A 72,089-nucleotide genomic window follows, 5' to 3' on the forward strand; every position below is an offset into this window, starting at 1 on the left:
AAAACTGAGAAATGATTTTTTTTCATTTCTTTCTTAATCTTCCTGTTAAAATAGATTTAGAAAAAAATAATTCTTAGCAAAATGTAGCACCCAAAGAAAGCCTAATTAGTGGCGAAAAAAACAAGATATAGATCAATTCATTGTGATGAGTAGCAATAAAGTTATAGGCGAATGAATGGGAGGTGAATGTTGCTCGGATGCATGAGATTTTCGGACTGCGGTGCTGAACCGGTTAAAAATAAAGTCAGATACTCACCTAAGGAGAGGGAAGGCTCTGTCCTAATGAGCCTTCCCTCTCCTCTTCTGGTGCCCTCGGTGCTGCGCTGGCTCCCCCGTTCGCGTCCGCCGCCGCAGGGACTTCGGAGGTCTTCGGGAGTACTTGGGCTTCCGAAGACGGGCCGCTTCATACTACGCACGCGCGAGTGTGTCAGAGGGCGCATGCGTAGTATGGAGCGGCCCGTCTTCGGGAGCCTGAGTGCTCCCGAAGGCTTCCGAAAGCTCCCTTCGGCTACGGAAGTGGCAGTATTTGATCGAACTGGTCGAATACTGCTACAGGGGATCCTGCGCGGGAGAGGAGAGGGAAGGCGCATTAGGACCGAGCCTTCCCTCTCCTTAGGTATCTGACTTTATTTTTAAGTTGGTAAACATTCACTTTAAAGACACTGAAGCGAAAAAAATGATAATGAATTGGTTGTGTACTATGAATAAATTACTAGAAGATTAGCAGCAAAGAAAATATTCTCATTTTTATTTTCAGGTATATAGTGTTTTTTCTAACATTGCATCATTCTATAATATGTGCAGATTACACAACACTCAGCATTCAAAATGATTCTTTCAGAGCAGTCTGAACTAATAACCTCTCCTCTGCCAGAGGAAAAGTAAATAGTTAACTAACAGTTGGGATAATAAAAGTCAGCAAACAGCCCTCTCCACGACTTTGAAAGTCAGAGATAATGGCTTTTTTTGTATAGAGATAACAACTGGAGTTTCTTAAAGGGAAGGTTCAGGGATGCTGTGAAAAAAATAAAAATCCAAATCCACTTACCTGGGGCTTCCTCCAGCCCGTGGCAGGCAGGAGGTGCCCTCGTCGCGGCTCCGCAGGCTCCCGGTCTCCTCCGGTGGCGCGCCCGACCTGGCCAGGCCGGCTGCCAGGTCGGGCTCTTCTGCGCTCCAATGTGCGGCTCACTGGTGCGCGCTGACGTCATCGGACGTCCTCCAGGCTGTTCTGCGCAGGCTCAGTAGTTCTGAGCCTGCGCAGTACAGCCCGGAGGACGTCCGATGACGTCAGCGCGCACCAGTGAGCCGCACATTGGAGCGCAGAAGAGCCCGACCTGGCAGCCGGCCTGGGCAGGTCGGGCGCGCCACCGGAGGAGACCGGGAGCCTGCGGAGCCGCGACGAGGGCACCTCCTGCCTGCCACGGGCTGGAGGAAGCCCCAGGTAAGTGGATTTGGATTTTTATTTTTTTCACAGCATCCCTGAACCTTCCCTTTAACTCTTCCTTTACTGGAAACAATTAGACTGATGTATCTGATCTTAATGTTTTATTTCTTAGCTTTACTACACATACAAATCATATCAGTTGTTTTTTTTTTTTTCCGCTTCAGTGTCTCTTTAAGGCTGCTTTCACAGTGAGACGTTACAGGCGCATGTTAGTGCAGCCTGTAACGCACCCCACCGCACAGCAATGAAAAATCAATGGGCTGTTCACAGTGCCCACGTTGCGTTACACAGTAACGCTGCACATTCTTTTGAAGTGCAGCATACTGTGCGTTCTAGTGGCTTAAGCCGCGTTAGACTGTTTGCACATGCTCAGTATGGGTGAATTTTCTTTTTTTGGGGGCGGGGAGGGGCCGCTACAAAGCCAGGCACATGGCTACTTATTCACTGCACTTGCAGTGTTTACTTCCAGGAGCACCCGCTGATTGGCTGGCGGGACCACATGATGCGGAGAGCTCCGCTCACATGGTCTCCGCAGCTTATCCGACAGAGCAGGCACACCAAGAGCTGATTTTAGCGCAGCTCTTGGTAGCGCCTGCTTCAACACCACCAGGCGTTGCGTTAGGGGCATGTTATGTGACCTTAACGTGTCATCTAACGCAACGTCTTAGTGGGAAAGAAGCCTAAAGGAAAGCCAGGGCTTGTGTTCCTCCACTACTTAAGGCCCCATTCACACTAGAAGCGCTTTTGAGTGTTTTGCGACTGATTAGTGTTTTTTTTTTAAATCGCTACCATTCACTTTCCTAAAAATCACTGCAATTTTGCAATCACGTACATGAAAATTGTGGCGATTTTTAGCATAATTTTAATTAAAGTGAATGGTAGCGATTTTAATCGCTAATCAATTGCAAAATACTCAGAAAAGTGCTTCTAGTGTGAATGGGCTCTAAAGGGACCGAGTGGTCCATAAAAATGAAATTGGGGTTTCCTCAAGCCCACCGTAGGCCGGGAGGTTTACCAGTCCTGCGGGTGGCTCTATTACTAGCAACTTTAGGGCTGAAGGTTGGCAGTACACTTCCTGGATGGGCACATTACATGTCATCATGCTGGCCGGCGTGATAGCATGTAGTGTTCCCATCCAGGAAGTGTACTGCTGACCTTCAGCCCGAAAGTCGCCAGTAATGGAGGAGCCAGGAGGACACTGGGGGATCTTGTGGCCTACGGTGGGTTAGAGGAAGCCTTAGGTAAATCCCAATTTCATTTTTGAACACTTGGTACCTTCTAAAGTGAACCAGAGGTGGTTAAAATAAAGGCTACTTACCTTGGTAGAGAACTCTCTGGATAATCCTAACCTCCATTGTTGCCACACATGGACTCTCTGAATGTATCTGACGAGGCTTGGCACACAGCAGGGGTAATATTTGGTACAGTTCTACCTTAGGGGTAACATAGCATGTGTAATCTTACCTGTCTTCATATGCAGCTTCACACAGACGTGCTAAAAAATCCAACCCAACTGAAACCACACATTTCCAAAAGGCAATCTTTATTTCCTGGACCAAACATGGCGGCATACACATGGGTATTGGCTCCGCCCCCTAACCCCAATAGGACAGTTCACCTATAAGTTTTAGGCACCCGCCCCCTCCAGCCATTCTTTTTTCTGTCCTCGAATGGACAGTTTCATCTATATAGTGGTGCTAATTTTTGTTTTATTTATTCTTTATTTTAGGTTTTATTTCCCTCTTTCCCCTTGTATAGATGTATCTGAGCAGGTTCAGCCTCTCCCGCCGGGTTGGGAGCATCTCTAGCCCTTAAACAGGGCGAATGGCGGCTCCTGGGTGCATTGCAGCCTTCTGCTGCGTGATGGCTGCCCTTGTGAAAGATGGTGCCGCCGGACCCCTCCGCATCATGTCCTGCGCAATGCAGCGCTGGAAGTCTCGCGAGAGGCGAGACTTCGCGCTGGCAAACGCTGATTGGCCAGGGGAAGTGTTTATGGGTCTCCAGGAAGTGCAGAGCGGTGGATGCACGCTGATTCGGCGTGATAGCGGTGGGTAGCGTATTTTCTGCGCTGGTACCACACTGTCTGCCTGAAAGTTGATCCGGAAAGCTGTTCCCTGTCCTGATCTGCTGGAAGCAGGTATGTAATGTTCCTTGCTATGCAAGGTTTGCCTTGGCTGATTGATTGATGCTCTTGATATTAATGGCTCTATCTATCTTTCTCTTAAATAGAGAATGGAGGGTATTGAGCATGCGGAGGAGGTGGTCCCTGTCAGGTAACAGGCTGCTAAAGGCAGCCTTTTCTGATGTTCTGCACCGGGTGTCTTATGTAAAGATCCCTTGCACAGGTCCCTAGGGGGTTAAGAGTGCCTATTATCCCCATTTATAAATTTTATGGCGGATGGGATAGTGGAACATAAAGAATTTATGTCTCCACAGTCCGGGGGAAGGAGGAAGTGGTCGTGCAGTACCAAAGGAACGTCGTTCCTCGGCTGCGAGGCAGAAGTCCCGTCCTCGATCAAGGGAATGAAGCAGAAGTCGTCGCTCTTGTGACAAGAGGAGGTCTTCAAGGGAATATAGATCCAGGTCCCGAAGTCGGAGACGATACAGGGACTCTTCCAGGAGAGGGCACCGTTCTAGGTCCAGATCATCATGCAGACGTTCCCGTGATAGGAGAAGGAGGCGATCATCTGAGCGCTACTCTCCGCAGAGGCGTTATCGCAAAAGGAACAGGTCCCCTAAGAGGGCGAGAAAAGACTGGGACATTTCTCCTGAGTCTGATCTTTTGGAACCCTTTCAAAGACCGGTTCAGAACTTATGTTGGTCATGCACTCAGCAGGCGATGCCGGGCAAGAGAGTGTGTGAATCCTGTTTTGCGGAGCTGGGTAGAGAAAGACACTGATAACCAGCAGGTGTTAGCCTTTATCCAGCAGGCAGTTAAGGAAACTTTTCAGAGTATGGCTCCTCCTCAGACGGCGGCTGCTCCGCAGGTCTTGGTAGAGGAAGACTCCGCTCAGGGAGAAGTATCTGCTGCAGGTTTTAGTTTTTCATTAGTACCTGCTTTTCTCCAAGCAATTAGGTCAGCGATTGACTGGCAGGATGAGGAAGGTTCGGTCCCAGAGCCGGACAAGTACTATCCGCATTTAGACCAGCAGCAGCAGGTTTTCCCGTTTATGAAGATTATAAAGGAGGTGATTCTTAAAGAATGGAATAAGGTGGAACAAAAACCTTCTATAAACAACAGGTTATCAAAGCTTTATCCGCTAAGTCAAGAGGATTGCAAACTGCTAGACTCAGCCCCAGCGGTGGATGCGTCAAGTGATGAGGCTTACAAAGCATATTACTTTGCCTATGGAGAATGCCATAGCCTTTAAAGATCCCTCAGAGAGAAAGATTGACACCGATATCAAGAGGGCCTTTCTAAATGCAGGTGCAGCATGCAAACCAGCAATTGCCTTAACTTCATTAGCGAAAGCATCTCGTGTCTGGGTAGACAACATTGAGGCGGCCTTGAACTCAGGGGCAGATAAAGAGGAAATCATAAGAGCCCTGGATGAATTAAAGCTAACGGGAGATTTCATGGGTGAAGCGGCTATTGATATAATCAGGCTGGCAGCAAGATCCATGTTATGTAGCGTAACGGCAAGAAGAGCTTTGTGGTTAAAGCCTTGGTCGGCCGATCAGTCATCAAAATCAAACTGGTGCAAGATCCCATACGATGGAGCGCATTTATTTGGGCCCCAGATGGACAGTGCGATATCGAAGGTTACAGGAGGGAAGTCGGGGTTGATTCCGCAAGACAGGAAACAGAGACCCGCCAGGCAACAAGCTCCTAGGAGAAGTTTTAATAATAGATATCAACAGGCAAGATCGTACAGACCGGGCAGACAGTTTGATAGAAGCTGGAAAGGAACCCAGTCCTCCTTCGGGAGGGGGATGAAGTCCAGGGTCCCATCTGATGCGCAACAGCCTCAGAAGCGCTTTTGATGGGACGTCCACTCAAGATTGCCAGGTGGGGGCCAGGTTGCGCCTCTTTTTGGAATCTTGGGTGGGAATAGTCGAGGATTCATGGGTGCTGAATACCCTAAAGGAGGGACATTCTTGGAGATTCAAGATGAGACCCCCACGCTTCAAGTTCATGCCAACAAGAATTCCGCGAGACAAGGAGATGAAATTGGCACTTACAGAGTATGTACAAACTCTACTGGCTCAGAAGGCGATCATTCCGCTTTCACACAGAGATTGCCAAACAGGAATCTTTTCTCCTCTGTTCTTGGTAAGGAAGTCATCAGGCGGTTGGAGACCAGTTCTCGATCTGAAATACTTAACCACTTGCCGACCAATGGATTTTTCACTGATCGGTGCTGCGGGGGCTCTACAGCCCGCAGCACCGATCAGGAGTGCAGCAGGGCGATCAGACTACCCCCCTTTTTTCCCCACTAGGGGGATGTCCTGCCGGGGGGGTCTGATCGCCGCCGGCCATCTGCGTTTTGCGGGGGGGGGGCTCCTCAAAGCCCCCCTCCGCAGCCATTTCCGCCCTCTTCCTCCTTACCTCCCTCCCTCTCTCCGTAATGCGCAGGACGGAGTTCCGTCCTGCGCATTGAAGGATAGGCTTCAGCCTATCATATGCCGGCGATCCCCGGCCAATCAGAGGCCGGGGATCGCCGATCTGCCTTACGGCGCTGCTGCGTAGCAGCGCCGTATGATGTAAACAGCGGGGATTTCTTCCCCGCCTGTTTACATTTTGCCGGAGAGCTGCGATCGGCGGCTCTCCGGCTGTTCACGGAGACACCCTCCGTGAACTGACATGGAAAAGCCGCTTGATCGAGCGGCCGTTTCCATGGTAACCCGCAGACGACCAGTTTACGCCAATCGGCGTTAGCTGGTCGTCAAGAGGTTAAACAGGCACATATTGGTGAAGCACTTCAAGATGGAATCTCTGCAATCCATCATCCCAATGATAAGTGTAGGAGACTGGATGACAACTGTGGACTTGGCAGACGCATATCTTCATATTCCCAAAAAGGGAGAGACAACCGGGAGCCCCCAATAGTGTATTATTGATAGCACAATTGGTATTAATACAAATAAGATTATACTCACAAGTGTAGGTTGCCGATTATGGGCAACCACTTTCTCTGCCTATGGGGAAATTAGACCTGTCCCCATTCAGGTTAAAAGAAGTCGCTCTCCGTAGAAAAAAGAAAAGGTGATCACACCCATCCACCAGGTGGATAATATTGTATTAAAGGAGTACAGAGGCGCCAGCAGAATAAAAGTGAACACAATTTAAAACCAATTAAAAGCGTGGTTGGCAATGGTGGATTTGTCAACCCAATAATTTACACAACCAATTTTTTATGGTATGAACATATTTAATAAGTACTCCAAAAAACAAACACCGTATGCAACGCGTTTCGCGGGTCCAAAGCCCGCTTCCTCAGGCAAAAATCAAAAAGCAGGAGCAACAGTATAGTTGTGCGTACGAATGTAGCGCCTTAATGTACTCCTTTAATACAATATTCCCATAAAGCTCAGTTTTCAAAGATTCCTCAGGTTTGCTGTAGAAGGGAAAGCTTACCAATTTCAGTGTCTGCCATTCGGACTGTCAACCGCTCCGAGAACATTCACCAAGGTTCTTCTTCCAGTCATTGCGTTTGAGACTCCAGGGTCTGAGGATATTCCATTACCTGGACGACATTCTGCTGCTCCACCAAGATCAGAAGCAGTTGATCCAACACCAGTCCACCCTGCTTCAGCTACTGCAACGCCTGGGATGGCTAGTCAACCTCAAGAGCAGCCAGTTGGTGCCGTCTCAGGACTTGATTTTCCTGGGGGCAAGGTTTCGTACGGTCCAAAATCAAGTTTGTCTCCCCGAGCAGAAGATTACAGTAATTCAGGGGAAGGTTCAGAGGGCCTTGAAAACGCAGTCCCTGTCTGCCAGAAAGTGTTTGAGCTTACTGGGGACATTCTCATCCTGTATCCCAATGGTGAAATGGGCCCACTGGGCACTAAGGAAGTTTCAGACTTTCTTTTTGCATCGATGGAACAAGAGGAACATGCTTCAGAGGTTTCATCTCCCATTTCTTGTGAGAGACTCCCTTCTGTGGTGGGCCAGAGAGCAGAACTTGAGAAACTGCCATCAGATTCAGACAGATATGCCGGTGATCATCCCCACAGATGCCAGTTTGAGAGGCTGGGGAGCCCACTGCAATGGGATCCGAATGCAGGAGAAGTGGAGAACAGTGCAAAAGGGTGTACCTTCCAATCTCCTGGAGCTGAGAGCAGCCTTCATGGCCTTGAGGGCTCGTTTCCACCATAGCGAATCCGCATGCGGCGACGAGATGCGGATTCGCTTGGTACACTGAAGTGGCCGGGGCTGTTTCCACATGTGCGGCGTGCGGGAGCGATTTGGCAGGGTAAAAACGCATGCGGAAACGCATCCGCATGCGTTTTTACAAGCGTCGGAATGCCGGCGAAATTGCGTTGCAACAGTGGAAACGAGCCCTGAAGGCTTTTCGTCATCGGATTTATGGGAAGTCGGTCTTGTTGAGGATAGACAACATCACGGCAGTGGCATATGTTAGAAGGCAAGGAGGGACGAGGAGTCAGTCATTACTACAAATAGCTGCTCTGATAATGAAGTGGGCAATGACAAATCTGGCAGACCTCACGGCATCTTACCTTCCGGGGGAGATTAATGTTTTAGCGGACCAGTTGTGCAGGAGATTTGCGAGCCCACGCGAATGGTCCTTGAACGAGAAGGTCTTCAGGAAAATAGTCTTAAGGTGGGGTCAGCCACAGGTGGATCTTTGGGCATCCCCACAGAACAACAAGGTTCAGAGGTTCTTTTCGCTTTACCAGCATCCCACCTCAGCAGGAGTGGATTGTCTGACTCAGAAATGGGACTTCCGGCTAGGTTATGCCTTTCCTCCAGTTCCACTTATTCCCATATTCCGCCAGAGGTTGTGCAGGGAATCATGCATGATCATTGCTATCCTGCCCTTCTGGCCACGGAGGCCATGGTTTCCTCTTGCAATGTTCCTGAGCGTGGAAGAGCCAGTAAGGTTGCCAGCGATCCACAACCTTCTACTTCAGGGAAACCTTCTTCATCCAGGAGTCAAAGGCCTATGTTTAGCGGCCTGGAGATTGAGAGGCAGAAGTATGCAGACTTGGGATGTTCCAACCAAGTGGTAGAGACGCTTCTGAAAGCTAGGAAACCTTCCACCAATACAACTTACTATCGTATATGGGAGAAATTTATTCTCTTCTCCTTAGAGGAAGGATTTGATAGTATGTCTCCAGAGGTACGAAACATCCTGGACTTCCTTCAATCAGGAGTGGAGAAGGGTCTGAGTGTCGCAGCAATCAAGGTCCAAATATCAGCCCTTTCAGCTTTAACGAATCAGAAGTGGGCCTTCCACCCCTTGGTTGTGCAGTTTGTACAAGCTATCTTCAAGATGAAACCTCCAAGAAAACGGTTCTTCCCCAAATGGGATTTACCCATGATACTGGGAATCCTTTCTTCTCCACCTTTCTTTCCATTACAGTCCATTTCTCTAGAAGATCTGACCTTAAGGACAATTTTCTTGACAGCTATAGCCTCTGGGAAGAGAGTTTCAGACCTCCAAGCTCTGGGCTGCTCAAGTAATCTCTTGGAATTCTTCCCGGATAGAGTAGTGATTAGGCCAGTCTTGCAGTTTGTGCCTAAAGTAGCGTCTGGATTTCACATTAATCAGGAACTGTCCCTACCTACGTTCTCTTCAGAGGGTGAATGTCACCCCTTGGATGTGGGCCTGTCCATTCATTCAGGAATTCAGACAGATTGTTTATCAACTTTAGAGGTCCTAGGAAAGGCCTCCCAGTAACTACCAGAACTGTGGCTTCCTGGCTGGTTAAAATCTTTCAGAGATGTTACTCTAAAAGGTCTTCCTGCCCCTAAGGAAGTTCATGCACACTCTACTAGGGGCATGGCTGCTTCTTGGGCATGCTTTTCAAAAGTGTCAGTAGAATCTATCTGTAGAGCGGCCAGTTGGTCTTCTGTAAATACGTTTTTGAGGCACTATCATGTGGATCCTGCCTCCCTGTCTTCTGTTGACTTTGGCAAAGCTGTTCTGTCTGTATGAATAAACACGTATATTTTGCAGTATTCCCTCCCTCAAGTGTGGTTTGTTATATCCCATGTGTATGCCGCCATGTTTGGTCCAGGAAATCGGAAAATTGTATACTTACCTTCCGTAATTTTCCTTTCCTGGATCAAACGATGGCGGCATACGAATCCCTCCCTCTTGTCCATTCGAGGACTGATTTAGACCAGAATGGCTGGAGGGGGCGGGCGCTTAAAACTTATAGGTGAACTGTCCTATCGGGGTTAGGGGGCGGAGCCAATACCCATGTGTATGCTGCCATCGTTTGATCCAGGAAAGGAAAATTAAGGAAGGTAAGTATACAATTTTCCGATTTGTACAAATCCATGTTAGGTACAGACGCAGTGCAATATAGTACAGATAAGTGCGACAGGAGGGGGTTGCTAAGCTGACGGGATGGACATAACAGCTGTTTTGTGGTGCACATAACGCTTGGTCAGCTGCTAATCTGGGCGTGTTGCATGTTAATCTGTTTTAGGGCTGGTGCACACCGAGCGGCTTTTTCAGCGTTGCTGCAGCCGCTTGTGGCTGTGGATCCGCTTGGTCAATGTATCTCAATGGGGTGGTGCACACCAGAGTGGGAGACGTTTTGCAGAAACAAATCCTCCCGGGGTGAGGCATTTTTTGGATTTCGGATGCGTTTCTACCTCAATGTTAAGTATAGGAAAAACGCAAACCGCTCTGAAAAACGCCTGTTCAGAGCGATTTTGCCGGCGTTAGTTACAGAAGCTGTTCAGTAACAGCTTTACTGTAACAATATATGAAATCTACTACACCAAAACCGCTGCGCGAAACGCTACAGAAAAAGAAAAAGCGTTTCAAAATCTGCTAGCATTTTGCGGATCTGCTAGCGGTTTTTGGTGTGCACTAAGCCTAATACTGTGTTTCTGAAATCTAATAAAACCTCATTTGCCAAAAAACCCTAAAACCATCATTGGGTTACTTGCAGGAAACCTTACCTATCACAGCACATCATTCCAGCAACATTGGTTGCAGGTATTACAGGAATGGTTAGTGGTTGAGACACTATGAATGAAATTTGTATCTTCAATAAGGCCTCTTTCAGAACGATGACTGAACTGCATGTTTTCCAAGCAGTTCAGGATCCTGCCTGCCAAACATGAGTTCAATTTAAATGCAGCCGAATGGAAGTGATTGTAAAATCGACAGCAACTGTGCCTGCGTGCCCCAGGCCACACGTATCCTTTGCGTTGCTGTCCAGTGCAGGACGGTAATGCGAAGAAAGAAGTGTGGGCCGAGGGTGCAGTTGTCAACAGTAATGAAACTAGCTAGCAGCAGGAGAATGGAGGATCATGTAGGACAGCTGCTGAGGACTTCGGGAAGCCCCAGGTAAGTGAAAATATGTTTTATGCTAATCTTCAGTTCCACTTTAAGGCCTACTTTCCACAAACTGTTGAACTGTGTGCTCAGCAAGCAGTTACCATGCAGCAACAAGCAGTTGAGTTTGAGAGGCATTCCACTGCCTATCAGCAGTCTGTGGAAAGGAGGCCTTAGAGCAGCCAGCAGCTGTAATTGACAAAACAAGCATGTGGTAAAACTGCCAGGCACAGGAAACAGCCAATAGAAGTTTTAACCCTTTCCTAGTGCTCACTATATAATGCACATAGACTGCTGGGCAGGACATCATGAATGCAATCCAGCAGAACAGCATCCTGATAAGCATGGCTTGGGAGCCCAGAGACTGCACTGCTACTTTAACAACTCCACCAGCAGCCTGGACATGTTTCCCTGCAGCCCCATGCCCAACATCCTGCAGCTTAGCCATCCTTCACATCTACTGTATCTCCCTCCAGCACACTTGGAGCGGAAGTCAGTGATGCGCTTCCCGGGGTGGGTTGCTGCTCTAAAGTCCAAACTACTAAATTGATTGTGGTGGAAAAAGCCAATGGCACAGGGAGAGTGAGGTGGAGGAGACCAGCATCCTGCAATCTGGGACTGTACCGCACTGTTACCAAACCAGTAGCTTGTTAAACAGCTTGTGGGAACCAAAAAAATTTAAATAAAAGTCCAAGCAACCCTTAATGAATTGAGGCTAATATGCTTGTGGCAAAAAATCTGTCGTGTTATGCTCAAAATAAACTGGAGCATTGTTTATGGTCCAAATGGCAGCTGCCTAGATCCCAAAATACTTTTTCTGTTGTAATTTTAAGTTTTTGCAAATATCCTCCAAGTAGCAGCAATTACAGATATTGGTACATTTTGCTAAAAAGGAGATGGTGGACAGTATCCATGTAAAAGCCATTTCGTTCAAAATGGATTTCAAAAGTGCATATTTTCTTCCCTACTGTGAACTTTACTATCTTAAAAGGGACACTTAGGCCTCTTTCATAGTGTAACATTAAAGTTACACATTAGAAAATGTTTCAATGCAGACTAATGTACAGCAATACTAAGTCTGTGCGACATGGACAGTGCACACATTACATTTGTGTGTAGCGTTATTAGAAAGTGCTGCATGCTGTGCATTTAGCAACAAATCTGCTGCGTTATGTTGCAAATGCTCAGTAATGTTTTTAAAAAGTAACACATGCAGAGTTTTCATTCCATCATTGTGTGACAAAATCAGCACACCAAGAGACTCAAAAGCAAACGTCCAAATGAAAGTCTATATGCATTGCGTTAGGGGCGCATTGTGCAACCTTAACGTTGCACTGAAACACAATGTCCTACTGTGAAAAAGGCCTATAGGCTACAAAAAAAAAAAAAAAAAAAAAAAAAAAAAAAAAAAAAGGATTTCCACCAGCTCGCTGCAACTGTCCGATTACCCACACAGTCTCGCTCAGATCCTCCTGTCCCCGCCAGCAGCTACTTCCGGTTTCGGCAACAGACCCAGGACCGTGAAGAATCACTAACGTTCCTGGGAGTGTCGTAGAAACCAGAAGTAGCTGCCGGCGGGAACAGGAGAATCTGAGCGAGACTGCGTGGGCACCGGACACCTGTGTAAAACTTTTTTGTAGTCCTAAAGGAGTCGGGGCAAATATAGTAAAATGAATGGTACTTACCGGGGCTTCCTCCAGGCCCAAGCTCCCAAGACCTCCCTCGTCGCAGCTCTGCCCGCAGCCATTCGCCGGAGCTCCCACCCAGTCCCCAGCGATGACGTCAGAGCGACCTGGACATCGCTCTGTTCTGCGTCTGCGCGATCGGCGCTGTCAATCACCACCACATGGGCCGGAGCGGACTGCGCAGGCACAGAACTACTAAGTACTAACCAAGTACCATTCATTTTACTATATTTGTCCTGACAACTTCTTTAAAGTGACCCTTAAAAAAAACAAAACCTGGGACCAGGAGAGTCTGTGTACACTGCAATTCCTCACCGCTGTAGTCTGTAAGCTGTGGGGAGGAGGAACGACACGGGGCGGGGTGTTGCAGTGGACAGTGGCGCACTACAGGTGGGGGGGGGGGGGGGAATAGGGACAGAGTACAGATGCTAGCCGCCCCTCCCTGAGCACCCGCAGGCTGCAGGATACAGCCGGTATTGTGTCATGATCGGACAACACTGGCATAGTGGAGAAGGGCAGGATCTCCTAGGGGACAGGCAGCCAATCAGCGGTATGAGAGTGGAAAACAGAAGGCATGGAGGAAACAGCCAGACTGCAATTACTAATGAAGGGGAGGAAAGTAAAGGAAGAAAAACCCTGCTTGCACATCAAGTTCCTGTGTGCGACAGATGTACGAAGTTAGAGTTTAGGGGACTGATATTCTTTTACAAAAAAAAAAAAAAAAATAAGTAAGATTGAGTATGACGTTTTGGATTGCCTCTTTAATCACCCTTTTTAATGAAACAGACAAATAGAAAATTGATTTTGGATTTTCTGCCTAACCGTTACACTTTAAAAAGGTGTTTTTCTTACAAATTTTGAAAATTGAGATATCCATGGATGGATTTGATCCAAATTTGGAAATTGCCAGGACAGCTTCAGGCCCCTTTCACATGGGCAACTGACAGGGGGTGAATTCATGCACCTGCCGGTCGCTTGTTAGCAGTCTGTAGTGGTGCTAGGCAGGCAACTCCCCATGGAGCCAGGACTGAGCACAGGCATGCTCAAACTCAACATGTCACCATGTGTCAACACTTCACACACGTGGTGTTACTATTGCTGCCAATCAGCTGCATTTAAATTGCACTGGCAGATGGAAGACTGACTGCTTGTCGAGCATACAGATCAGACTCCCATCTAAAAGGTGTCTTTTCCACAGGCAGTTGAACTGTGTGCTCAGCAAGCAGTTGCCTGGCAGCAGTGAGCAGTTAGCAGGAAGCAGCTGTGAGTTTGAGAGGCATTTCACTGCTTATCAACTGTCCGTGGAAAAGAGGCCTAACTCTGGTAAGCTGAGGCAGATTAGTTTGAGAAAACTTTACCTGTAAAAACAGGCCTGCAACGCAATGGAGAAAAGTTGCATCATGGGATGTGATACATACAGTAAATAAAACGTGTCCTATACCGCACAGCAGGCCATGCATTATTCCAATGGATTTCTTTGCACTGCACTCTTGCCGTTAGGTCTGGGACCCACTACAAAGTGGAAAGTGCTATCACAAGCGTTTTGTGGTAGCACTTTGCAAGTGATTTTGAGAGCAATTTCCCTGCTTCTATACAATACATTAGAATGGAAACTCCCAAAATGCTGCATGTCCAGCGATTGCCATTTACCTAATCACAATCACTGTAGGGCAGCGGTGGCGAACCTATGGCACGCGTGCGCAGCCTAATCTGCTGGCACGCCACCGCTGCTTATGAACTGGCCGCAGCATCTACTAGACGCCGCCGCACCAGTTCATATCCCGCAGCCCCCCGGGAGGCAGACCAGGGCTACGGCAAGATGGCTGCCGAAGCCCTGTACTGGAGACTATTTGTGTCTCCAGTACAGGGCTTCGGGCGCCATCTTCCCGTAGCCCTGCACTCTGCCTGTCAGCGGCAGCGCGGGAGACTGCAGGAGGAACGTCCGGGAGCGATGCGCGCCAGAGCCCAGCCGAGAGAGAAGACTTCTGTCAGGTGAGTAGATTACTTTTTTCTGGTAAAATGTTTTGTCACATTGTGTTTATGTCCTGTGACATGCTGCCCACTGCGTTTGTTTGCTGGTGAAATGCGGCCCACTGCGTTTGTTTGCTGGTGAAATGCGGCCCACATTGCATTATTTTCTGCTGAAATGTTGCACACATTGCGTTTATTTTCTGGTGTCTGGGGTAACTTGCTGCATTTATTATTAAGGGCTCATTTACACTACAGAACACATGCACGAATGCGATTTCATGCATGCACTGCCAACGCACAGTGATCGCACGGAATGCACGTTGTGGTGCGCTAAAGCGTGGACGTCGGCAGCTGTACCCATCAGGGAAACGTATGCGTTGTGCGTTGTGCGTTAAAATGTTCCCAGATGCGTTACAACGTAACGCATGGGAACGCACACCTGTAGTGTGAATGGTAACATGGCAGTCTATTGACTTTCATGTTACCATATGAATCTTACATTATGTGCGTTGCGCCAAAACTGACAGTGCAGCAAATAGTGTGAATGAGCCCTTAATGGTCATAGTTGGCTATATTTGCTGCTTTGGGGTTACGGCGGGTATAAATAGCATCATACAGTTTCTGCACACCCATGATGCGAATCCTCGTTTCACCACATCATGGCAGAAAACACTGCTTTCTTATGCCTCGCTGTTACATCATTATTTTAGCTCCGCCCATACAATATCATGGCCATGCCCATTTTTCGGCGCGGCGAAGTGATTAAAAATCGTTGTTTGGCTATATTCCAAGTTGCACACAATAACCTAATTTCACCTGCCTATTTGGATTTGCCAAATTCCAAGCTGCATGCAATTTTCATCTTTAAAAATGGAAAAAATAGACTAAAAACATTTTGGGTTGATGCAATTTTTTTTTCTTTTGCGCAAAGATATGCAGCTAGAAAGTGGACTGATCAAATGCAGCAGCTAACACATCCTATTAGCCGATGTTCAGGCTGCATACATTTGCATCAACTTGAAATTATGTATCTGTATACATCTGTCAGCTTTCTTCTTCTAGCCTTTTATGTTAACATGCAGTAGTACAATTCAAGTAAGATCTCCAGCATTCATATGGACCTATAGGAGGAGTCAGCAAACCTGTAACTCTGAAGAAGGCAAAGGTTAGATACTAATCTTGGAAGAGAAAAAAAAAAAAAAACCCTCTGGATCCTACAGAAACTTCACATGTCCTCCTGCAGTCCATGCTGGACACCAGGGATGCCCTGGAAGCTCACAATCCCAGGACAGCTCACACCTGTGGAGTAGCAAGAAGCTGCTGCAGGCACAAACTGTCAGTAAAAAGTAGCTGCACTACTGCATAGGCATGAGCATCAGTGCCTGCGCAGTGTGGCCAAGCTCCATCGACAAGCCCTTGTCAATGAGCTTTGGGGGGGGGGGGGGTCCCAGCTCTGGAATGGCAAGGGAGATGGGACGCTTCTGGATTATCCAGAGGCTTCCCTCTACCAAAGTATGTATGCCAAATTGTACCTTCAGTTTCCTTTAAAGGGTACCTGAACAGACATGTGACATGATGAGGTAAACATGTATGCACAGTGCTATTCTTGCATGTAACTAAATTGTGTTTATTTTTTTCTCCTAAAAGGGTTAAAAAAATTCATGAGGTTTTTCTCTAGTTGGATCTAGGGCAAGGGTGTCAAATGCAAATACACAGTGGACAAAACTGGGACCAAATCACAGGACAACCTCGATGTCTAGTGGCCCCTTGGTGTCTGCCTCCCCTATACAGGAATAGGTTGCCAATCCTCACCTCACGACATACTTCATAAGTGTGTATGAGGCTTTAGACAGGACAGGCAGAAACATCAGCTCTATAGACAAACCAGTAGCATTTCCTAAGTCAAGTGCAACACCATCCATAATCTCAGTTCCAATTTGTGCCCAGAGTTGGACTTCCATTACAGAGGCTTGTTATTTTGCTGAAACCAAAAAGGACCATGCGCCCTGAGCACCCAGAAAGCAATTCCCCAGCCCTGTAGGTGGAGCATTCATATTCAAGGGACACTATTAGGACAGATTATTAACCCCCTATGCAAATAATGGGACTGTCTTAAAATATGAATAATTTTACTCAAAGAAGAAAAAGTGCAAAATTAAATTTATTAGAAATAAAACTGTACATATAGAAATAAATACTTTGGAAGATTATATAATTTTCCAGTCATATCCTGAATTTCGCTCTAGAAAATGACTGCCATTGCATCACATACCTAAGAAGAGGGGAGGGGGGGGGGGGGGGGTTTAAGAAAAAAAAAAAAAAAAAAGTTAATGGATATTGGTTTCATTTAGTGGTTACAAAGTGAGATTACAGTACATAGCTCCTACACTGTATTTGCAAAGGACATGTAGCTAAGGATGCATACACTATGTAATTTCCCATCTCCACACCATTACAAAATCAAGGCCTGACCAACTCCATGCTGGCTTTTCTTCCACTGCTGACCACCCACAGCCAATGTTATATTGTCACTGTATGTAAAATAATGAAAGCCCTGTGTCTCTGCATCGTGTGCATGTGTGTCCCTGCTTTCAGACTTGACAGTTTGCTGTCTGAGAACCAGGGGCGTCGCTAGCCCTGTTTTGGGGGGCACGTGCCCCCAATCTGTCCTGGGGTGCCACAGATCTCCGCCCGGCCGCCCCCTCTGTCAGACTCAGCGGCTCCATCCAGCCGCCACGTCACTGACAGTCTCAGACCTCAGGATCAGGCGGCGAGCCGGAGACCAATCGTGCGGGCGCTAGGACCCAGCGCCCGCACTGATATGCGGAAGTGACATCACTTCCGCATATAGAGCGGGTGCGTCCAGCGCCCGCTCGTACAACTGGTCGGGTCGCCGCTGATCCTGAGGTCTGCTGAGAGGTGGTGGGGGGGGGGGGGGGAGCGGCGGCTAGAGGAAGCCTCCCAGTCACTCACTCACTCAAGGGCCTCCCTGGCACTCCCTCCCTAAAGGGGGGCTCCCTGGCACTCCCTCCCTGCCTAAAGGGCCTCCCTGGCACTCCCTCCCTGCCTAAAGGGCCTCCCTGGCACTCCCTCCCTGCCTAAAGGGCCTCCCTGGCACTCCCTCCCTGCCTAAAGGGCCTCCCTGGCACTCCCTCCCTGCCTAAAGGGCCTCCCTGGCACTCCCTCCCTGCCTAAAGGGCCTCCCTGGCACTCACTCCCTGCCTAAAGGGCCTCCCTGGCACTCACTCCCTGCCTAAAGGGCCTCCCTGTCACTCACTCACTGCCTAAAGGGCCTCCCTGTCACTCACTCCCTGCCTAAAGGGCCTCCCTGGCACTCACTCCCTGCCTAAAGGGCCTCCCTGTCACTCACTCACTGCCTAAAGGGCCTCCCTGTCACTCACTCACTGCCTAAAGGGCCTCCCTGTCACTCACTCACTGCCTAAAGGGGCTCCCTGTCACTCACTCACTGCCTAAAGGGCCTCCCTGTCACTCACTCACTACCTAAAGGGCCTCCCTGTCACTCACTGCCTAAAGGGGCTCCCTGTCACTCACTACCTAAAGGGGCTCCCTGTCACTCACTCACTACCTAAAGGGGCTCCCTGTCACTCACTCACTACCTAAAGGGGCTCCCTGTCACTCACCATCGGGGTCCCTGTCACTCACTACCTAACTGGAGGCGCCTGTCACTCACTAGCTAACCTGGGGGTCCCTGTCACTCACTAGCTAACTTGGGGGGCTACCATATTAAGGGGGCATTCTGCCTATTTATGTGAAATGCTGTTTATTTATGTGCCTCATGACTGCTGAATTTGTCTTGTTTGGGGCCTCATGATTGCTGAATATGTCTTGTTGAGGGTCACATGATTGCTAACTGCGAGACTATGGGAAAAGCTGAATCCTTATCATATGAGACAATAGCATTAAACCTACTTTTTTAGCGTTTTAAAACCGAAAATAAAACTGGGAGGTTCTAAAAAATTGAATACATTTTTCAGGAGTAGGATGGAGGAAATTGTTTATCTTCACAGTTTATTTTCAACTTGGATTTTCCATAATGTTCATGTATGAGTTAAAACGTTTGTACAGTATTTAGTTTAAATTGCTGTTGCCACTTTGCGATAGATAAGTGACTTTTGGGTTGCAGTTTGGGCACTGCCTCCAAAAGGTTCGCCACCACTGTCCTAATCTGATGTCCCACCATTGCTAGGTTCATGTAAATTTGTCTCCACCTGTTACCACACCTATATTCTGGTCCATGGCCCACCCATTTTTTGGTGCGGCACGATAAGCACGCCGCACAACGTGATCCTCATATTTTTGGCACGCTAGCTGCAGTGTGCTGAATTCTGCTGCCTACAGTATGTACAGTATACGCTGTTCTCTAGTGCCTGCACTGTGTGCTGATTTACCTACAGTGTGTACAGTGTAAGGTGTTACTCTGTGCCTTTGATTGTAAACCAGCTGTATTGTATGCTGATCCCTGCTACTTTCAGTATGTACAGTATTAGCTGTAAAGCCTGGTACACACATACAATTTTGATTAGCCAATTTTAGCTCTGTTCATAAAATTCATTGTCTGTTGGCCCACTTACTGCACGGGGGTGGGAAAATTGGGGGTCAGTGATTGACCAATCAAAATTGTATGTGCGTATACATCTTTGATCTATGCCTATACTGATTGTAAATTATCTAAATAAAAGGACAGGGGACTCCGTCCAATATTTCGATGGGCAGGCCCGTTATCCGTAGCTTACACCGCTGCTAAGTTCATGTACATTTGGCCCCACCCATGGCCACGCCCACTCACTGCATGGCCACGCCCATTTTTTGCCGCATGCCTCCCCGCCTGGTGCCCACGATCTCCAGGGACCCTAGAAACGCCCCTGCTGAGAACCTCATTGCATTGTGGGAAATAACAGCTTTTTCAAACTGCCAAGCAAGCAACATCTCCCTGTGTGCATATACTGCAGACAGCGGTGGGAGACGGGTGAGCGGGACATATCGTATGAGAGTTGCCGGGTTTTAGCGCCCATGGCCTAGCGCCCGTTTAACAGGCGGGCCTTTTTACTGGTGGAAAATAAGCCACAAACACATGTATTAACAGTTCCACCCGGTACTTTCTTGCAGCTATATAAGCGAATATATCATGGTGGAAAAGGCCAAAAGGTGCATAAGGACAAGGCCTTTACCAGAAACTATAGTTTTGTTTGCCTATGCAATCAGCGATATCTGTGCAGGCATCTGCCATGCCAAAACCAGCTTGCTTTGCCCTCTGACACTGCAGCAAGCTTGCTGCTTCTCCTCACAGGGCACTACATGAAGCTTTGCAGAATGTATTGGTTGCAGACAGAACAGCAGCCAAAACACTGAAAAATTGTTGTAGTAATAAATCTAGTGTCTGTAAAGGACGCAATTACTGATGGGAGTCTTAAAAATGAACACTTCTGAGTACAGATCACAGCAATTAGAGTATGCAATGCAGTGCGTTATAATACAAGTTGCAATTGCACAGCAGCTGTAATTGGCATGTACTCCACAATGTGTCATGTTCTATCACAACGTGACAACAACAAAGTGAGCTGTGCGCTACTGGACAACGAACAGATTGCACACAAATGGTTATGGGGTACTATGCACTGTAAGCTTGCAGGGCTCTCTTACCCTTGTGTCTTGGAATTGTATTTATTTAATAGCTTACACTCTGTTATACATTGTATTTGTCATGTTACATCTGTCATTGTAATCACCAGTTTTGTATTTTGTACCAGTGTCCATATTTGATGTAGATCATTGCCTGCATCATTATGTACCCATTGTTCTATTTTGTACAGTGCCACAGAATGCTGGCACTTTATAAAAAAAAAAAAAAGACAAACCAACATAAAATTACTAGAAGACAGGTTTGAAAAAAAGAAATGTGTGTACTACCTTATAGACTATAGCCTGACACCAAGCTCTAGAATGGTGGAAGTAGTTTCCATCTATGGAAACAAAGGCCCCCTATCCACTAGAATTTTTTTTTTTTTTTACTTTGTGATTCAATATATTTGGCTTCAAATCACTTTGATTGAATGCTTTAGTGATCCATTGGCCCACAAAAGTCAAATGCTAAACTTCTGATGGATTTCAAGCAGTTTATGCAACAAAACTGGGATTAGTTACACTTGTAATTTTTTTCAACGTCTCTGGTGGTGGGAGGAGTTGGGGAATAGTTGTCCACACAGCACTGATGAGCAGTTTAAAAGGACACCTGAACTGAGAGATGTGCAGAGTCTGCTATATTTATTTCCTTGTGAACAATGCACATTGCCTGGCACTCCTGCTGATCTCATTGACTGCAGTAGTGTCTTAATCACACACACCTGAAACCATCCATCTACTGGTCTTTTCTTTTGTACAGGACATCCAGCTAGATTTATACAATTTTACAAAGTAGCAGAAAGTTACTTACACTGCAGCTCATGAATAGACTGGATACTCCTTCAGAACCTATTGCAGCTGAAAACACTGGCCGCTCAGGACAGCCACTGGCATGTGCAGAGAAGTTGGTTTCAAGTAAGGATTGCAGCTTTTCAGTGGTCATGGCTTCATGCTGCAACAAAAACAAAAGCTTACTTAAAATGTACATTTCTTTTAAGCTGATCAAGTTACTGCAATGGTAGGCCCTTTGTTTTCAGGCACTAAACAGAACTACTTAAATAACAGGATTCAGTTTCACTTATTGGCACCTTATCTGGTTTGCTGTACGCTTATTAATGGTGAACTCCAGGCACAAATATTGTACCTTATTTATGCGTCAGCCATCTGTATTATGAAAAGGAACAACCGTATCCCCAGAATCACTGCACTTCTGTTTAGAGCAATTCTGTGTCAAAACTGTGAGGATTGATAGCTGGGGTGTTACGTCTGACTGTTCTCATGGCTTGTACGTCTTGTAATACAGGTTTTAAATTGGACTCAGAGAGCCTGCCCCTTGTACTTAGGGTGTACAAGAAGGAAGAACTTAAGACTGATGCCCGCTAGAGCAGTCACCAATTTCACATGACTAAATACAGTAACAGATTACTTTCAAAACATATGGTAACAGATGACCATTGGGGGTGTCAGATAACCAAAATGGCTGGGCAAAACACAGTTCCCATTCACTGATCTAAGTGCCTGTAATCAATGATCACTGGCCTCAATGAGATGCCGATGGTCATTGACGCAAATGAAAGTAAAGCACATACACATTACTTCCAATGTATACTGTTCACCGTACACAGGAGGAATAAAGTGAGGGGACATCTAGTTGCCAAATAGTAAAAATTACACCTACATACACCATTAATTATCCCCATACCTCTGCTCCCATAGTTACCAAAATGAACCACAAAAAACAAACACGTTACACAATAGTTACCTTGGGTACGCAATTTTTTTTTATATCAATATGCATGTCATGAGGGTGCATTACTGTTACTTTTGCAAGTAAGGGCTTGAAATTCGTGACAGATGAAAGATGGAAAATATACCCCTTGATTTCCAAATAAAATATTGTTTACATACATTGTGCTAGGGACATAATTTAAACATTGTAATAACCGGGACAATTACTGTATATTCCGGCGTATAAGACAACCCCCCAACTTTTCCAGTTAAAATATAGAGTTTGGGATATACTCACCATATAAGACTACCCCTCTTCCAACGCACACCAAATAAAAAAAAAAAAAAAAAAATCATCATATACTGGTACTATGTATGAACAGATACTGGTGCTGTACTGTATGCGGTACCCAGTATATAGGCGATTAACTGGTTGGATTGGTCAACTCTCTCTCCCCCTAAGTGTATTGGTCAGCTCTCCTTGTCTACCTGTTCATCAGAGCGGTATGGAACCATAGATTGCACTGTGCCCATAAAAACACACCTCTTTCATCCTTCTGGCCCACCCTTGTATCCTATTTACCTCGTTTGACTGGCAGATCTCACACATGTGCAACTACGCTGCTTCACTAAAGTCCTCAGCAGCGAGATCTGAGAGGTGGCAACAGGATAGGGCGTATCCCCAGCATCAATAACACCTGGAGTATAAAACGACCACTGACTTTTCAAAAGATTTTCAAGGGGTAAAAAAAAGTAGTCTTAAATGCCAGAATATACAGTAGTCAAAAGATGTTGAGTTTATTCACAGTAAAACATTTTATTTTAAAAGCTATAGGACTTCCAACACAGAAATTTTGGCATGGCAGAAAGGGATATTGGCACGATTCATGGACACACACACACACTGGTTAGCCTGACAGAGTTACTCACATGATCAGCAGAATTAATTTCTTGTAAGTGAGAGCCCATATCTGTAAACCACAAGCTGTGTATGCATGTTTCATGGCATGCAGTATGTACTTTTTGTATAGGAAAAACTACCAGTGTTCGCCCCCCCCCCCCCCCCCAAAAAAAAAAAAAAAAAAAAAAAAAAAAAAAAAAAAAGACATCCTCTGAAAATAAGCCCTAACCCATCGTTTAGAGCAAAAATAGACTGTCTTATTTTCGGGGAAACAAGGTAAAGAGTGATGAGTATTTTTGTACCAGCTCTACAACCCTGGAAACCAGTACATTGAATTGGATGCTTGTGTATATTCTGTACCTTTCCCGTAGCACAAGTTAAAGCAATCCTGAACTGAAAATAAACTCAAGAGATAATAGTAGGTATAGTAGCAATTGAGCTTTCCTGGTGTTTCATTATAAGGAGTTACATTTGACCCCGAATTGTGCAAGGCAGTCATATTAGTGTGATGTAAAGTCTAGTTCATTCAGCTACTAGCTGTACATGTTCTATATGTATATCGTTTTTAGTTTTTTGATTGAGCTGTACCATCACAGACCCTGTATGTGCCTTCTTCTGTAATTGGCAAAATAAAAAGATTCTGATTTGGCATTCATGCTTTTCAACACTCGTGTTAAAAAAAAAAAAAAAAAAAAAAAAAAAAAAAAGAGCTGAACTTACCCAGGGCTTCTAATGGTCCCCCGCAGACATCCTGTGTTGGCGCAGCCACTCACCGATGCTCCGGCCCCGCCTCCAGTTCACTTCTGGAATTTCTGACTTTAAAGTCAGAAAACCACTGCGCCTGCACGCCCGTGTCCTCGCTCCCGCTGATGTCACCAGGAGTGTACTGCGCAGACACAGACCATACTGGGCCTGCGCTGTGCGCTCGAGGACAACAGCGGGATCGAGGACACGGCAACGCAGACGCAGTGGTTTTCAGACTTTAAAGTCTGAAATTCCAGAAGTGAACCGGAGGTGGGGCCGGAGCATCGGTGAGTGGCTGCGCCAACACAGGATATCTGCGGGGGACCGTTAGAAGCCCTGGGTAAGTTCAACTCATTTTCCCCCGACCCCCCCTACAGTATCCCTTTAAACATTTACGAACTAAATTAACTACACCACAAAAACATGGCAGTGGATACAAATCTTTCCTTTAGCATTCACATACACCTTACCTTACAAGGTATGTAGACCCCACACTGGCATAACACAAAGCAGCTTGTTACAGTCATATAATTCCTGCAAGACATTAGGCATTTCTGCAGCTTTGAAGATTTTCAAATGTTCATGAAAAAAATAAAAAATAAAAATAAAAAAAAAATGATACATACAAGTTACAGACTGGGCACACTATGTGGTTTTCAGTGCTCATTCCCACCACAGAATCCATGCACTCCTCCTCAAACTGAAGGATGTTCTCAATTTCCAATACCATTGCTTGTTCTGCAAGAACAAAAACAAAACAAAAAATGCTCCATTAAACTACAATGTACCGTATTTACGTGTGAAAACTTACAAAGCAGTAGCTAACGTACCTTCTAAGAGAAGCTCTCGTTTGATTTCTTCCAGTGTCTCCAACTCATCGGTATCCTGTAACATTAGAAGCACACTGTAATATAGTGGTTTGCAAAAGTATTCGGCCCCCTTGCCGTTTTCCACATTTTGTCATATTACTGCCACAAACATGAATCAATTTTATTGGAATTTCACATGAAAGACCAACATAAAGTGGTGTACACATGAGAAGTGGAACTAAAATCATACAGGATTCCAAACATTTTTTTTACAAATAAATAACTGAAAAGTGGGGTGTGCATAATTATTCAGCCCCCTTTGGTCTGAGTGCAGTCAGTTGCCCATAGACATTGCCTGATGAGTGCTAATGACTAAATAGAGTGCACCTGTGTGTAATCAAATGTCAGTACAAATACAGCTGCTATGTGACAGCCTCAGAGGTTGTCTAAAGGTAGCCACACACTGGTCGATTTGCCATTAGATTCGAACAACAGATAGATCCCTCTCTGATCGAATCCGATCAGAGAGGGATCGTATGGATACCTTTACTGCAAACAGATTGTGAACCGATTTCAGCCTGAAACCGTTCAAAATCTGTTGTGGTGGTGGTGCTGCCGCCACTCCCCCCGCCCGCATACTTTACCTGCTCCGCCGGCGCGACTCCAGTCCCCAGGTCTCCGCTGTCTTCTCCGCTCTGGTCTCCAGGTCCAGCATGCTTTACTTCTTCCTGCCCGGCAGGAAGTTTAAACAGTAGAGCACCCTCTACTGTTTAAACTTCCTGCCGGGCAGGAGGAACTGAAGCATGCCGGAGACCAGCGCAGACACGGAGCAGCAGTGACCGGGGGTAGTCACGCCGGCGAAGCAGGTAATGTATGGCCGCTCTATTGCGTCGGTCGTCGGGCACTCGAATGCCGCTAGCGGCGCGCTCCCTACCCGCGGGTGATCGACGGTAATTTTCCGCATGGAGCGATCAGACGAAATGGATCGAAATTCGTCGTGTAGCGCGAACGATTGGCAGCAGATTCAATCCCAGTGATCGAATCTGCTGTCAAAACGGCGGCAAATCGGGCCAGTGTATGGCCAGCTTTAGAGAACATTGGGAGCAACAACACCATGAAGTACAAAGAACACACCACACAGGTCAGGGATAAAGTTATTGAGAAATTTAAAGCAGGCTTAGGCTACAAAAAGATTTCCAAAGCCTTGAACATTCCACGGAGCACTGTTCAAGCGATCATTCAGAAATGGAATGAAATGGAAGGAGTATGGCACAACTGTAAACCTACCAAGACAAGGCCGTCCACCTAAACTCACAGGCCGAACAAGGAGAGCGACTGAAATGCAGTCAAGAGGCCCATGGTGACTGGATGAGCTGTCAGTTCAGGTGGGGGAATCTGTCCACATGTCAACTATTAGTCGTGCACTAAACAAAGTTGGCCTTTATGGAAGAGCGACAAGAAGAAAGCCATTGTTAACAGAAAAGCATAAGAAGTCCCGTTTGCCACAAGCCATGTGGGGGACACAGCAGACATGTGGAAGAAGGTGCTCTGGTCAGATGAGACCAAAATGGAAATTTTGGGCCAAAATTCAAAACGCTATGTGTGGCGGAAAACTAACACTGCACATCACTCTGAATACACCATCCCCACTGTCAAATATGGTGGTGGCAGCATCATACTCTGGGTGTGCTTCTCTTCAGCAGGGACAGGGAAGCTGGTCAGAGTTGATGGAAAGATGGATGGAGCCAAATACAGGGCAATCTTGGAAGAAAACCTCTTGGAGTCTGCAAAAGACTTGAGATTGGGGCGGAGGTTCACCTTCCAGCAGGACAACGACCCTAAACATAAAGTCAGGGCAACAATGGAATGGTTTAAAACAAAACATATCTATGTGTGTTAGAATGGCCCAGTCAAAGTCCAGATCTAAATCCAAATCGAGAATCTGTTGCAAGATCTGAAAACTGCTGTTCACAAACGCTGTCCATCTAATCTGACTGAGCGGTTTTGCAAAAAAGAATGGGCAAGGATTTCAGTCTCTAGATGTGCAAAGCTGGAAGAGACATACGCTAAAAGACTGGCAGCTGTAATTGCAGCAAAAAGGTGAATAATTACGTACACCCCACTTTGCAGTTATTTTATTAAATGTTTGGGATCATGTATGATTTTCGTTCCACTTCTCACGTGTACACCACTTTGTATTGGCTTTTCTCACGGCATTCCAATAAAATGGATTCAGGTTTGTGGCAGTAATGACGAAATGTGGAAAACTTCAAGGGGGCCGAATACTTTTGCAAACCACTGTATCCCACCGATAGGATATCAAGCCTAAAACCACTATAAAAATTTTTTAAAAAAATTAAAAAAAAAAAAAAAAAAAAAAAATACAAGGATGCTGGGCCTGTAATTTCTGACTTAAAGGAATACTATCGATGTATGCATTTATTTTTAAATGCTGTATGTTGTAGCACACATTAGGACAAGTACTAGGAGCAATTTGATTCCTCACACAGCTGTTCCTCTCAGCTGTAAAATCCTCCATCAGTTTTGGCTGTCAGTGTTTGATACAAATGTATCTATATGCTGAGGGCTCCCAGAGGGATAAGCCCATGTCTGCACAGGGGAGTTGCTATCAACTCCTCAGTTTATAGTTTAATTATCACCTTGCTGAAAGAATCTTATTGATATGGTGGTAAGGGGTTAAAGATTCTAGCAATGTGTGTTTATTATCTTTGCTTCTCTTGACTGATAAAGATACTAATAATGCTAATTGTAAACAGTGGTCTGCCCCTCTCAGCAGCTTGTAAAGTGGATGCAGCCTGGAGTGAATCACCTCAAGCAGCAGCCAGACTGAGTGTAAACACAGACTATTGTTTATAGCTAGTTATATTCCAGCAATATTACAGCTCATTTAGTTACCTGTTACCACCTCAGATCAGCCTATTTCTCCTCATGTCTCCTGCATGCTGTGAGTGACACAGTGAAATATATTTGTGAGCTGTGTGACAGAGTAACCAAGCAGCTCAGGGTGACCCAAACTACTATGAGCTGTGTGAGAAATGAATTTTTAAGCAGGGATAGTGAGAGAGAGACCTGGGTGAATAAATAAAGTGCCCCTAGCACTAGTGGTAATGTGTACACTAATATACAGTATTAAAAAAAAAAGTCGTTTCAATCGATAGTACTCCTTTAAGTAGGCAGTGCACACATATAAATGAAGAATAGGTTTAATATAAGCTGCATAATTTAAAAAAAACTCTTGCAAAACTCTTGCAGAAGAATCTATATTTCAAATCTTTTATTATGCCAAGAACTACTTTTTTAATTCAAACATTAGAAATGGCAGAGTAGGAGCACCACTTTGTGATGTGTTGAGTAGAAAAGTGCTGCTTTCCTGTCACAGTATAACTCTCAAAAACTGTCTATACACTATATAGTTAGGTAAAGTGTTTATTGTTTTAAGGTTTTTGTTTTTTTTGATTGCCATTGGACATATTTTCTATTGCTTTCCTTATTTGAGACTTCTATGGAGTTTTGTGCCTTTATAAAAGCTGGAATTCAAGCACTTTATTATTGTGTAAAACAAAATTACTTTTCATGACAGCCGCACTGGAACATAGCGATCATAAAAAGGTAGAAGTGGAAGAGTTACACACCTATGCCTGGTACTGCATTTCAAATATTTAAACAATTTGTACACAGTGTTATTTGTTTTTCCCCAGAGAGAAAAAAAAAAAAAAAAAAAAAAGAGGAGGCAGTGAGTTATATTTGGTGAAGCTAACACTGTGGCACATTTTTTGAGAACTTCTTGTACAGACAGAAAATGATTGACATTATCAGACTGGGACACAGGTTAAAGGTTCAAACCTCTTACCACACTATACAAAACTACAATATTTTTCATGTAATTGGGGTCCAATTATACAAACTACTGCTGTTTTGAAATACCCACGCTTCTTGAATTTCTGTATACAATTGTACAGATAAGAAAATGGTTTTACCTGTGAAAAGAGGTTTGTCCTCCATAGAGATGGAAGCCTTCCACTGTCAAACTGCATTGCTTTCCATTCTTCCTCCATCACTTCCTGCACCAAGGAGGACCCATCACTTCCTGCATTTATTCTTTCCCCAACTTGCCGAAATGTATCCAGAAGTCTTGAACGGTTACTCTTCAACCTCTCCACACACCTCTGAAAACAGTTTCACATCATAATTACAGAAAGTAAACCTGCACAAACTCTGTTCAAGCATAACCTAAACCTGAAAAGAACTGTTCAGCTTTTTAGTAGAGGATACCAGAAAGAGGAAAACCACACTTCCAGGAGCAGCATCTATACGTTGCTGGTACTGAGCTCTACACAATTCGTACAACCCACAGTACATGGGTAAGGAGAGAGCATGTTACTTGCATAATGTACACTGCCATAGCAACACTGGAGTTGCCCATAAACTGCAGGCCATGCTAATTGCACATGGTACTTTGCTGGTGTTAGTACTGGTAATATTACCATAACTGCTTTTCCTGTATAAACACGGCAGCATACTTATGGGTTAGGCTCCATCCCCTGACGGGACAGATTACTCTATATGTTTTAGTAATCCAATCCACCCCCCCCCCCCTTTTTATTTTCTGTCCTAGATGGACAAGTATTATGTAGGTTTTTTGCCAGACCACCTTTCCCTTATTTATCTTTTTGGGAGGTCTCATTTTTTATTTTTGTTTCCAATTTCAGCAGGTTCAGCCACTCCCACTTTCTATTTGGCCAAAAGTGCAAAGCACCGCATCCTTCCAGTGAATCAGTTAGTGAATCAACCCACTTGTGTGAAAACACCCTTACAGCATTTTCATTTTTTCCACCTGTATTTACAATAGCATACCATGCAGGGTTGTATCCATTTTTGTACACTTTTGGCAGCTAAATGCAAAATACAATAACACAGATGGATATGGCAGAGACAGGTGAGCAGGTTTATGCCTTCCCATAGAAAAGCATGAGGTCTACTGCCATAGGCTGTGTGAAGCAGTCTGGCTGTGGACCTAGTGTGAACATGTGTGAAGCAGTCTGGCTGTAGACCTAGTGTGAACAAGCACTTATATGGGTTGTCAGAACTAAAGCATTAATAAAAAACATGCAAATTGCCTGGCAGTCACACTGTTCCGTTTGGCAGCAGTAGCAGCTGAATCACACACCTGAACCAAGCATGTAGCTAATTGTGGCTAGACTTTAACCTCAACACCTAATATAATATTCACACTCGTTATGGATCACTGGCTGAAAACAGTTGTCCATGCAGAAAACCATGCATTTTCAGCACTAGTCTACTTCAGGAGACCCAGCAGAAAACCCTCTTCAGCACAAAATGTTGTGATTGGCCGAATATTTTGGGTGTAGTTTACCACAACTGATCTGTCATCTAGCAGTTCGAGAGGGTGCCGTCTACTCAATAGCATTAGTGGAATTTTCTCTATGCGGTTTTGAGCTGGGTCCCCGAAAGTAGAATAGTGCCCACTTTTCTGGCATGTGCATTTCTGCATTTTTATATGCATAATCTAGGATTTTAATATCCCTTATCACTGCTCCTAAGTCTAAGAAAGAAACAGCTGAAGAACGAAACAGTCTCCACAACAGAGCTGAAAGCTAAGTCTGGACAACACTGATTACTGGAAGAGAAAAGGGAATGGTAACATGTTGGAATACCTTCCTATACGTTTCCTTCCATGGAGGGGTTGTTCCCTTGTACAGGGCACGGTGTCTCATAGCCGCATCCATTACTGCTCTATCTGCACAGCCCAAACAGCACACTCCCATAGGTGCTATTTAAATTCCCGCCCCACATGATGACAGCATCCGGCCGCAATGGGTGATGGTAGTTGAAGTCCTTTTCCTGAGGCACGTTACACAATATTCTTCACCGCTAGATGGCGGACTTTGGTAGAGTAACATTGGAGGCACAGATGAGAAGGCATACATGGTAGCAGGTAGCCAGGTAGTGATGGGAATTCCGGCTCTTCTCAGAGAATCGGCTCTTCTGAATCGGCTCCCAGTAAAGAGCCGGCTCTGAATCGGCTCTTCATTAAAGATACTCTGTAACAATTTTTTCAGCCTTAGTTCTTCTATAAGTTCCTATGCCTGTTCTAATCTGCTCTGGCTTACTGCAGTCTTTCCTAACTGCACTGTCTCTGTAATAAATCAATGTATCTTTCCTCTGTCCTGTTTGTCGGGCTAAAGCTTGATTGTGTGGAATGTGCAGGGCTGCTTGTGATTGGTAGAAGCGATACACACCCTCTGCAGGCCCCCTGCATACTCTGAATGACTCACACACTATGCTTAGCTGAGCCTATTAGAAGCTGGTTAGTTTGTTTGTAAACACTGCCTAAAACTGTTAATTACAAGCCAGGATTGCAGCAGAGAGTGGCAGAAACAGCACAGAGGGGCACAGGAGAAAATAATGAATAGAATGGTATGCTTTTTATTGTAAGAATATTAGAGTACAGATTCTCTTTAAATATCACTAGACACCACTCAGAATCGGATTAAAAGCCCCGCCCCCGTCTCCATGACAACTCCAGACTGCTTCTCTGACTGGTCCTGCTACTGCTCTGCTCCGCCCCAAACACTCCTACAAGCTGCAAGAGGAGGACTACATCTCCCAGAATGCCTCAGCGCCCTTTATTACGGAGCAAAGCAGAGCTAAAAGGGGCGGCTGAGGCATCGGCTCTTCTCAGAGTGAGCATCGGCTCCTCTGATTCACTCCAAAGAGCCGGCTCTAATGCGAACGACCCATCACTAGTAGCAGGGGTTTTGATGGCAGCCAGTGTTTACTTTAGTTTACTCGTTGAAATGATAGAAGTGCTTGGCAGTTGGCTGGACGGTAATGCTACTGAGTGCAGGAGTGCTTTTACCAACCTAGCAGTGGCATAGCAATAGGGGTTGCAGAGGTCTCGACCGCAGGGCCCTTGGGCCAGAGAGACCTCATAGGGCCCTCCCTCAACTGCAGTATTAGCTCTTTATTGATCCTGTGCTTGTAATCATCACTTCTATAGATGCTTTGAATGATAATAATCATTAACAAACTGTTTTCCTTCTCTGACACTGTGGTTGATCTTGGCAGGTTTTGGTGCGCTGTATCAATTATGTATAGAGTGCTTGGGGGGCACACAATGTAAAACTTGCATTGGGGCCATAGCTCCTTAGCTACGCCATTGCAACTTAGCATAGATCTGAATATACCATACAGTTCTGGTCAATGAGATGCAAATAATTATATTTTGAAGCAGTTTTAACCCCCTCCCGACCGATTAACGCCAATTAGCGTCTGGAGGGTGGCAGCCCCAGGCCCACCTAATGCCTAAAGGCATCAAGTGCTGGGGCAGTGTTTTGCAGGAGATCGCACAGACGATGCTTGAATGATCAGTCTGTTAGCCGTCTATTTACACTGTACAGTGCTGCAATCTGCAGTGCTGTACTGGGGACAGCCGTGTCACTCGGCTGTCCCCTATAGAGGCTCAAGAGCAATCGGCTCTCATAGGCTGATGCCTATGACAGCCAATCGCTGTCATTGGCTGGTAGGAGGGAGGGAAAAATAAATAGGCATATTTATTTTTAAAAATATATTATAAATAAAACAAACACTGCATGAGTGATCAATGCCCACCAACAGAAAGCTTTGTAAGCTCTGTTGGTGGGCAGAAAAGGGGGAGAATCACTTGTGTGCTCAGTTGTACGGCTCTGCAGCGAGCCCTTAAAGCTGCAGTGGCCTGAATTGTAAAAAATAGCCTTGGCACCTGGGGGGGGGCTGGGGTTGGTGTAAGCCTATGGTCCTGAAGTGGTTAAAAGAAACCTATGTAGTGCCACTGCTTAGGCATTTCATTGGACAATTTTCAAACTGAATAAAATTAGCATATATGTTTGCAACAACTTGGAATTATTTGCATTTTATTGACTATGAAAAAATGATAGATGGCAGCAAAAGTGCTGGCAGTGCAGTGTTTCATGCGCTGATGGCAGCAGGGGGGCTAAAGAGACTTCCGGTATCACGGCAATCTGCACCTTGGGCCCTATTCACAATCATTTTCCGCACGCGGAAATGCACTTGCGGTAAATTCCCGACTGAAATGAGACCATCTTGACATTCACAAAATTCCACTTATGAACATTTACCGCATACGTAAAATTTTACGCATTAATTATCCGCATGCGTAAAAAATGCAGTAAAAGTCCGCAAAAGTCGGTAGTTCCCGCAAAAAAACAAAATTCACAAAAAAAAGGGCGCCTTATTTCTGACTTAAAGAGACACTGAAGCGAAAAAAAAATATGATAAAGTGAATTGGTTGTGTACTATGAATAATTACTAGAAGATTAGCAGCAAAGAAAATATTCTCATACTTTTATTTTCAGGTATATCGTGTTTTTTCTAACATTGCATCATTCTATAATATGTGCAGATTACACAACACTCAGCATTCAAAATGAGTCTTTCAGAGCAGTCTGTGAAGTAATGACCTCTCCTCTAGCAGAGGAAAAGTAAATAGTCCAGGAACAGTTGAGATAATAAAAGTCAGATAACAGCCCTCTCCACGACTAACTTAGTCGGAGAGCTTAAAGAGATTCTGTATTGTTAAAATCGCACAAAAGTAAACATACCAGTGTGTTAGGGGACATCTCCTATTACCCTCTGTCACAATTTCACCGCTCCCCGCCGCATTAAAAGTAGTCAAAAACAGTTTTAAAAAGTTTGTTTATAAACAAACAAAATGGCCACCAAAACAGGAAGTAGGTTGATGTACAGCATGTCCACACATAGAAAATACATCCATACACAAGCAGGCTGTATACAGCCTTACTTCTGAATCTCAAGAGATCACTTGTGTGTGTTTACCTTCTGTCCCCAGCTTCTCTCATGCACTGAACATTACAGGCTTCCTGCAGACAGCTCTGCCTATGTCGTTAATTCCTCAGTATGTGACAGACCAGCTCCTTTCACAGCCTCCAGAGGAGGATTTTTATCCAGCTCTCTTCTATCACTGATAAGATAGCAGAGAAGCTGCTGGCTTATGTAAATAAAACACACACTGGAGTGTGCATAGAGGAACAGTTCAACACTGAAGAACTTGGCAGCCTTTCAGACTCAGGCCGACAAGTCTGACAGGGGAAAGATACATTGATTTATTACAGAGATGGTTATAGTAGAAAGAGCTGCAGTAAACCAGAACACATTAGAATAGGTTTAGGAACTTGTAGAATGGTAGAAAAAACATTGTAATTTTTGTTACAGAGACACTTTAATGGCTTGTTTGCATAGAGATAACAACTGGAGTTTCTCAACTCTTCCTGTACTGGAAACAATTATGCTGGATACACACTGTGCGTTCGCGCACTCGATTTCCCGCTCGATTCCCGTCCATTCCCGTCGATTCGTTTATTTCCAACATGTCCGATTTGGATTTCGATGGATCGTTAGGTCGATTTGCCATACTTTACATGGCATTCGACCTAAAAATCATCGAAATTCGTTCGAAAATGTTCGGAAATAATCGAATCGACGCGTATCGACGGCCGCGCGCGACGCGGAAACTCATGGTGTGTATCCAGCATTAGACTGATGTATCTGATCTTAATGTTTTATTTCTTAGCTGTGCTACACATACAAATCATAATATCATCATTTTTTTTTCGCTTCAGTGTCTCTTTCACTACCGATTTTTTTTTTATCACCTACTAGTACTTGGTGATATATTACGCTTCCCATTGACTTAAATGGAGCCTTGAGTGCTGTGTTTGCTGGACTTTAAATTTTTTTGGGGGGGACAAGTTTTTTTATGCCACTTTTTCTCCCGCATGGTTTACGCATGTTTACTATGTAATTATGCATGTTTCCCAAAAAACGCATTGTTCCCGCATGTACAATCCAAAGAGAGGCGAGAGAACGCCTACACTGCTTACACTGCTGTAAATTGCTTTATTGCAATTCCATGTGGTTACAGCAAATAGGTTAATACAGTGGAAATATATATTGTCACATCCCGGAAAGTATCTAGAAGCTGGGTGCTGGGTGTGAAAGCCTTACAGCCATTTTGTGCAGTGAGCACTCCTACGGATGCTGCAGCATGGCACGGCTTAGCGATTCTGGCTGCCGCTATGGAGCAGAATGGGAGCTGATTGGAAATGATTGTGGTGGAAATAAGCCCTAACACTGTGCCATCGCTAACATGGCAATGTGGGCTGTGTAATGGATGGCATAAAGAATACCTTGCATGCACAAGATATTATACCATTGTGCATGAGGAAGGAATGTGCAGTGATGAATGCAGCCGCTTCCAGTAAAAGGAATGGCCTCTGCTGGATAGAGGATTCAAGAAGAAATAAAAACTACACCAGACTCCACCTGTTTCTGTCCTACCTTGCCAGACTCCACCTATTTTTGCCCTGCCTTGCCAGACTCCACCTGTTTCTGTCCTGCCTTGCCAGACTCCACCTGTTTCTGACCTGCCTTGCCAGACTCCACCTGTTTCTGCCCTGCCTTGCCAGACTCCACCTGTTTCTGTCCTGCCTTGTCAGACTCCACCTGTTTCTGTCCTGACTTGTCAGACTCCATCTGTTTCTGTCCTGCCTTGCCAGACTCCATCTGTTTCTGCCCTGCCTTGTCAGACTCCACCTGTTTCTGACCTGCCTTGCCAGACTCCACCTGTTTCTGCCCTGCCTTGCCAGACTCCACCTGTTTCTGTCCTGCCTTGTCAGACTCCACCTGTTTCTGTCCTGACTTGTCAGACTCCATCTGTTTCTGTCCTGCCTTGCCAGACTCCATCTGTTTCTGCCCTGCCTTGTCAGACTCCACCTGTTTCTGTCCTGCCTTGTCAGACTCCATCTGTTTCTGTCCTGCCTTGTCAGACTCCATCTGTTTCTGCCCTGCCTTGTCAGACTCCACCTGTTTCTGTCCTGCCTTGTCAGACTCCATCTGTTTCTGTCCTGCCTTGTCAGACTCCATCTGTTTCTGCCCTGCCTTGTCAGACTCCACCTGTTTCTGTCCTACCTTGTCAGACTCCATCTGTTTCTGTCCTGCCTTGTCAGACTCCATCTGTTTCTGCCCTGCCTTGTCAGACTCCACCTGTTTCTGTCCTGCCTTGTCAGACTCCATCTGTTTCTGTCCTGCCTTGCCGGTGTCCAGCTGTTTCTGCCTGGCTTTGCCAGATTCCACCTGTTTCTGTCCTGCCTTGTCAGACTCCATCTGTTTCTGTCCTGCCTTGCCGGTGTCCAGCTGTTTCTGCCTGGCTTTGCCAGATTCCACCTGTTTCTGTCCTGCCTTGTCAGACTCCATCTGTTTCTGCCCTGCCTTGTCAGACTCCACCTGTTTCTGTCCTGCCTTGTCAGACTCCATCTGTTTCTGTCCTGCCTTGCCGGTGTCCAGCTGTTTCTGCCTGGCTTTGCCAGATTCCACCTGTTTCTGTCCTGCCTTGCCGGTGTCCAGCTGTTTCTGCCTGGCTTTTTTTTAAAGGTTAACTTGGTATTTTCCAGGGAACAATCCTAAAGTAATCTGGCTGGCAGAAAGCATAATGCTTATTGCTAAGTGTTATTGCTGGTCAATTACCATTTGTTTCAAGCTGTAGACCTTTATTATTAATGTATTGGCTTCTACAATATAATTTATTTATACAAATCATAAGTTCTGTTTTTTAACTTCTGATGTCCATGTAGCTTCCTCTTTCCTATTCTAGGTAATAGCTTAGACTTCACCTTAAAGGACACCTGAAGTGAGAGGGATATGGAGGCTGACACTTTTATTTCCTTTGAAACAATGCCTGGTTGTCCTGCTGAATCTTTGCCTCTAATACTTTTAGCCATAGACCCTGAACAAGCATGGTGATCAGGTACTATGACTGAAGTCTGCAATAGCTGCATGCTTGTTTCAGGATGTGAGTCACAAACTACTGTAGCCAAAGAGATCAGCAGGACAGAAACAGGAAAAAAGGGCGCAGGAGCCCTTGCTGAAAAAAGCAATTTGGGGGATCGTGAAAGGCACTCCGTCAAAGAATTGCTAGGGTGCTTGATACTGAGACATAGGCTATGAATCCTTGTAATATAGCAATCCAATGTATCAGCACACCAATTTTTAATCAATCACGCTCCTTTATTGAGCAATGTGTTCCCACAAGGGGTATTCAGCCGACAATTGTTTTGGAAGCCACGCAGGGTCCCCCTTTCTCACGGCGTGTGATTGCAGAAAAAGGGCACCGCCATAGGCTCCCATTATAAAAGCAGCGATTTTTAGCAAAACGGGGAAATTTGGGCATATGGAGGCACCAAATTTACGTTCTTTGCTGCAAATCGGGGCTTTGAGGCTGCACCTCTGGACGTCCAAATTTACTTTATTTGCCTCAAATTTACATTCTTTGCCACAAATCGTGGCTTAGCGGCGGTGCCTTCAGGCACCCAAAGGTGCTGAAGCATGCCAATATGCAAATTGCGAAATTATATTACTATGCAATGCCGCAATTTGCATGCCTCGGTGGGCGCAATTGTCAGGCGCCACCTGGGGGGGTTAAGGCCCCGTTCACACTTGCAGTTCGAGTCCGCAAGTGTCCGGGGGTCCGGTGGCCGCAAAGAGACCGTACGGGTCTCTGCGGTGGCCACAAGGCGGCACAAGTTGCGGATCCGGAATGTATCAGTTCCGGCTACAATAAAGTAGCCGGAACTAGATACATTGCAGTGCCAGAACGGCACTGCAAGCATGGGGGATACCGGCGTGTAGTCCGGGCCCCCCAAGTGGCATAGGACCGGTGCTGGAAGTATCCGGTCCTATTGCCAGTGTGATGGGAAACATCCGTTTCCCATTGCACAGCATGGCCGCATGCGAAGGGTCAGGATCCGGCCCGGGTCCGCTGCCGCACCGGGACGGACTGAAAAATAGCGCATGTTGGAAAAAAAGCCGGACCGCCCCGGAGCTGTGTTCCCGGATCGGATCCGGATCCGGACGGCGCACGAGTGTGAATGGATACATTGATTAACAATGTATCCATTCACCATCCGCTGTGTACGGAGCGTTCCGGGGAAGCCGGACCTGGAACGCTAATGTGAACCGGGCCTAAGGGTTAGATAGAGGGAGGTCTTAGGGTTAGGCATCGGTAGCGGGAGTTTTTTTTTTTATAGGAATCGGTAGAGGGTGTTCTTAGGGTTAGGCATTGGTAGAGGGAAGTCTTAGGGTTAGACATCAGCAGGAGTCTCAGGCATTGTTAGAGGGAGGGTTCTTTGTGAGAGTAGGGAGAGCATAAGACATTGTAAAATATCTGTAAAATTTGTAAGCTTTATCCCTCTAAAGGCCAACCTCGCTATTCTTCCGACAATTTTCCAGACGACTAGCGATTTTTTTGAGCGACGAGTGTTCGTTTACACAATCTCACGACATGGGTACAGGCACATGATCACATGAACGTCGTTTAGAGGCATGTGGCAATAACGACCATCACGGTGAATTGGATCTTTAAGATCCCTGACAACTCCCACGCAAAGTACTGTGATCGATTGAAGTATCATCGCATAACATCGGACATACCCGCCGGCCGAAAGATGGATCGGCGGATCGCTCGTCGTCAGGGAAATGTCGCTGGATCCATCTCCCTGCATCGCGAGGTGAGTACTTAACTAAAGGGTGGTTTCACACACTAAAACATTGCGTTGTAAAGGACACTTTTTTGTGCACTGTAGCATAGTGCGATTGAAAGTCTATGAACAGTTCACACCAAGTGATTTTAGTGTTACCACACAGAACATGCATTGCTAGAATACAACATTTTGCCACACACAATGTTAGTCAATGAAAATGCTTATTGGTTAGTTGCGTCTTTGCCTGAGTTACATCGCATCTCATTTCAAATGTTGTATTTGGTTGCATTATGTACACGTAACGCAACACAATGCAATGCCTAGTGTGAAAATATTGAAACATGCAATATTTTGATACATAAGCCTCGGTTCAGTGAACTTTTCTATGTAATTTTCTCACTGGAGATGTTTTTACATCATGGCTATAATTCACTGACAGTGAAAACTTATCACAAACATCAGTCAGCAATAAAATATATTTTCAGCCTCCATCAAAATAATAATTTACAATAAGTTGTAAAATGTACAAGTTTGCTATTACTTCATTTTTAAGTACTTTTTCACTTGATAAAACTAAAAAGTATTTTACAAGCAAGATAATAAAGCATGTCCTGTGAGAAAATGAACAAAAAAGTTGATATAATATTCCATAGTTTCCTAGATGCTCATTTCTGTTGATTATATAATTTAAAAAATGAATTATTTTATATTTAAAGGACCACTATAGCAAAAAATAAAAAAAAGCACTAGATTACCCAAACTAAACTTTGCCAAATGGACCAAAGACACAGACATACCAAATATAAGCGACGCCATCATTGAAGGAAATAACTTAATACGGTCTTTAATTTTAAGTGAAAACTGGAGAGAGTCACAATACAAATACGCCTTCAATATAAAATACAAGACCCCTCCCACCCACTACACTCCAAACTGCCCCAAATGCCAAGCTCAAAATGCAGACATGTTCCATTGTGTATGGAGCTGCGGCATAATCAAACACTTTCGGAAGAAAGTACAACACTATATACACCAGGTTTGCAATATCTCAATTAACTTAACCCCCCAATTGTGTCTCTAATAGTGTACCAAAAGAACTCATCCACCCAGGTGCTTCGAACTCGCATACCAAACCACCTTCAAAACTGACTAATTTAATAGACAAGACAAGACAAATAACATTTATATTGCGCTTTTCTCCTTGCGGACTCAAAGCGCCAGAGCAGAGCAGCAGCCACTAGGGCGCGCTCTATTGGCAGTAGCAGTGTAAGGGAGACTTGCCAAAGGTCTCCTACTGAATTAGTGCTGGCTTACTGAACAGGCAGAGCCGAGATTCGAACCCTGGTCTCCTGTGTCAGAGGCAGAGCCCTTAACCATTACACCATCAGCCAACTGCTGATTAATGCTTATTTCTGCAAGAAAAGTCATATAAAACAAATGGATCTATTCAGGTGCACCCACGATATGGGATCTTAACCACTTTCCGACCGCCCACAGCCGATGGGCGGCGGCAAAGTGGACGCTGAAAGGACCGCAATACGCCCAAGGGCGTTGCGTCCTTTCGGCATGCCGGCAACTGGCTCCGCCCACCTGCGACGACAACCCGCCGGCCGTTCAGAAGCGCCGGCGGGTTGTTAACCCCGCGATCACCGCTACAAAGTGTATAATACACTTTGTAATGTATACAAAGTGTATTATACAGGCTGCCACCCTAGTTGTAACACACTGATCTGCCCCCCCCCGCCCCCTGATCGCCCACAGCACCCCTCAGCCCCCCCCGCCCACCCCTCAGACCACTGTTTGCACCCAATGATCTCCCTAATAACCCATCAATCACTCCCTGTCATTATCTGTCAACGCTATTTTTATTTTTATTCCCAAACTGCCCTCTGGGGACTCCTGATCACCCCCCACCCCTCAGATTCTCCCCAGCCCCCCCCCCCCCCCTGTGTACTGTACTGTATGCATCTAACTCACCTGTCAATCACCCGTCAATCACCCATCAATCACCCCCTGTCACTGCCACCCAACAATCAGCCCCTAACCTGCCCCTTGCGTGCAATCTGATCACTCACCCACCCACACCATTAGATCGCCCGCAAACCCGCCGTCAGATCACCTCCCAAGTGTATTGTTTACATCTGTTCTCTTCTCTAAACACCCACTAATTACCCATCAATCACCCATCAATCACCCCCTATCACCACCTGTCACTGTTACCTATCAGATCAGACCCTAATCTGCCCCTTGTGGGCACCCAATCACCCGCCCACATGCTCAGATTGCCCTCAGACCCCCCCTTATCAATTCGCCAGTGCATTATTTACATCTGTTCTTCCCTGTAATAACCCACTGATCACCTGTCAATCACCTATCAATCACCCCCTGTCACTGCCACCCATCAATCAGCCCCTAACCTGCCCCTTGCGGGCAATCTGATCACCCACCCCCACCATTAGATCGCCCGCAAACCTGTCGTCAGATCACCTCCCAAGTGCATTGTTTACATCTGTTCTCTTCTCTAAACACCCACTAATTACCCATCAATCACCCCCTATCACCACCTGTCACTGTTACCCATCAGATTAGACCCTAATCTGCCCCTTGCGGGCACCCAATCAACCGCCCACACGCTCAGATTGCCCTCAGACCCCCCCCCCCCTTATCAATTCGCCAGTGCATTATTTACATCTATTCTTCCCTGTAATAACCCACTGATCACCTGTCAATCACCCATCAATCACCCCCTGTCACAGCCACCCATCAATCACCCTCTGTCACTGCCACCCATCAATCAGCCCCTAACCTGCCCCTTGCGGGCAATCTGATCACCCACCCACACCATTAGATCGCCCGCAAACCTGTCGTCAGATCACCTCCCAAGTGCATTGTTTACATCTGCTCTCTTCTCTAAACACCCACTAATTACCCATCAATCACCCCCTATCACCACCTGTCACTGTTACCCATCAGATTAGACACCAATCTGCCCCTTGCGGGCACCCAATCAACCACCCACACGCTCAGATTGCCCTCAGCCCCCCCCCCTTATCAATTCGCCAGTGCATTATTTACATCTGTTCTTCCCTGTAATAACCTGTCAATCACCTATCAATCACCCATCAATCACCCCCTGTCACTGCCACCCATCAATCACCCCCTGTCACTGCCACCCATCAATCAGCCCCTAACCTGCCCCTTGCGGGCAATCTGATCACCCACCCACACCATCCGATCGCCTGCAGACCTGCCGTCAGATCACCTCCCAAGTGCATTGCATCTGTTCTCTCCTCTAAACACCCACTAATTACCCATCAATCACCCCCTGTCACTGCTACCCATCAGATTAGACCCCTATGTGCCCCTAGGGCACCCAATCACCCGCCCACACCCTCAGACCCCAGCCCTGATCACCTCGCCAGTGCATTGCTTGCATCTATTCCCCCCACTAATCACACCTTGAGACACCCATCAATCACCTCCTGTCACCACCTGTCACCCCCTAGCACACCTACCCATCAGATCAGGCCCTAATTTGCCCGGTGTGGGCTCCTGATCACTCGGCCAAACCCTCAGATTCCCCTCAGACCCCCTTCCGATCACCTCCCCAGTGCACTGATTGCATCTATTTTCCCCTCTAACCACCCCCGAGACAACCATCAGTCACCTCCTATCACCCCCCTAGCACTCCTATCCATCAGATCATGCCCAATACAACCTGTCATCTAAAAGGCCACCCTGCTTATGACCGGTTCCACAAAATTTGCCCCCTCATAGACCACCTGTCATCAAAATTTGCAGATGCTTATACCCCTGAACAGTCATTTTGAGACATTTGGTTTCCAGACTACTCACGGTTTTGGGCCCGTAAAATGCCAGGGCAGTATAGGAACCCCACAAGTGACCCCTTTTTCGAAAAAAGACACCCCAAGGTATTCTGATAGGTGTATGACGAGTTAATAGAAGATTTTATTTTTTGTCAAAAGTTAGCGGAAATTGATTTTTATAGTTTTTTCACAAAGTGTCATTTTTCACTAATAATAATAAAATAAAATCTTCTATGAACTCACCATACACCTAACGGAATACCTTGGGGTGTCTTCTTTCTAAAATGGGGTCACTTGTGGGGCTCCTATACTGCCCTGGCATTTTAGGGGCCCTAAACCGTGAGGAGTAGTCTAGAAAACAAATGCCTCAAAATGACCTGTGAATAGGATGTTGGGCACCTTAGCGCACCTAGGCTGCAAAAAAGTGTCACACATGTCATATCGCCATACTCAGGAGAAGTAGTATAATGTGTTTTGGGGTGTATTTTTACACATACCCATGCTGGGTGGGAGAAATCTCTCTGTAAATGAACAATTGTGTGTAAAAAAAATAAAAAAATTGTCATTTACAGAGATTTTTCTCCCACCCAGCATGGGTATGTGTAAAAATACACCACAAAACACATTATACTACTTCTCCTGAGTACAGCGGTACCACATGTGTGGCACTTTTTTGCACCCTAAGTGCGCTAAGGGGCCCAAAGTCCAATGAGTACCTTTAGGATTTCACAGGTCATTTTGCGACATTTGGTTTCAAGACTACTCCTCACGGTTTAGGGCCCCTAAAATGCCAGGGCAGTATAGGAACCCCACAAATGACCCCATTTTAGAAAGAAGACACCCAAAGGTATTCCGTTAGGAGTATGGTGAGTTCATAGAAGATTTTATTTTTTGTCACAAGTTAGCGTAAAATGACACTTTGTGAAAAAAAAAACCAAAATCAATTTCCGCTTACTTGTGACAAAAAATAAAATCTTCTATGAACTCACCATACTCCTAACGGAATACCTTGGGGTGTCTTCTTTCTAAAATGGGGTCATTTGTGGGGTTCCTATACTGCCCTGGCATTTTAGGGGCCCTAAACCGTGAGGAGTAGTCTTGAAACCAAATGTCGCAAAATGACCTGTGAAATCCTAAAGGTACTTTACTTATCTCTGTAAATGGACAATTGTGTGTAAAAAAAATAAAAAAAATTGTCATTTACAGAGAGATTTCTCCCACCCAGCATGGGTATGTGTAAAAATACACCCCAAAACACATTATACTACTTCTACTGAGTATGGCAATACCACATGTGTGGCACTTTTTTGCAGCCTAACTGCGCTAAGGGGCCCAAAGTCCAATGAGCACCTTTAGGCTTTACAGGGGTGCTTACAATTTAGCACCCCCCAAAATGCCAGGACAGGGAACACACCCCACAAATGACCCCATTTTGGAAAGTAGACACTTCAAGGTATTCAGGGAGGAGCATAGTGAGTCCGTGGCAGATTTCATTTTTTTTTGTCGCAAGTTAGAAGAAATGGAAACCTTTTTTTTTTGGTCACAAAGTGTCATTTTCTGCTAACTTGTGACAAAAAAATAAAATCTTCTATGAACTCACCATGCCTCTCAGTGAATACTTTGGGATGTCTTCTTTCCAAAATGGGTTCATTTGGGGGGTATTTATACTATCCTGGAATTTTAGCACCTCATGAAACATGACAGGTGGTCAGAAAAGTCAGAGACGCTTCAAAATGGGAAAATTCACTTTTGGCACCATAGTTTGTAAGCGCTATAACTTTTACCCAATCCAATAAATATACACTGAATGTTTTTTTTTTATCAAAGACATGTAGCAGAATAACTTTCACGCTCAAATGTATAGGAAATTTTACTTTATTTGAAAAATGTCAGCACAGAAAGTTAAAAAAGTCTTTTTTTTTGACAAAATTCATGTCTTTTTTGTCAAAATTGGATGAAAAAGATTGGATCATTAGTGGCCACCTTTAGGGACTGAGCCCACTAACGCAGTTGTGTCTGCTTTTCAGTTATACATCAATGTTACAGATGCTGAAAAGCGGACACAACTGCGTTAGTGGGCTCAGGCCCTTAGAGTTGGTTCACACTTCTAAAAACGTATCTGTGGCTCCTTTTTTTGGCTCGGATCAAAACCAGAGCCACGGATACCAATGTTAAAAATAGCAGCCCTCTTCACTCAATTTAAAAATGGATCCGTATGTGTTCGAGATACATGTAGGGGTAGGGATAATCAATAGAAAAACAGACCCCCATCTACGCAGGCAGCTTTGGACACAGAAACTGATCCGTTTCTGTGTCCCAGCTTGTGGGTGGGGAGGGAGCCCCCATGCTGGAGGGGGTAACAGCCAGGATGGGGGTGGCAGCGGACAACGGGGAAGGGGTCGCTCACCCCCCCTCACCTAGGTCCCCTGTCCCCGTTCCCCCTCCAGCTATTTGCGCAAATATTGTTAATGTAAAGTATGCAGCAAGCGGGGAAGCTTACCTTCCCTACTTCCTCCGCTCGCCACGTCACTTCCTGCAATACCGCCCTCCAAAGTATAGAGGGCGGCATTGCAGGAAGTCAATCGGCAAGCGATGGAACGCAAGGGAGAAAGGTAAGCTTCCCCGCTTGTTGCATACTTTACATTAACAATATTTGCGCAAATAGCTGGAGGGGGAGCGGGGATGGGGACCCAGGTGGGGTGGGGGGGACCCGCCGCACCCTCTGCCACACCCCTCCTTTCTGCTTCCCCCTCAAGTTCGAAGCCCCCCCTCCCCTCCCCCCACGACCAGGGCTGGGCATACGTTTCCACGAATTGGAAAAGTATGCTGCAAAAGTAACATTTGTGGATAAAACGGGGGAGGAGAGGAAAAAAGTTAGAAAAGCAGATCCGTTTCAAATGGATCCGATCTGCAAGCGGACAAGTGTGGACCTAGCCTTACTGCCATAGTATTATGATACCAACCAGCCTCCCTATTCACTTGCACACTATTTTGGCAGTTAGACTTGGTAACTGCTATTCAGGAAATGCTTTTGCAAACAAAGGAAACCTTGAGAATCCCCCATGAGGAGATGGACTAGTCCAAAACCTGTTTTGTTCTGTCAGATTTTAACTGCTTACTTTGTTTGCTGTAGTGGTCCTTTAACCTCATTTCTCTTTAGGATTATAACTTAGTCCTAAATTTATTTACATTATTTTCTCCATTTTGCCTTTGAAGTATTCATATCAGGTCGTAATGTTAGATTAACAGTACCACCTCCACTAATGTTCCTTGAATGCTTAAATTTCAAGATCACAGTTAAATGCATTTAGGTGCCCGGTCTTGTGAATGAAGCACATTTTAGCATGTATACAGTTTCAAGAGTAGCGGACACTGAAATAATACCAGCTTTTTCGGGGAACAGAAGTCTCACGCTCACAGTTAGCATTAGTAATCTGGGCTTGCTGTTGTCACTTTAAACATCAATCTGGAAGTAAAGAGTTTATAACATCAGGAACTTCTCTGGACATAATGGGATACTTGAAGATCACACAGTGAAGTGGCACAGCTTTTCACTGCACCTCTAATTATTAAATCACTCTGTATGGATTACACATTGGCGGTGTCATTTTTAGATCCTCGATAAAAACGTTACATGAAAAAAAGACAAACACACCGATTAACATTATGCATGCCATAAATGATAAGGGGGAAATTGTCCTATAGCTGCCCAAAATTCCTGAGAATGTGCATTTCCTGTTTTCCGTTATTCTCCAGATTTGCAACTAAAATATTTGCTGCTCTGCTCAGCCAAAAGGAGAAACAACCAACACCAGCTGGTGAACCTTACTTGCTAATGCTGTGTTTGACATCTCCTCCCTCATTGATATCCTAAAGCTGAGCTGCTATGGAAACCCTGAGTAGCTCTGGACTATGTCAGAGGCATGAATGAATGTCCCTTTTTGTATAACAGTTTGAACGCCAGCAGGGGCTGTAATGTTTCCACACTTTACATTCAAAACATTTTTTTTTATCAGTTCACTTTGTACAATGGTAACCTTTAGTCTAACTGTTACCAGTTTTACAGAACCAGAGTAGCTGCATTGTATTTTAATAAATTATCACTTAAATAACTGATTAAGACCCAGCACTAGTATTTAAGAGACTGTGGAATAGCTGTATTAAGTGTACTTTTGAAATAAGCCACATTATTGCTCTTATGCGCTCTCATTTTTTAAGATGAGAAAGTGGCCATTTTTGTATTGACACATGACACTTTAAAAATGCTGTTGCTGCCCAGCATACAGCATTAACCTTCTGTTCAGAAGTTGGCTTTGAGATATCATTATAGTTGTTTTACCAGAGAGCTGGTATGTCAAGGTATGGTAATCAGAGTTATAGGACACTGAAGTAGTATGAAGCTTCTGACAACAAGCTTGAACACTTCACTTATTTCTCCTATTAACCTAGTAGTGTTCCCCCACCTCCCAAAACTTGCCATAGACTCACCTACATTTCCCATCAACTTTCAGAGCTATGTAACCGCACCCTCTGCCTGGGTACTCCCCCTGGCTTTTTTTATTCTGATCACACTGTCTGAATGCAGCCCCCTCTCAGACCCATACGCCACATTCCAACAACACCCATGCCAATCAAAGAACTCCATGTCCCATACCACATAATACTTCATAGCCATGAACCCTAAAGATTGATAGACTTGGAGGAGGAAGTTAATACCTGTAACAAACATACCCTCTTCCAGTTAAAGTGGACCCAAATAAAAAATGCAAGATTTCAGAAATAAAATCTATTTTCTAAATTATAATAATAAATAGCAGCCTTTTTTTCAGCTGCATGATGACAAATATAAAATATTTTACATTTATTGGAGGAACCCCTCCCTTCCTTTCAAATTGCCGGGAAAAAATCCGGCAAACTGATGGAGTAAATTGTGTCCGGCAATGGAGGAATTGCTAATGGCTGCCCCCAGTATAACCCTAGTTATGGAAAGAGGAGGGTGAAAAGCATGCACTGAAATGCTCATAGGTTTGAAGGAGTGTTTATTTATCTTTGTATGTGTCAGAGTGGTGCAACTAAATATTTTTAATTAAAAAAAATGTTTGCTTTGGGTCCGCTTTAAAAGCAAAGAAAGGAGATGATTGGTGCAAGCAGAACACCGCCTCATAGAAATAACAGTGGGGTGCCAAATCCCTAAGATTAAATAGCAGCCTTCCTCCAAAAGCCTGCAGAGACTTTATGTTATTTTAGAACTTTGAGGATCTGTCACAATTTGTAATGGGGTCAGGTTTGGGATAAGGTGTCCCTCCTTAGTGTTAGGTTGGACTTGGGTGGGAGGGGAGCAAAAAAAAAAAGGTAGGCCTTAAATTATGTAGTACCTGTAACGCTTGGTGGTGTATTCTCCACAGTCAGCATGCAACGCATGAGCTGGCGTGGAGGAGGTACACACACTAGCACCAGGAAACAGGCTATCCCTAGTATAGTGGAGGGGAGGACTGACTCCAATAGGAGATTGTGGCGCACAGAGCCGGTGCAGATCTGACAGCCACAAACAATGCTTTCGTTATAACGTCTCAGCGCAAAGTAGCGCTGAGCGCATAAACCAGAACTGAGGAGATCAGGACAGGTAGACAGAATGAACGCTTGCTAGCTAGCGGCTACTTAGCGACAGCAAGCGTCCAAAACCAGACAGACTGGAATGAGGCAGCCAATGCGTTGCGGCGATGGCGTGCCTCACAAAGACAGGACAGGATGGTCAGGAAATAGCAGGATTGAGATAGAAGAACGTAACACAGATAAATATACAATAAGTATGTTTTCCTAGCGTATTACAATTACAGCTATCAATGAAACTATTTGTTACGTCTGACTAACATATGTATATATCGGCAATGAACCGATATATGACATAAGCAGGAACGCTGACTAGGAATGGAGTAACACAGGGAACAGGACTCAGAAGGATTCGCTATCTCTTCGCAGAGATGAACGCAATCCACAAATAGTAACAGAACAGGATTCAGAAGGATTCGTTATCTCCTCGCAGAGATGAACGCAATCCACAAACGGTAACAGGACAGGATTCAGAAGGATTCGTTATCTCTTCGCAGAGATGAACGCAATCCACAAACAGAACCAGGAGCAGGGTAACTACCTCAGCACGGGTGGTCACGGTACGCGCAACCTACCAAAACGTGCTGGAAAGCTGACTAACTGCACACAGGATATAAACAGTTCGTGTACGTATACATCAGCGACACTGATGTATCACGTAACACAAATACAAGGAAAATAATAAACGTGCTGGTATGCATATATATTGGCAATGAACCAATATATGATGCAAAGACCAGCAAAGTATCTTTATAACAAGAAACACGATCGGGGGCTAAAGCGACAGCAAGACTGGCTTAAGCTGAAGCTATGAAAACCCAAGGAAACCCTGCAGGAAGCAGATCTTTATACTGAGGTCATCCAATGGGAGCAGACATGCAGATTCCCACACAGGTGAATGATAATCAGTCACAAGCTGACAGCAGGGAAAGACAGACAAAGCTATGCAACTTGCATGGAAATAGATCAGAACTGCCTGAGCTGCAGCACTAATACTTCCAGTAATAGCTGCTGCAGCAGCGATCATTACAGTACCCCCGCCTTTAAAAGTGGATTCCAGACGCTTTTCAAAACTGAAATTTCCAACAAAACAGTCTGACTGATAATTCATGATGACCGGGACAGCCCGGCAAGACCGAATTCCAGAATCAGTCCCCACAAGACTGGACCCATCAGAACCAGAACCTACAGAACCATGCCCATCAGTACTACAAGCCCCAGTGTGACACCCATCAGAACCATGATTTCCAGAAGAAAGCCCTCCGAAACTCCCTGAGCGATACCCACCGCCTTCCAGGAACAGTTCAGAAACGCCAAAGCCTTTGCAATGCCCACCGGTACTGTCTTTACCAACACAAAACCCACTGTTGAACCAGTCCAAGGCACCAGGACAAGTTTTCTCAGAGACCTCCCAGAACACCTTGAAGCTCCAAAGAGATCCCCATAGGTCAGAATGCCCCTTAGGCTCACATGGAGAACTATCAAGAACCCCTATGGAACCTAGGGCAATTCCCGAGTCAGGGCCACAAGGACAAACATCAATATCAGGGCTTTCAGGGACCAGAACCATCTCTGGGCATGCAGGCAGACTGGCAATATCAGAACGTGTTCCCACTAAGGAAGCATCAGAGCACGCTAACACCTTAGACACACTTGGGCATTCTGGCACACAAAGAACATCTGGGCACACCGGCACAAGAGAAACCTCTGGGCATGTCAAGGAACTGTGAGCCTCAGGGTCAGCCAAGACAGGACCAAAACCAGGACTGGCCAAAAAAAAATCATCATGACTAAACTTCGCAACTACTGGACTTTTACACGAGAATGCTGGATCAGACTTAGATGTCGCTGATTCCAGCAAAGTCAGTAACAAATCAGATTCAGGGGCACTAACAAGACAGGACAAATCTTCTGATGTATGCACTGAACCAGACAGGGACTCCACAACTACCTCTGGACTGGACAGAGACTCATTTAATACACTGGATTGGAGCTCATGAGGCGCTGCAGAACAAGTCAGTATTGCAGCAGCCCCCACTGGACTAGGCAAAACTGAGGAATTCCCTGGACAGGAAGGGAACTCTGGAACCTCTGCCACAGCGGCCAGAGAACCAGAATCTTTCAGGATACAGGGCTGGGTTTCAGGAACACTCATCAGACCGGACTGAAATTCTGAGATTTCTATTATTTTGACCAGAGAATCAGAATTATCCATGTTACAGGGCAAGACTTCTGAAACATTCAGAGGACAGGGCTGGAGTTCCTCGGCTGTTACAACACTGGAGAGGGACTCAACATTGGTTAAATCAGACTGTGTACAGGGCAAGGTATCTGACACACTTGCTGACGAGGACAATATTTCAATGGCTTCTGCTTTGCTGGGCAGAAATTCATCAAGTTTTATTAGAGCAGACTTTAATTCCAAAACAGCTGCTAGACAAGTGAATATTACTGCAACACCAACTGAGGTAAGCAGTGCTTCAGCCTCCTCTGCTAGAGGGTTTAAAGTATCCAAAGTACTGGGTGAAGCATAAGACTCTGCGACCACAGCTTCACTGGACAGGATCACTGAACAGTCCATATTGCAGGGCAAAACCATGGAAGCACCTGCTGGACAGCATAATGATTCTGTGACCTGAGTTTCATTGGAGAGATCTACTGCACAATTCATGGTACAGGGCAAATTTATTGGAAAATTTTCTGAACAAGGTAATAATTCTGCGATTTCAGGTTCACATAGCAGATGCTCTGAGCTATTCACGAAACTAGAGCGAGGTGTAGAAACAGGAAGATCAAGACACAATGTTTGCGCATCTGAATCACCATTCATTTGTAAAATTGGAAAATTCAGATGCTGGGGTTCTGAGTTTACTAGACAGGATTGCTGGGACTCGGAAACTGATGCAGTGCACCTACTGGCATCTGCTGGATCAGACAGGAGTTGAACTTTATTAACACAGGTAATTTCTGCAGAAGTGTTTGCAGAGACAGGCAAGATTTTTCTGGTGTCTGTTTCACTAAACAAAGAGTCATGAGTACTGGCTAGACTGGACTCGGAAGTCAGCAGGACCTCTGGATTCTCTGCTGAGAAATTTGCGCAGGGCAAGGTTAAGAATGTATCAGTGGCTTCTGTTTTACTGGGAAGTAACACTGAGTTATCCCTGGTACAGGGTGGAATTGCAGGAACTTCAACTTCACACAAAAAGAGCTCCGAATCACCTGCTGAATCAGCCAAAGGTGCTGAAGCAGGCGGGTCAGAACGCCAAATTTGCGAATTCGGAGTCACATAAAAATCATCCAAAATCAGTTCCCACACATCAATCAAGGGAGCCACACGGTCATACCTACACACACCAGCCTCTATTAGGTTATAGGTAGTGTTGGGCGAACAGTGTTCGCCACTGTTCGGGTTCTGCAGAACATCACCCTGTTCGGGTGATGTTCGAGTTCGGCCGAACACCTGACGGTGCTCGGCCAAACCGTTCGGCCATATGGCCGAACTAAGAGCGCATGGCCGAACGTTCCCCGAACGTTCGGCTAGCGCTGTGATTGGCCGAACGGGTCACGTGGTTCGGACCCGAACGCGCTCTGATTGGCCGAACTGTCACGTGGTTCGGGTAAATAAATACCCGAACCACGTCATATCTCCGCCATTTGTCTGTGGGTTTAGCTTTGGGTAGGCAGGCAGGGTAGTTCGCGCTCCAGCCACGCTAGCCAGGGTCCCCCCCAGTCATTGTGTGTCGCTGCTGGGAACAGTAGTACACCGCTCGTTCAGCCACACTATATAGCATTCTGTGTACTGTTCTGTGTCTGCTGGGAACAGTAGTACACCGCTCGTTCAGCCACACTATATAGCATTCTGTGTACTGTTCTGTGTCTGCTGGGAACAGTAGTACACCGCTCGTTCAGCCACACTATATAGCATTCTGTGTACTGTTCTGTGTCTGCTGGGAACAGTAGTACACCGCTCGTTCAGCCACACTATATAGCATTCTGTGTACTGTTCTGTGTCTGCTGGGAACAGTAGTACACCGCTCGTTCAGCCACACTATATAGCATTCTGTGTACTGTTCTGTGTCTGCTGGGAACAGTAGTACACCGCTCGTTCAGCCACACTATATAGCATTCTGTGTACTGTTCTGTGTCTGCTGGGAACAGTAGTACACCGCTCGTTCAGCCACACTATATAGCATTCTGTGTACTGTTCTGTGTCTGCTGGGAACAGTAGTACACCGCTCGTTCAGCCACACTATATAGCATTCTGTGTACTGTTCTGTGTCTGCTGGGAACAGTAGTACACCGCTCGTTCAGCCACACTATATAGCATTCTGTGTACTGTTCTGTGTCTGCTGGGAACAGTAGTACACCGCTCGTTCAGCCACACTATATAGCATTCTGTGTACTGTTCTGTGTCTGATGGGAACAGTAGTACACCGCTCGTTCAGCCACACTATATAGCATTCTGTGTACTGTTCTGTGTCTGCTGGGAATAGTGGTACACCGCTCGTTCAGCCACACTATATAGCATTCTGTGTACTGTTCTGTGTCTGCTGGGAATAGTGGTACACCACTCGTTCAGCCACACTATATAGCATTCTGTGTACTGTTCTGTGTCTGCTGGGAACAGTAGTACACCGCTCGTTCAGCCACACTATATAGCATTCTGTGTACTGTTCTGTGTCTGCTGGGAATAGTGGTACACCGCTCGTTCAGCCACACTATATAGCATTCTGTGTACTGTTCTGTGTCTGCTGGGAACAGTAGTACACCGCTCGTTCAGCCACACTATATAGCATTCTGTGTACTGTTCTGTGTCTGCTGGGAACAGTGGTACACCGCTCGTTCAGCCACACTATATAGCATTCTGTGTACTGTTCTGTGTCTGCTGGGAACAGTAGTACACCGCTCGTTCAGCCACACTATATAGCATTCTGTGTACTGTTCTGTGTCTGCTGGGAACAGTGGTACACCGCTCGTTCAGCCACACTATATAGCATTCTGTGTACTGTTCTGTGTCTGCTGGGAACAGTAGTACACCGCTCGTTCAGCCACACTATATAGCATTCTGTGTACTGTTCTGTGTCTGCTGGGAATAGTGGTACACCGCTCGTTCAGCCACACTATATAGCATTCTGTGTACTGTTCTGTGTCTGATGGGAACAGTAGTACACCGCTCGTTCAGCCACACTATATAGCATTCTGTGTACTGTTCTGTGTCTGCTGGGAATAGTGGTACACCGCTCGTTCAGCCACACTATATAGCATTCTGTGTACTGTTCTGTGTCTGCTGGGAATAGTGGTACACCGCTCACCCGTCACTGTATAGCATTGTGCTCTGTGTCGCTGCTGGGAATAGTGGTACTGTATAGCATTTCTGTACTGCCACTGTACTGCTGCCAGTCAGCGTGTACTGTAAGGATAAGTGAAATGAGGAAGAAATCCGGTGAAAGAGGGAGGGGCAAGGGAAGAGGTGTTTCCCCTGACGGTTCACGTACAGGCCACAGGGGAGCACCCAAGAAAACCCACTCAATACCGCCCATGTTGTCCAGGACAACAACCCTCACAAATCCAAAAGAACAGGACCAGATAATTACTTGGATGACCTCTCAAGCGTCCAGCAGTGGGTTAAGCAGCACCAGCACATCACGCACGAGGTCCGAGTCCTCAGCCAGTTACAAGGAGCCAGTGGGCACAAAGCTGACACAACCGGCAGCGACACCACGCACACAACTGCCAGATAACCAGTCCGATGAATTACCTCAGGACACAATGGGGTATTCGCAGGAGCTATTCCCAGCCCAACAAACTTCCACCTTTCAAAGGTCAATGGAGGAACAGCCAGAAATGTTGTGCCTGGATTCACAACCGTTAACTGTGGGAAATGCACCGCGCACTGAAATACAAGGCGAGTCCGAAGAGGACTCGGAAACCCAAATCCCAGAGCAATTTGGGCAGGAGGGGTTGCAATTGCAGGAGGTCGGCCGACAAGATCTGGAAGACGACGTCGGAGTGTGCTGCGCAGAGGTTGTTGTGGGGAGCTCTACTCCACGGCGGTGGCCCACAATGACATATGACGAGTTTGAGGAGATGGAAGAGGAGGGTATGGACAATGTGGACAGAGACCCAGATTTTGTTTGTGAACGAGAACATCGCCGTCGTAGCAGCAGCACAGATGAGTCTGTTGAAGAACACACTGCTGCACGAGTTCGCCTTGTGCCACAAGGTAGGCGGCGCGCAATTTCAGGCACCACAAGCGTGGAAGTTCAAGTGAGAGGCAAAAGAGGAGCAAACAGAAATCGCCAGCAAGGAGGCAGGTGCTCCAAAGTCTGGGCTTTCTTTGAAGACTGCACTGAGGATGTTACCATGGCGATTTGCAAGGTGTGCAAGACCCGCCTGAGCAGGGGGAAAAATATTAACAACCTCTCCACCACCAGCATGAGCCGTCACATGCTATCCAAACATCCCACTCTTTGGGCAAACGCGTCAGGACAGGGTACCAGAAACAACACTGCCTCCCTTGGGTTCACCAGACCCGCCTCAGCAGCAGCAGTAGCCCAGCCATTGCGTGGTTCACAACATTCACAAACATCAGACGACGCTGACACTGTCACTTTCCGGAGTAGTGCTCTTGAGGTCTCCCAGTGTTCATCAAACACAACAACCAACAGCCCTTCCGTGTGCAGCGCTACGGTTCAGTTGTCTGTGTCGGAGATGTTTGAGCGCAAGAGGAAATTGCCAGCAAATGACCCCCGGGCCGTGGCAGTAACAGCCAGCATAGCCAAGCTTCTGGCCTGCGAAATGCTGCCATATCGATTGGTGGAGACAAACAGCTTCAAGGGCATGATGTCAGTGGCCATCCCACGTTACGTGGTTCCCAGCCGCTACCACTTTGCACGCTCTGCAGTGCCTGAGTTGCATGAGCACGTGGTCAGCAAAATAACCCGAAGCTTGAAGAATGCCGTTGCCTGCAAGGTTCACCTCACCACTGACACCTGGACGAGTGCGTTCGGCCAGGGTCGATACATCTCCCTTACCGCGCACTGGGTGAACCTTGTGGAGCCTGGCAGCGATTCCTCACCTGCTACGGCACGGGTGTTGCCCACGCCACAAACAGCTGCACCGCCGTCCCTCCCACTGGATAACAGCAGCACCTACCTCTCTGACTCCTTCTCCTCCAACGCATCTCAAAGCTGTACCTCATCCGGAAACGCTAACCCAGCAGCAGTAGGATCGTGGAAGCAGTGCAGCACAGCTGTTGGCATGCGTCAGCAAGCGTTGCTGAAGCTAATCTGCCTTGGGGATAAGCAGCACACAGGGGAGGAAATTTGGAGGGGAATAAAGGAACAGACGGATTTGTGGCTGGCACCGCTGGACCTGAAACCGGGCATGGTTGTGTGTGATAATGGGAGTAATCTCATTCGCGCTTTAAGGTTGGCTAAGCTGACACACATCCCTTGCCTGGCGCACGTGATGAACCTAGTAGTTCAGCGGTTCCTGAGGACATACCCAGGCGTGCCCGATCTGCTGTTGAAGGTGCGTCGAGTGTCCAAACATTGTAGAAATTCCAGTACTGCTTCGGGGGCACTCGCCAAGATGCAGGAGCGCTTCAATCTCCCCCACCATCGCTTGCTGTGTGATGTCCCTACGCGCTGGAATTCTACGCTGCACATGCTAGCCCGCTTTTGCGAGCAGAAGAGTGCAGTGGTCCAGTACATGACGGCGCAGTACCGAGGCGCATCCGGCCAGCTGCCAAGCTTCTGTGGATCCGATTGGGCCAACATGTTGGACCTCTGCCAAGTCCTCCAAAATTTTGAGCAATCCACGTTGCTTGTGAGCAGTGACAACTCTTCAGTCAGCATTACCATACCACTGCTGTGTTTACTGAAGAGGTCGATGTTAAAAATCAAGGAAACAGCTGTCATGATGCAACTGGGGGAATCTGAAGGAGAAAACGATCAGCGTGATGGTACCAACATCAGGCCATCCGCCTCAGGGAACGCTGGCCCCAGCAGCTATGACGAAGAAGAGGAGGAGGAACAGCTGGAGTTGGAGCAGGAATTTCATGCCACCACTGACGAGGGCCAGAGCGGTGCACGTTGGACTTCCACAATTCAACGCGAATGGTCAGCAGAAGCAGACCAGGAGGAAGGTGACAACTATGATGCATCACAACAACTATCACAACGCTCACAAGAGGATGATGAGGATTCTGGTAGGACTCTGGCACACATGGCTCAATTCATGCTAGACTGCATTGAACGTGACCCACGCATTGTGCGCATTCTGGACAACACCAATTACTGGGTTTATACCCTTCTGGATCCACGGTACAAACACAATGTTCCAAAACTGCTTGAAGAAAGAGTCAGACAGGTCAAAATGGAAGAATACCGGCAGGCCCTTGTGGAGACTTTAGAGAGGAGATTGACATCCTCCCCCTCCTCTAGCCAGTTGTACGCAGACAGACTGACTTCCGCAAACCCAGGACGACCAGGAGGGCAGCAAACAACGCAAGCCGCAGCTAGTACCCAAAAGGGAATGGTATCGGCAGTGTCCTTGGAGTGGGAAAATTTTCTGACACCCATGCAGCCGCAGCCCACTGAACAGCAAGCGTGCAGATCCACCTCCAACACCGATCGCCTGGAGAAGATGGTCAAGGACTACATGTCAGATGGCGAAGCTGTGTCGAACCATCCATCTGCACCCTTCAACTATTGGGTATCGAAGCTAGACACCTGGCACGAACTGGCAATGTACGCAATAGAGGTGCTGGCTTGCCCGGCAGCCAGCGTTATGTCGGAACGCTGTTTCAGTGCTGCCGGAGGCATCGTCACAGATCGGCGTATCCGCCTCTCTACAGAAAATGCAGACCGTCTGACTCAAATTAAAATGAATCAATCCTGGATTGGAAATGACTACGCAACACTCCAGGACCCCAACCAAGTAACATGACCAATGAACATCTGGGATGGTGTTGCGTTTCCGGGCCCTGTTTATTGAACCTCTCATCTGTATTACATTTATGACTGCATGGCGGCAAAAAGCATTGCTGCTATATCCGCACGCTTTTTGTCCACATGCAAGGCCTGGGTTGTTGTGTCTCACAAAGCGTGGCCTTCTCCTCCTGCGCCTGCTCCTGTTCCATCACGTCTGCTGCTGCTGGGTTAGCGTTGCCGCGTGGTCCCTGTTTATTGAACCACTTATCTTTATTACATTTATGACTGCATGGCGGTACAAAGCATGCTATCCGCACGCTTCTTGCCCTCATGCAAGGCCTGGGTTGTTGTGTCTCACAAAGCGTGGCCTTCTCCTCCTGCGCCTCCTCCTGTTCCATCACGTCTGCTGCTGCTGGGTTAGCGTTGCCGCGTGGTCCCTGTTTATTGAACCACTTATCTTTATTACATTTATGACTGCATGGCGGTACAAAGCCTGCTATCCGCACGCTTCTTGCCCTCATGCAAGGCCTGGGTTGTTGTGTCTCACAAAGCGTGGCCTTCTCCTCCTGCGCCTGCTCCTGTTCCATCACGTCTGCTGCTGCTGGGTTAGCGTTGCCGCGTGGTCCCTGTTTATTGAACCACTTATCTTTATTACATTTATGACTGCATGGCGGTACAAAGCATGCTATCCGCACGCTTCTTGCCCTCATGCAAGGCCTGGGTTGTTGTGTCTCACAAAGCGTGGCCTTCTCCTCCTGCGCCTCCTCCTGTTCCATCACGTCTGCTGCTGCTGGGTTAGCGTTGCCGCGTGGTCCCTGTTTATTGAACCACTTATCTTTATTACATTTATGACTGCATGGCGGTACAAAGCCTGCTATCCGCACGCTTCTTGCCCTCATGCAAGGCCTGGGTTGTTGTGTCTCACAAAGCGTGGCCTTCTCCTCCTGCGCCTGCTCCTGTTCCATCACGTCTGCTGCTGCTGGGTTAGCGTTGCCGCGTGGTCCCTGTTTATTGAACCACTTATCTTTATTACATTTATGACTGCATGGCGGTACAAAGCCTGCTATCCGCACGCTTCTTGCCCTCATGCAAGGCCGGGGTTGTTGTGTCTCACAAAGCGTGGCCTTCTTCTCCTCCTGCGCCACCCTCCTCCTGTTCCATCACGTGTGCTGCTGCTGGGTTAGCGTTACCGGTCCCTTTTCCTGGAACCTCTTATATGTATTACATTTATGACTGCATGCCGACAAAAAACATGTTACCTGTGCAAAGAAAACAGACATTTCCCGCATTTAAAAGACAGTTTTCCCTTTGAAACTTTAAAATCGATTTTCTCAAAAACTATAAGCTCTTTTTGCTAATTTTTTTTTCCTCTTGTACCCACTCCCAAGGTGCACATACCCTGCAAATTTGGGGTATGTAGCATGTAAGGAGGCTTTACAAACCACAAAAGTTCGGGTCCCCATTGACTTCCATTATGTTCGGAGTTCGGGTCGAACACCCGAACATCGCGGCCATGTTCGGCCTGTTCGGCCCGAACCCGAACATCTAGATGTTCGCCCAACACTAGTTATAGGCTGACTTAATGCATGCGTTCAATACCATTTCACTTTTTGCACTGTAAAATTGACAAAATGAACTTGAATCATTCTTCCATTCACAGACCAGGGCTTCCATCTCTCCCCTCTCGAATGGAGGATCCCATGCATACTTAACAGCGAAACATTTAGGCTGATCACAGTCTGCAGATATGATTGTGGCAGGCACATGTATAGGGTTAATTAGCAGGTGATTGGCAGATTCCTTATTCTTAAGAATTTCCAATACCTGTAGCAAGTGTTGAACTGTAGTGTATGCAAACTTCCCTTGGTTCACAAATAAGTTGATTTGTTCAATACTCTGTAATATCTCATCATAATCATACTCAGATAATTCTTTTAAACAAAAATCTTTATTTTCCCTAGCCAGGGAGGAAAGTTCATTAGTAGTTTCATAAGTCCATTTAACTCCCCTGAAAGACAATTGCATTTCATTATCTGTTAATGGCAGAATCTCATTATAGGTCTCAGTCGCTAAGGATAACGATTCTGCAGATTGGACACGTTTCTTAGAACGTTTGCGTTTTGCCTTTGACTTTGCGGTTTTTGGTGATTTATTCAAAGCTGCAGGAAAATTATCAGTAACACTTTCTGCTTGCTGCTCATTCTTGCAAGCAATTGACGGAGCAGCTGATTGGCCTGCTGCCAGGAGTTCATTAAGAGGAAAAGGCAATGGATCTATGCGCAACCAGTTATGGATCACAAACGCTAGAAATTCCAGCGGTCTATCTTTCAAATCGGAATGATTGAGAACATCAAATGCCCACTGGAATAATTCCCCTTTAAACAAAATATAACTTAGTTGGAGTGCCCAGGTTGAAACAGGAGTCGCTTGGAGATCAGGATTGGTCAGGAACCTGGCACATTCAGAGAAAAACTCATTTTCTGTTTCAGAGCTAAGTTCTTCAAATTTTTTAAAGGAACAGGAACCATAATTAACAGTGTCATACTTTCTGGGAATCCCCCCCACAATGGGGATTGGTAATGGGGTTTTCATAATGTAACGCTTGGTGGTGTATTCTCCACAGTCAGCATGCAACGCATGAGCTGGCGTGGAGGAGGTACACACACTAGCACCAGGAAACAGGCTATCCCTAGTATAGTGGAGGGGAGGACTGACTCCAATAGGAGATTGTGGCGCACAGAGCCGGTGCAGATCTGACAGCCACAAACAATGCTTTCGTTATAACGTCTCAGCGCAAAGTAGCGCTGAGCGCATAAACCAGAACTGAGGAGATCAGGACAGGTAGACAGAATGAACGCTTGCTAGCTAGCGGCTACTTAGCGACAGCAAGCGTCCAAAACCAGACAGACTGGAATGAGGCAGCCAATGCGTTGCGGCGATGGCGTGCCTCACAAAGACAGGACAGGATGGTCAGGAAATAGCAGGATTGAGATAGAAGAACGTAACACAGATAAATATACAATAAGTATGTTTTCCTAGCGTATTACAATTACAGCTATCAATGAAACTATTTGTTACGTCTGACTAACATATGTATATATCGGCAATGAACCGATATATGACATAAGCAGGAACGCTGACTAGGAATGGAGTAACACAGGGAACAGGACTCAGAAGGATTCGCTATCTCTTCGCAGAGATGAACGCAATCCACAAATAGTAACAGAACAGGATTCAGAAGGATTCGTTATCTCCTCGCAGAGATGAACGCAATCCACAAACGGTAACAGGACAGGATTCAGAAGGATTCGTTATCTCTTCGCAGAGATGAACGCAATCCACAAACAGAACCAGGAGCAGGGTAACTACCTCAGCACGGGTGGTCACGGTACGCGCAACCTACCAAAACGTGCTGGAAAGCTGACTAACTGCACACAGGATATAAACAGTTCGTGTACGTATACATCAGCGACACTGATGTATCACGTAACACAAATACAAGGAAAATAATAAACGTGCTGGTATGCATATATATTGGCAATGAACCAATATATGATGCAAAGACCAGCAAAGTATCTTTATAACAAGAAACACGATCGGGGGCTAAAGCGACAGCAAGACTGGCTTAAGCTGAAGCTATGAAAACCCAAGGAAACCCTGCAGGAAGCAGATCTTTATACTGAGGTCATCCAATGGGAGCAGACATGCAGATTCCCACACAGGTGAATGATAATCAGTCACAAGCTGACAGCAGGGAAAGACAGACAAAGCTATGCAACTTGCATGGAAATAGATCAGAACTGCCTGAGCTGCAGCACTAATACTTCCAGTAATAGCTGCTGCAGCAGCGATCATTACAGTACCAAAACCACTAAGATTTTTGTAGTGGGCCCAAAGGAATCTAAGAGTCCTCTGCTGAAAAATAACTGCACGGTACAGTATTGTTCACTTAAAACTGAAGATATTTGCTGTCTATCATTTTCATTTGTCTAAAAATCTATACCCATAATGCATTACAGGACAGTATGCAGAACCACACAAATAATTCCTTTATGCTCATGTAAGAAAGACATTCCATCAATGTTGTAAAGAGGTACTGCGGTACCAAGTCTGCAGACTGTGCAGTTGCATGGCACCATATCTGCTGATGGTCAAAGCACAACCACAACAATCCCATCTCTCCTAGTGGTAAAAGTGGTGGTCAGAGTATGCTACTAGTCTTGTCAGTGGTCCCAGTGCAATTACAGCGTGGTACCTATCTCCTCAGCAGTTAAAGGTGTAATCAGAGTGCTACCCCAGACCTATCAGTGGCCAAAGTGCAGTTAAAGTCCTGCCAGTGCTCAAAATGAAATCCCAGTCACAGCAGTGGTCAAAGTGCATTCCCTGGCATTGTTGAGGTCAAGGTTAACCCATTATCCAACCATGCAGAATGAATGGATAGAAGATAGAAGCCACCAAGCACATAGACCTTCCCCCTAAGTTGATACAAATACACATGGCTTTCAGAATTGGGTGTTACCATGCAATAAGAATAAAATGCTCCAAATACAAATAAAGCACCCTTATCTCAATATCAAACCTTTTTCCATTTCTGTCTACCCCTGAAAAGGATATAGGGATAGCTGAATAGGGAAACTAATTAAGGACTAACCAAATAGCCACTCAGTGCCCATGTGAATAAGTAGAAGTCATTTTGAGACCCCTTATTTACAAAGGCATATAAACTTCATCTTCTTTTCTTCATCCATGTTCTTCACTTAACTTGTCATTTTCTGTATTTATTACTGAACTGCCAGCCACTGTCTGCTTCCTTGCCACAAACTGCCCTGGCATCAGCGTGTTTGAATTTCCCACCAAGGCTATCAGCATTTTTCAGGATACCCAGCTGAGACCATTGGCAACTTGATCAGAGATCTATCTGATGATCTATCTGCTGCAAATCTAACGAGTGTATGGCCACCTTAAAGGTGAACGAGATATAGGTTGGAATTAATCTAACCATGTATAGGTGCTGTCTCTGCTCTCTTTGCTGAAATGGCTCATTGGTGTGCTCCAGCCATGTGGGTAGAAGGAAGGCAGAACATGCGATATACAGAAGCAAAATGTGGGCAACATCCAATGCAAAATGATCATTTATTGTAGTGTTAGTCCAGCAAAATCCAACTTAACAAGATAGTTGTACAGTTACAAGCAGTGGCATGTGCTTGTGTCACTGTGCCTTTAACATCAGTGCGGAGGTGAGTAGTGGGCACTAGACTGAACATTGATGGCCGTTTTGCATCTCAATGGATGCTTGGTCACATTGGAATAATTGGCTAACCATTTACTATTGAGCTCCAATGGCTAATAAGACTGTGGGCAATGGCTAATAGGACTGTGGGCTAAGAGGCAGGGAGACCCACGTGAACTGGTCTGGAGATTGTGTTCTACATAATGGGAAGGAGGCACCACCAAGTTCAAACAGGTTCTTCAAGTGTGATTGGTGTCACTATGGTCACCATATGGACGCCACACGCTGCCAATGGGAACCGGCTCATGATCACCCAATAACTCATTAACTCTCTTGCAGATGGGTGGGTAGACCCATAGCAAGTTTAACCATCACAATGACGTGAGGTTGAACTCTGGGACCGAAAGTAGCTGTGGCATGCGGGAGTTCCAAGCAGTGCTTTCATCCTTGGTAAGTGTGACAGCCTTACTGTATAAATAAGATGCATTTTAATTTTACTTTGTGCATAGCCTATGACGAAGCAAGTGTTCTTGTGAAACAACTGTCAAGTTGACTTTTAGTTCACCCTCACCACACACCATTGTGTCCTGAGCCAACTTGAATAAAGGAATCTTGAAGGATAGTGCATCATCTACTTCTACCATTGCAAACAACTTTGACTTGCAGTGGTCAGAATCTTTATTACCATGAAACAAGGGTTGTCCGTAAGGTAACAGCCATTTTCAATTAATACGTTATGGAAATATTTTATTTATTTTATATTAGACACACAGGCCCATATGCAATTAACTTTTTCTCCTTAGTTTACTCCTAGGTGAGATTTTTAAACTTGTCAGTGAAAATGACTTCTAAGCCACCAGCAAGCAAAAAAAAAATGCACAAATAATTTTAGTAGTACATTTTTTACATACTTTTTGGTACTTTTTCCATTGTAAAGTGCGGAAAAGTTATTCTAAATCAAAAATGAAAAATGATTTCCTAGAAGAAAACTCCAGAGAAAAAGTTAATTGCATGTGGGCCACAGACCTTTATTCCATTCACTTTGTTTCCTAACTTTTCTCCTAGGAGAATTTTTCATCGTATGTTTAAAAAATGTGAAACATATTTTTTCAATTGTTTTCTTATTATTACCTTTAACCACTTCACCACTGAGGGGTTTTACCCCCTGAGCACCAGAGCAATTTTCACCTTTCAGCGCTCCTTCCATTCATTCGTCTATAACTTTATCATTACTTATCGCAATGAAATGAACTATATCTTGTTTTTTCCGCCACCAATTAGGCTTTCTTTAGGTGCGACATTATGCCAAGAATTATTTTTTTCTAAATGTGTTTTAATGGGAAAATAGGAAAAATGTGGGGAAAAAAATAATTATTTTTCAGTTTTCGGCCATTATAGTTTTTAAATAATGCATGCTACTGTAATTAAAACCCATGAAATGTATTTGCCCTTTTGTCCCGGTTATAAAACTATTTAAATTATGTCCCTATCACAATGTTTGGCGCCAATATTTTATTTGGAAATAAAGGTGCATTTTTTTCATTTTTGCGTCCATCCCTAATTACAAGCCCATAGTTTATAAAGTAACAGTGTTATACCCTCTTGACATAAATATTTAAAAAGTTCAGTCCCTAAGGTAACTATTTATGTATTTTTTTTAATTGTAAATTTTTTAATTTTTTTTTAATTACAAGAAAAAAAAATGGGGAGTGTGGGAGGTAATGAGTTAATTTTATGTGTAAAAGTCATTTATTTGTATGTGAAAAATGTGTAGGGTGTAGTTTACTATTTGGCCACAAGATGGCCACAGTAACTTTTTGTTTTAATGCGACCTCCAAGCTTCCTTCCGGAAGCTTGGAGGAAGTATAATGAGGCTGGACACGTGAGTTTTTTCTCACAATGATCGCGCTGCCCATAGGAGAGCAGCGGATCATTGCGGGGCTTAGATCAACGAACGGGAATGGATTTTCCCGTTCATTGATCTCTGGGCGAGCGGGCGGCGGCGTGTTTACTAGCGGCGGGCGGCGTGTTTACGAGCGGGAGCGCGGACAGTGTCGGGAACGCGGAAAGTACGTATTTCTCCGTCCCTGGTTGTTAAAGGATGGAAAAAGGGGCGGAGAAATACGTACGCGCGGGGGTAAAGTGGTTAAAATGCATAGAAAATAAAGTAATTACAAAATATATATATAACTTCCAAAAAGCCTAATTTGTGGTAACAAAAAACAAAACAAAACAAGATATAGTTCATTTAAGAATGGGAGACGAGCTGAAAGGTGAAAATTGTTGTTGGCGGGAAGAGTAAAACAACCTGTGGAGTGAAGTGGTTACGGTAAGTAAAAAGTTTCCATCTTTTGTATTTTTTTTTAATCTGATGGGTGCTAAACATTGTATAAATAAGGTGAAAAAAGATAAGGCAAGTTTGTGTAGCAGTGCCCACATGTAAGACAACTAAAGATTCAGTTTAATACATTGAGTTAACAGATATGGAATGAATAGCACCAGGCAACAGGCCCAATGTAATTTTTCTGTCCTGATTGTGGCTTTCTAGCGATGCATGTCATTTGCAGATAATGCATTTATCAACAAAAAAGAGCAGTGTATTATAGTATTTCTAATACAACCGAGCAGCTGGGCCTTGGAGGGCAGATAAATTACTCTGGACCATGAGAATGACAGGGTATGCAGTTGGAAACTCGACTGCCACCTTTCCCATCAGGGCGGTTTTCAGTTTTTGCACACTGAACCCACATAATAATATGACATCTCAGCTAGTGAACCTGAGTACACTGCTGTTTCTTACCCAGAGCAGATCAACAGTCTGCAACCAAAGGTGCTACGAGTTCCACTGGAAGAGGCATATCTGAAGTCACTTGAGCAAGGGGACGCAGCTTGGAGTGTGGCCATCAGAAAGGCCAAATTAATTCAGGAGCCTTCAGCCAGTGACATCCAGCAGTGAAGGAATTAAACAGGTACTATGACTTGTACAATTTGGAGTGAATGCTTAACACCTATTCATTACTTAGGTCTCATTCTGACCGTGGATCCTTAAAGAAAATATTTGACTCTTTTGGACATAGTACACATATACACTACATGTAGTGTTGCCTTCTTAAAACAGAAGGTATTTGTGATAATTCAGCTGTAAGTGAGCAACTGTGGTTTCCCAAGATGCATCACACCTGAATATGCAAATCATGTCTTTATGCCCTTAGAAAGGAAGGCTGCACATCCAGAACCGCTGGTGTATAGTGAGCCTGTAGCTAATACATTTTACAGGACCACACCAGTCTAACATACATATAGCCTGTTTTAATCCTCATCAGTGCATGATATGGCTCCATGGGTTAGGGCTTGGACCAACCAGTACTAAGGAATACCCAGATAGCTCCTGGTGATCCAGAACCACCTGCAAGTATAAAGGGCTCAAAGAAACCAAAAAGCCCTCTATTGAAAAGCAATGATGAATGTAATTTTGGCTTCTTATCTTACTGAACTTTTGCATTACATTATATTGCATATATCTTCTGTTTAACAAAGGCAAAATTACATTTAGCTTTGCGTTTAATAGAGGGATTTATAATCTCTTTAAACCCTTTATACATTCCATGTGGTTTTGGGTCACCATGAGCTGTCTGGGTATGCCTATATCCACTACAGTTATCTCTCCCCCACAACCAGCTGTTCCTGTTCAAGGTCTTCATTTTGTGCTTGCCACTGGCATAATCATGTTTGACTTTCAAGATTGGTCTACATTAAAATACTAGAGAAATGAACAGGAGGCTGTGGCACAGTCTTTACAGACCGGTGAGAAACAAATCCTGTTGCTTGCCAAAGCCGTGGATGTAGAAATATCATTCAGAAGTAAAACAAAAATCATCTCCCTTTTAATCATAATACCCTGAAACAATTTGAAAAACTGGTGAACAGTAATTTCATGAAGGTTCTTAATCTCAGCAAGGTCCATAAACAGGTGAACAGATCCATTCAATTTTGGATGCCTTCAATAATGGAGTTACATACAGGGAAATTAAATCTGCATTGACATGTACTCATCCCAGGTTTTTTACATCCTATCAAAAATTCATAAGGATTTATTCCGTCACCCCAGGAGACCTATTGTATGTGCTGTCAGTTCTTGTTGTGCTTGGTTTTTCAGTTGGTGGATTAACACACATTGCCTCAAGCTCACTATGCAATTTCTTCCTCACCTGTCCACAATACAAACTACAAGTAAATGTTTTTGGTTAGCTTGGATGTCATACATTTGTATAAAAGTGTCTGGTATACTGAAGCTTTGCTTGCAATATAGGCTAGACTTTTGAAAGCTGATAGTGTATGTCATGTGCTGCTTGAGTTCATTGTAGTCATATGCTAAAAATTATATTTCTCATGTCTATTTCTGTTTTAGAGAAGAAGTTTACCTGCAGGTCCTTGGAGTGCCCATGGATGGGGCCCCCCTGCGAAACTTTGGATGGGGCCTCCCCACCCCCACCTCCCTCGCTTTTTGCACAGGAAAATTGAGGACCAATGTGTTTTCCCTATGCAGATAAAAACACTTAGATTTAAAGGAAACGTCAGGAAATCTATGCTACCCCCAGATCTACTTACCAGGGGCTTCCTCCAGCCCCTTGCAGCCGACAAGTCCCTCGTCGCAGCTCTGCTCCCAGTACATACATACACACACAGCCGTATTATTTTACTACATGAAAGCACATGCTATATAGAGGAACAACAATGACATGCTGAACACAAGATATAGTATTCACTGTAACTTTGGCAAAACATTCATAATGTCACTAATTGATACTGTAATTACAGGATGTTGGACTCAGTATGAGACAACAAGGTCTCAATGAAGCAGCAACAGTCAGACATCAATCTTACGCACTCCATTGTGTTGTAAAAGTAATCAGACACCATAAGGTCATTAGCCTGTGTGTGATAAGAAACTATGAATCTCTTGGAGTGATTGCTAAGGGACAGTCTACAACTTTTTTTTCAAAATGTGACTCCTTTGTTTGTACCGTTGTAGATGAAGTCATCAAAACTTTGCAGCAGTGAGAGACAGATGTTTTTTAGGAACCCTAGGGAGCAGGGACAGTGTACAAATTCCAAAGTGTGTATGATTCCTTATCTGTGTGGTGGACACATGCAGTCAATATAACAATGGTGTGAGAGCAGAATATGTTTTTTCTCTCCATGCCCTTAATTGTCCGTCTCTCAAACTCTTCCCCCCACAGGACCCCTGTGGCTTCTGGGCCCCCCTGCGGAGGCATCCCTTGCAGGGTCTATTGTTACGCCCCTGATGTCTATATTAGCATTCCTCCACAGAAAGAGAAAACCTAGCTAGGCTGGGCTGCAGTGGGTTCAGTGCCACTGAGAGTTTGTAGACCTGAAGTAGAAGTGGATTATAAAGAAGCCAAATACGTTGTGAAAGATGGGACCTAGGGAAGAGTAGAACCCATTCTCTGCATTTCTCCACTAGGTGATTAGTCTGAATTGTCGGGGTACTTAGATATTTCAGGGTTTCTGGGTTAACAGCACTTGCAAACTAGTTTTTCAGGTTTTCAGAGATGCCAATGCAGTCTTCATGCCTGAGAGTGGCAACATTCCATTTTCTGCACCCCATCTCCACAAGTTACAGCATTCTCTGCCCGTATTCTGCCTTGCTAAATATTTCAGGGCCCGTTTCCACTAGCCACCACCGCCCGCGGCTGTGAGACAACTTCCGGGTCTGCGGGTACGCAGACGAATCCCAGAAGCCGTGCCATGCATGGCTATGGGATTCGCTGCCTCCCACGCGAAAACTCATGGCAATGTCGGCTGAATCGCTACGGCAAGCGATTCGGCCGTCGGCGCCATTATTTCCTATGGCAGAGTTTCCCCGCGCGATTTGCCAGAAGGGAAACTCTGCGGATTCGGCCCGGTTTCCGCTCTAGTGGAAATGGGCCCTAACAGGACTAACTAGTCCAACAGCTCATTGAGGATCACTGTAAATCTCAGCCAGAATGGTAAAGACTGTGTTGGCATTGCAGATTTCACTGCTTGTTTCGGTGGAAGTAAAGTCCAGGCTTGTGGTTTACCTTGCCACAATGATGTAATTGTTTTTTCCTTGGTATTCTAATTGGTAAAGCTGTGAAGTGAAGTACAGCTACAGCCACTCTTCTTCTAAGAAACTTTCCCTTATCCTATATAATAAAACTGCAGTTGTCCCTGTGTCATCCTGTACCTATGTCCGTGTGTTGTGCTACTGCGTATGTGCAGAACGGACAGTCTTTGGGACAGGAGGACGGAGCCGGGTGGACGGGTGCGCGCGCATGCGCCCTGACTGACTAGCGGCGGTGGCGGCATGAAAAGACCTAGAGCCCATTTCTAAATGGGCTTAGGTCAACTAGTCTCCTATAAAACTAGTGGACAGAAGAATGTGGGATTTTAGGAAAAGTAGTAGATTTTATAGTGGTCTTGGAAACCATGTTATCCTTATATCATCCACTAGATGTAGACAAAAAACTACATCTCGAATAATGCTGACCTGTTTGTAGGGCCTTGTTGAGCCACTTCCATCCTCCCGTGGTATACAACTCAAAGCACAAACTTTTTTTTTGCATAAGCATTAAAAAATGTCTACTGAGCATGCTCAAGAGGCATGAATGAAAAAATTCTAAGCAAAATTGTAACCTATTGTGAACATATTTTCATAAATTCTTAATAACCACAATTAAAGGAGCATCTTTAAAAATTTTAAAATTTAAAGTACATGTAAACATACAGAAATAAGAAGTGCATTTCTCCCAGAGTAAAATGCACTATAAATTACTTTTCTCTTGTGTTGTTGTGACTTACAGTAGGTAATGAACCGACAGGTTTTGGACTACCTCATCTCATGGGGGATTCTCAGGGTTTTCTTTATTTTCAAAAACACCTAGTGAATAGCAGTTGCTCCATCCAACTGCCAAAAAGTGTGCAGCGAGCAAGGAGGCTGGCCAGCATCTTTGTGTAAATCCTTTTCAGAGAGTGTCTTTATAAAAAATAAAGGCCATGCTGAGAATCCCCCATGAGCAGATGAGCTGGTCCAAAACCTGTCAGTTCTGTCAGATTTCTACAACCTATTGTAAGTGACAGCAACATAGGAGAAAAGTAATTTAAGGCTCATTTTACTCTAGAAGAAACGTACTTCTTATTTGTATGTATTTACATGTATTTTACATTTTACACTTTTTCGCGATAGCGGTTCCTTTAATCTTATTGTTATTTCTCTATTTGTCAATGCAAACTTGCAATCTGCAAAAATCAGAATTCCATGCGAAATTTCAGAATTTCATCACATTCAGAATTTGCCAATTCCAACCATGTCTAGTTACAGGTTATGATGTCACTTTCTGGATAAGGCTCTCATTTTTGGTCTATCTATGTCTTTTTCAGTGCTTAGCCTCTTCAGGACTGTGCTATTGGAAATCTTTGTAGTGTTTGTGGATGTTAGTTTCTCACACAACATAGATTTTCATAGCAGTGGTCCTGCTGCCCATGCTCCCTTGCCACTCATATCCAGATGAGTATTGGGAGCAAAGAGACAGTGGGAACTAGCCTTGCTCATCATGAGCTAATCACGAGTAACCACGGTGGTTACTTGTGATTCAAATGAGTTGTAATTGCCGCAGCTGAGCGGCTGTATGCAGCGGTGTTAATTACCCATAATGCCACTGTTTGCCCTGCGTTTCAAAGAGCTTGCAAGCGACCCATTGGTCACGTTGCAAGCCTCACTATGGCACACTTCCTCCTTCAAGCCGGAAGGAGGAAGTGTGCTACAGCGAGGCTTGCAACGCAACCAATAGGCTGCTTGCAAGCTCTTTGAAATGCAGGGCGGACAGCGGCATTATGGGTAAGTAACACCGCCACATACAGCCGCTCAGCTGCAGCAATTACAACTCATTTAAATCACGAGTAACCACCACGGTAACTAACTGATGATTAGCTCGTGATGAACAAGGCTAGTGGGAACACTCCTATGAAAATCTACATGAAGTCAGTACCGTCACAAAGTAGATGTAGCCATGTTTTCTTTTATTGTGTTCACTAGTTTCATGGTTTGGTTGGATAGGCATTGCATTCCAGAAAAATCTGTGTGAGGGCTCTTGCACACTACATGTGATTCCGATTTGCGATTTTTAATCGGTACTGCATGCTGCGTTTTTCTTCTTATTTTGATAGCATCCAGGGAAAATCGGAATCAGTAATGTCACATGACTGCTCTTGCTCAGTGGAGCAGATTTATCAAGGTCAATGCAAAGAAAACAAGAGGAAAATAGGAGCAACTGCCCACACAGCACTAATCACAAATATAATTTGATAGGTTGCTATGGGCAACTGTGTGGCAATCTTTGCGTATTCAACAGTGATGCATTGTGGGAGACATCATATGCTCACTCCAACAGTCACAAATACTTTCTGTTTTAAGAAGGGACTATTCTGTCTTACATAGAATACTACAAATTACTCTATTTGGCATAACATAAGAGACACAAGAATATCCATATAACAACACTGCTAAAAATAGCACAGAGCTATTTTAGTTAGTCACACTGCTAGACATTATAGAATGCATTGATTTGTTCAATATATTGTCAGCAGCACCTTCCTTTTTTCACTACACAACAAAAGTATGTAACATTGGCAGAAGCTTGCAATTTGTATACTATAAAAATACTTTTCGGTAATTAAGCGTAATTTGCCCGTATCTTGGTGGTTTATTCTTCTCAGAAAATATGATAGGAAACCTTGTTACTCAACAGGGATACTGAGCGAGCTGCTCCCAACAATCTCCCGGCTTCATGTGAGGAAATCTGAGCCCTTCAGAAATCCGCCCTCCCTCCTGGCTCACAAAAAGATCGCAGATCTAGGAAACAGAAGTCTCCATTCTCTGCTGCCTCATAAAAACAGCTGGATCTCCCCTCCTCCCTCTGACTGGCGATCTCCCCTCCGCTTCCTCTTTTGTTTCATACATTCAGGCTGCCTCATCCGCATCTCAGTTTAGCCCAGAGAGAACCGCAGCGAAGCCTGTTTGTCTGTATCCATTCTAAAGACAAGGAACTAATGATGTGATCTGTAACGTGTAGGATGAAATAAGCACGCTGCATGCATCCGTATCTCATCTGCTGCTACAATCCGGAGGATGTTACATTCAATCACCAGCACTAGCAGATCTATGTGGAGGTGCCCTTCCTGCTAGTAAAGGACAAGGTGTGATGAGAAGGACCCGAGGCTAGTCTAGGCGAGCTGTTGCTGTCATTGCAGTGCCCACTCTGGCTACCGTTTCCTCCCCCACCACGTTCTGTCCTTTTGCCTGCAGGGAGTGGCTGGGCTCAGCACAGTACAGAGGACAGACTGCAGGGCTGGGCTAGGATTTTGAGCCTCTGATACCCTAGGCTAGCTACAGTGGATGCTGGCATGTCAAGAGGTAAGATCATCATGCATGTCTCCCTAGTTCTAGTTTAATGGCGTGGCAAAAGCGTGTAAAGGGAGTTTCCCACAAGCCTTAGTGATGATGAAGATCTGCAACAAAGGAATGGAACCGGTGTGGCACGAGTGGACAGCTCCACGCTGCCTGTCATCTGCCTCCCTGAGCTCTTTACTGGGTCGCACTCTTATAGGGGGTTGTGCACTGTGCCACACATTCATAGATTGCAAATAACGCACAGTTTGCCATTTCATTTGAGTGTATCTTGGTGTCCAATCATTTCTGCTCAACTTGAATGTGTATTTTACAGTAGTCAAATGTATACAAATAGAAACTGTCGAAAATTATGACAAATATATAGAGATTCTTTTTTAACCAGGAGAATATGTATGTATTGAAATACAATATTGCATTGTTGTTTTGTAGGTTTTAGGTTACATTTGCTGATACACTTATTCAATGAATTGTCATCAGACTGAAGATGTCTGTGTAGCCTAGTTTAATTCATATAATTAAAACAGGTAGTAGCCACCTCTGTCTTGTGACACCCCCACTTGTACATTTTTTTGATCATTAAAAGCTGCATAGTTGGACTAGCACAATGTAAAGTCACATAGCTCTTTATTTAATTACATTAAGAATCCTTCTATGAAAAGGTATCTCAAGCCTTCAGAATATAGGAAGTGTGTAATCCATAACATTAGAGTCCATCCTAGTGTCACCTGGGCGATGTTTCACACCTCTCCTTTTTTCATGTCTATCTGTGGATCACACTTGCTATATTTTGAAGGCATGGAAAATATATATATATATATATATAGAGAGAGAGAGAGAGATTGATTAAAGACCTATGCGATTTTATACAATATCTGTAAAACTACATAATTTGATTGGAATTTAAGCCCCCTTAATACCAGGGTATATATGGACTGTGGCACATACCATTTTTTTAAATGATACTATATCCTGTTTGCATAGACATTACTATGATCTTTTTTTCGGTAACACATCTAAACTCTTGTCATGCTTTCAG

The 72,089-nt window shown here is 45.2% G+C and overlaps 3 protein-coding genes across 5 annotated transcripts in view; 1 reads left to right on the top strand and 2 right to left on the bottom strand.

Annotated features, from left to right (window-relative positions):
* Positions 1-16,725: 16,725 nt before the first annotated feature.
* On the bottom strand, positions 16,726-30,254 carry RPAIN (RPA interacting protein). 2 transcript variants are annotated; one of them, XM_068265337.1, is made up of 7 exons: positions 30,101-30,254; positions 28,403-28,591; positions 24,426-24,480; positions 24,222-24,333; positions 24,066-24,129; positions 21,034-21,174; positions 16,726-16,854 (listed from the first exon to the last, which is right to left on the bottom strand). In XM_068265337.1, the coding sequence occupies exons 1-7, from the start codon at positions 30,209-30,211 to the stop codon at positions 16,825-16,827; spliced, it is 702 nt and encodes a 233-aa protein (XP_068121438.1). In that variant the 5' UTR covers positions 30,212-30,254; the 3' UTR covers positions 16,726-16,824. The 2 variants fall into 2 exon arrangements, with proteins under 2 accessions (XP_068121438.1, XP_068121439.1); XM_068265338.1 differs by lacking the exon at positions 16,726-16,854 and having other exon boundaries at positions 21,064-21,174; positions 24,066-24,089.
* Positions 30,255-34,817: 4,563 nt separating this feature from the next.
* On the bottom strand, positions 34,818-35,777 carry LOC137544943 (ribosome-binding protein 1-like). Its single transcript, XM_068266037.1, has one exon. The coding sequence runs from the start codon at positions 35,775-35,777 to the stop codon at positions 34,818-34,820; it is 960 nt and encodes a 319-aa protein (XP_068122138.1).
* Positions 35,778-70,443: 34,666 nt separating this feature from the next.
* The window catches only part of CLIP2 (CAP-Gly domain containing linker protein 2), a 158,035-nt gene continuing 156,389 nt past the window's right edge, over positions 70,444-72,089 (top strand). Inside the window, exon 1 of one of the 2 annotated variants that reach the window (XM_068268525.1) lies at positions 70,444-71,056. The gene's annotated coding sequence lies outside the window, so the exon portion shown is untranslated. The remainder of the gene's footprint in view (positions 71,057-72,089) is intronic. The other variant, XM_068268526.1, reaches the window with a different exon arrangement.

The sequence above is a fragment of the Hyperolius riggenbachi genome, chromosome 2, assembly GCF_040937935.1.
Source record: "Hyperolius riggenbachi isolate aHypRig1 chromosome 2, aHypRig1.pri, whole genome shotgun sequence".
NCBI lineage: Eukaryota > Metazoa > Chordata > Amphibia > Anura > Hyperoliidae > Hyperolius > Hyperolius riggenbachi.

Coding starts and splice junctions, on each gene's coding strand:
- RPAIN (XM_068265337.1), bottom strand. CDS start 30,211: ATGGGAGTGTGCTGTTTGGGCTGTGCAGATAGAGCAGTAATGGATGCG. Junction 28,592..30,100: donor GGAAGGAAACGTATAGGAAG/GTATTCCAACAT, acceptor AACTGTTTTCAG/AGGTGTGTGGAGAGGTTGAA. Junction 24,130..24,221: donor GTGTGCCCAGTCTGTAACTT/GTATGTATCATT, acceptor AATGTCTTGCAG/GAATTATATGACTGTAACAA.
- LOC137544943 (XM_068266037.1), bottom strand. CDS start 35,777: ATGGAGTCTGACAAGGCAGGACAGAAACAGGTGGAGTCTGACAAGGCA.